The sequence below is a fragment of the Oncorhynchus clarkii genome, chromosome 5 (genome assembly GCF_045791955.1).
Source record: "Oncorhynchus clarkii lewisi isolate Uvic-CL-2024 chromosome 5, UVic_Ocla_1.0, whole genome shotgun sequence".
Taxonomy (NCBI): domain Eukaryota; kingdom Metazoa; phylum Chordata; class Actinopteri; order Salmoniformes; family Salmonidae; genus Oncorhynchus; species Oncorhynchus clarkii.
In genome coordinates this window covers 27,316,353-27,387,460 of record NC_092151.1, presented here as the reverse complement: position 1 = coordinate 27,387,460, position 71,108 = coordinate 27,316,353, and the positions used below count along the sequence as shown (strand labels likewise).

Genomic DNA, 71,108 nt, shown 5'->3' with positions numbered 1-71,108 from the left:
ATTCAATTAATTTAATGATCAATCATTCTGTTCAATTTGAGAGAAACATTTTCAACACTTTTCAAACACTTGAAAAGGACGGTAATGGTGTTTTGCTGCATTAAGTCGCTGTCCATGGCGCTGATATTGGAGTCTGACGGACTGGTGCTGTCCATGGAGACGATATTGCTATCGCTCTATTGCATCGGTAAATTGATCATTTCTGGTATAACCGTTTTTGCTAACTAATACTAGGGGAAATAATAATTAACATGGGTCATTGAACTGCTCCATAAGTTATATTTCCATGCATAGTAATGCTGCATGTTGGCTGGTTGAATTAGCAAATGCAGAGATGCATGTACAATTTTCTCTCTTATTCTAATGTTCAATATTTGGAGGAAACTCTATATGACAAGAGACAAATGATAAACACATCAACGTCAAGGACACATAGGCTATCCCAAACATCCTAATGATAATCACCCCATTTCCCTTTTTCTCCCTATGTGTGATCATTCTTCTGCTTTCAAACGGCCACCCACGAACACACACACTCAAGTAGTGTTTCACTTACATAGAGTATGGAGGGTTGAGACATGGCCCTCCCCCTCCGTTCGATCAATGGGCCAGTAAAAACAGTCTCTGCCTTGTTAGCGATATGCTTGTCCTATATAAAGGACAGCCGGTGAGACTAAGAATGCTGTGAGCGCCATCCACCCCGCACCTGCAAACACATACTCGCCCCACTCCTCCACCTCGGACACCTTCCCTTCCATCTGCACACGCAACCCCTGGTCTGGCCGGATGAGTTACCACCCAGTGGACACGATAGGGAGTCCATTCAGGAGAAGTATGGATAGTAGGACCACCTACGGCCGCTCCACTGGCACACCCTCCAGCGGGTTCCGTTCTCAGTCCTGGTCCCGGGCAAGCCCAGGCTCCACGATGACCTCCTCCTACAAGAGGAGCGTCAATGTGCCGGTAGCCAGAGCGTACAGCTCCACACTCCTCAGCTCCGCCGACAGCGTTGATTTCAATCAAACGAACGGAGACTACAAGCGCTCCAACGAGAAAGAGCAGCTCCAGGGGCTCAACGACCGCTTCGCCGGTTACATCGACAAGGTGCACTACCTGGAGCAGCAGAACAGCCAGATCGAAGAGGAGATCCAGACGCTGCGGCAGAAGCAGGTGTCACAATCCCAGCTAGGCGATTTATACGACCAGGAACTCCAGGAGCTGCGCTCCATGCTGGAGCAGATTCACCACGATAAAGCGCAGATCCAGCTCGACACGGACCACGTCGAGGATGACATCCAGAGAATTAGGGACCGCTTCGATGAGGAAGCCCGCATCAGGGATGAGACGGAAGGCATCATCCGGGCGTTGAAAAAAGATATGACCGACTCTGATTTGGTGAAGTCAGAGTTGGAGAAGAAAGTTCAGTCACTGCATGACGAGATTGCCTTTATCCGCAACAACCACGAAGAAGAGGTGAGCGACCTGTTCGCCCAGGTGCAGGCGTCGCAGGTGACCATGGAGAGGAAAGACATCCAGAAGACGGACATCACCGAGGCGCTCCGGGAGATCCGCACCCAGCTCGAGGGCCACTCCAACCAGAACCTGCAGCAGGTGGAGGACTGGTTCATGTGCCGCTATTCCAAGCTCACTGATGCTGCGGCACAAAACAAAGATGCAATCAAGTCCGCCCGTGATGAGATAGCAGACTACCGTCGCCAGCTTCAGTCCAAGACCGTGGAGTTAGAGTCCGTCCGTGGAACCAGGGAGTCACTGGAGAGGCAGTTGAATGACATCGAGGACCGACACAGCAGCGACTTGTCCAGCCTGCAGGTATGATGAGACCCGCTGTAGGCATTATTTTCATACAGAAACCCCCAGCCACAGGCTTAATGGTGAAGTATTCTATAAAGTTGTATTCTTTTTGTAAAGAAAAGCAATGTAGTGGAGAGAATAAATTATATAATAAGATATCTTTTTCGTTGATTTCAAATTGCGAATATTATCACGACACCTTTGAGGTTTTTATTCTTATTTTAAATGTAGGTCTACTTATAAGGAGAGTCCCCTACTTTGATAGAGAGAAAGACACACACTTGCATTGTGTCCCCACATATTGTATTAGTTTGATTTTGAACGAACTAAATTGTTTTATTTATGTGGGCCCTAAATGCATGTCTTTTAACTAGGCTATAAACTCTGCCCAATAGTGGTGTCTGCGCTTTTGCTTTAGATAGCCTAAATGGCACAATGCTGACATCTTATGGACACAGATTTAACATCTCCAAATGTTAGATCATTAGGCTAAGCATAAGCAGCGACACTTGGGTTGGGAAGACATAATGCAGCAAACTGTTTTTTTGTTATTTTTTCGTTTCTGAGCCAGAGACTCGGGGCCCTTGAAACACAGTGCTGTTCACTGCGTCAGAGTACATTATTTAACACAACAACAGTCCAATCTATCCAATTATTTGCACTTTCACTTTTCATAAATGAGACAGGAGGACTTCACAGTTTCAATTGTTATTGCAATGATATTGTATTGGAATCTCAAAGTGCTGTTTCAAATGTAGGCCTATACAAGTGTAAATGTGCTTGTGAAGTAATTACCAGTATCACAAAATATGACATTGTATTTTTGATCGTTTTCTTATGATGTTTAGAAAGCAGTGTCCTTATGGAGAAATGTGTCTTCCCTACACCAGAAATAAATAACCAAGTATTATTTCAGGGTTCCATATAGGCATAAAAAATAATAGCTCTTAACCAGCTTGTGTCTCTCGGTCTTGTTCTCTTCAGGAGACCATCCACCAGCTGGATAATGAGCTTAAGGGCACGAAGTGGGAGATGGCGCGTCATCTGCGTGAGTACCAGGACCTGCTCAATGTCAAGATGGCCCTCGACATTGAGATTGCTGCATACAGGTACAGTGCGACAACAGAGCGCTAATTAGGACTAACATTTATTTTTTTATTTTTATATATATCATGTGTAATAAAAACATAAAGATCTCATTTATATATAGAAACTACATTTTTATATTCGGCCTACACTAAACTATATCTCATATTCTACTGTTCTTGCAGGAAACTCCTAGAAGGTGAAGAGACCCACTTTAGCACTTTCCCCTACCGCCACACCGTCACCTCCTCTAAGAAGTCCAAGTATGAACCTCCCAAACTGAAAGTCCAGCATAAGTTTGTAGAGGAGATCATCGAGGAGACCAGGGTAGAGGATGAGAAGGATGAGATGGACCAGGCCCTGGCTGAGATGGCCCAGGAGTTTTCTGCCACTCTGGAGGCAGAGGCAACAGATGAAGGAGAGGATGAGGGAGAAGAGGGAGGAGAAGAAGCAGAGGGAGAAGGGGGAGAGGGTGAATCAGAAGAGGTTGTAGCCTCCACTGAAGCCCAAGTTAGCTCCAGCACACCTGCTGAGGAGGAAGAGGAGGACAAAGAAGGTGGTGATGAAGAGGAAGAGGGAGAAAAAGAAGAAGAGGGTGAGAAAGGAGAAGAGGGTGAGGGTGAGAAGGGAGATGATACAGAAGGTGGTGATGAGGGAGAAGGAGAGGGGGAATTAGAGGAGACAGTCCTGTGCTCTAAAGCCCCAGAATCAAAGGCCTCTCCTGACAAAGAGAAGGCTGGAGAGAAGGAGGGAAGCGGTGGAGAAGAGGAGACAGGAGAGGGAGAGGGAGAAGAGGAGGGTGATGATCAAGATGAAGATGCAGGTAGTGACAAAGGATGCAAAGATGGAGATGATAAGGATGAGGAAGATGAGAAGAAAGGAAAGGATGAGAAAGAATACAAAACAGATGAGAAGGCAGCTGTAGCCAAGACAGAGGCTCCCAAAACAGAAGCCCCCAAGAGTGAGGCCCCAAAAGTTGAGGTCCAGAAATCTGAGACCTCAAAGCCCTCCAAGCCAGACTCCCTAAAAGCTGAATCCCCAAAGGCTGGGTCCCCCAAGTCTGAGTCACCAAAAGCTGGATCCCCAAAACATGAATCTCCCAAAGCTGTAACCCCCAAATCTGAATCCCCAAAACCTGCTGGATCCCCCAAATCTGAATCCCCAAAACCTGCTGCATCCCCCAAATCTGAATCCCCAAAACCTGCTGGATCCCCCAAATCTGAATCCCCAAAACCTTTTGGATCCCCTAAATCTGAATCACCAAAACCTGCTGGATCCCCTAAATCTGAATCCCCAAAACTTGCTGGATCCCCTAAATCTGAATCCCCAAAACCTGCTGGATCCCCTACTTCTGAATCCCCAAAACCTGCTGGCTCCCCCAAATCTGAATCCCCAAAACCTGCTGGATCCCCCAAATCTGAATCCCCAAAACCTGCTGGATCCCCCAAATCTGAATCCCCAAAACCTTCTGGATCCCCCAAATCTGAATCCCCAAAACCTTCTGGATCCCCTAAATCTGAATCCCCAAAACCTGCTGGATCCCCTAAATCTGAATCCCCAAAACTTGCTGGATCCCCTAAATCTGAATCCCCAAAACCTGCTGGATCCCCTACTTCTGAATTCCCCAAATCTGCTGGATCCCCTAAATCTGAATCCCCAAAACCTGCTGGATCCCCTAAATCTGAATCCCCAAAACCTGCTGGATCCCCTAAATCTGAATCCCCAAAACCTGCTGGCTCCCCAAAATCGGAATCCCCAAAACCTACAGTATCCCCCAAATCTGAATCCCCCAATTTAGGATCCCCTGAGGCAGAGTCCCCTAAGGGTGAGGCCCCCAAACCAGAAGCTCCAATGTCAGAGGTCCCCAAGGCTGCAGAAGAGAAAGTAGACAAAAAGAGTGATTCAGAGGAAGAGAGGAAGGTAGAAAAGAAAGACGCAGCCATGAACGGAGATGTGGAGAAGATTACCCCAGAGGACAAGGACAAGAATGATGAGGGTGGGAAAGAGGCAGAGGAGAAGGATGTTATCTCAAATGGAGTGGACGAGAGCCCCACTAAAGATGACCCGGACCAGAAAGATGATCCAAAGGACCAGAAGGTGGTCATCACCAAAACGGTGGAGACCATCACCACTGGAGAGGATGGAGCCAAGCATGTCACCAAATCTGTCACTGTCACCGAGACTGTGAAGGAGTCTGAGGATGTGATGCAGGAGAAGACAGTTTCCAGCAAGAAGATGGAGAAACACTCTTCCCAGTCCGTCAAGGTGGTGACTGAAACTGAGTAACTGCGCTCCATACAACCCACTCAGGAGGAACAAAGATGACACGACAACAAGCAATCAACCCAGAACTAACATAACAAAGAAATCATAGAGCTAGAGCGATGTAATAAAGAGAACCACTCTCAAACATACAGAAAAGCAACGAGAGAAGCCATATGATGTGACAAAGCTAACGTTTAAAAAATGCATGTTGAGAGAAAGCTTTAAATGGGTTTTGCTGCAGATTATATCAGGAAAATGTGATAGTGAGACAGATTATTAATTGTCTTTATGTTTCCCTGCAGTTCACGGGAGGGCTCACGGGTGGGGGCGTCTGCATGCTAGCTCAGGGAGGGAGACCCCTCCGCTCTAACCTGTATGTATGGATGGAAGGTTTACAGTTTAGATGCATACTGTATGTGGGTGGGAGAGTGATAGAAATGTATGTTCATTCAAATGTTAATTCAAAAAGGGGTGCCTGGGTTGGACGGTCCACTTTAGAGACACATGTTCAAAAGGACTAGCCTTTTTATGTGAAGATACCAACTGAGCCAAAAATACAATTGTCTACAACACAATATAGTGAAGAATGAGAAAGACAATGGTGCAATGTACTGATGATCATAAACATACAGTACCCGAAGCAACTAAAGCATTAAGAACCTTGAAGAAACTCTGAGCCTTAAACATGCTTTTTATCAGTATCTATTGTGTTTACCTAATGAGTGCAATTGAAAATAAATATGTAAATGCGCACACATACATTCTTGTATGCATAGGATGGACTTGAATTTAAATAGCGAACTTAAATGAGGTGCTACAGTTTGCAATCCCATGTCTTTACTCATCATGAACTATTTCCCAGCAGCATTTGCTCAATAAATGTCATACTGAAATACAAATATGGTCTCTTGTTCCTTTATGCAATTGTCCTGTCATGTCCTTTCACTTGTTCATTTACAGTAGCTGTCTCACCTCAACATGCACACTATTCTATTTCTTCATCTGCTTTCATAGGGGTGTGATCGCATGCTTCATGATCTTTTGTAGCCTAGAAATTATACAAAACCATATCACCATCCAGAGGCTGTCCTCTACAGATTTTTAAAGCTACACTGTAATATGTGCATACCATCAAAGAATGAGCCACCAACCATAATATAAACGATGCACCCCATGGCATGTTCATGCAAATATCATTTTATTGTAGCACTTGATTTATCAAATAAAACTTTATTTACATAGCACTTTTCTTACCATAAACAATGCAATTCTGGACAAATATCAAATGAAGATAGATAAATATCAAATGAAGATAAATGAAAAAACATAAAATTAAGATAGATAAATTAGCATAGTAAAACAATATTAAATCAATTAGGATAGTAAAACAATATTTAAAAAAATTAGCATAGTAAAACAATATGAAATAAATTAGGATAGTAAAACAATATAAAATACATTTGGATAGTAAAACAATATTCAATAAATTAGGATAGTAAAATAATATTAAAACAAGAGTGAACATGAGAGAGTAATATGAGATACTGTATTAAGATTGAGAGATGTTTAAGCAGTTTCAGCAAATAGCTACATTATTTGAGAACAACATTACCTACATTGTTAAACATGATTTTAAACTATACATATTTAATTCAAAGTATTTTACATGACAAGTTAAACAATCGAGTGATAGGACCTTCGAAGATTTAGCAACATTAAAGCAGACAGCAACCCGATCGTAATTTGAAATTCAGCACCACCGGAAAATGGACAGCGACTATCTCAGGCAGAATCCATGAAGAGGTTTCTTTGAAATGTAGCCTATCACTCACTCACAGTGAATGAATCCTTATTATAATGCTAGAAGGATAGTTGGTCTGATTCTATGCCACAAAGCACGATAACACCTGGGGTGTTACATATATTTTTTTGTTCCTAAAACTTTCAGAACAAAATATTCTACCTAACATTTAAAAAAAGTATTATGACATACAGTGCCTTCGGAAAAGATTCAGACCCCATTACGTTTTTCACATGTTATTACGTTACAGACTTATTCAAAAATGGATTAAATAAAAAATCCTTAGCAATCTACACAAAATACCCCATAATGACAAAGCGAAAACATGTTTTTAGAAATGTTTGCAAATTTATTACAAATAAAAAACAGAAAACATTATTTACTTAGGTATTCAGACCCTTTGATATGAGACTCAAATTTGAGCTCAGGTGCATCCTGTTTCCATTGATCATTATTGAGATGTTTCTACAACTTGGAGTCCCACTGTTGTAAATTCAATTGATTGGACATGGTGTGGAAAGGCACACAACTGTCTATATAAGGTCCGTAGAGCTCCAAGCCAGGATTGTGTCGAGGCACAGATCTGGGGAAGGGTACCAAAACTTTTCTGCAGCATTAAAGGTCCCCAAGAACACAGCGGCCTCCATCATTCTTAAATGGAAGAAGTTTGGAACCACCAAGAGCTGGCCGCCCGGCCAAACTGAGCAATCGGTGGAGAATGGTCTTGGTCAGGGAGGGATGGTCTCTAAGACAGAGCTCCACAGTTCCTCTGTGGAGATAGGAGAACCCTCGAGAAGGACAACCATCTCTGCAGCACTCCTCCAATCAGGCCTTTATGGTAAAGTTACCAGATGGAAGCAACTTAACAGTAAAGGGCGCATGACAGCCTGCTTGGAGTTTGCCAAAAGGCACCTAAAGACTCTCAGTCCTTGAGAAACAAGATTATCTTCAAATCCAAGATGGCGTAGCAGTCAGACGTCTTTGTCCTTCATCGTGTTCCATGTATATATCTTTTATATATTTTTCTTCGCATATCTTTTTTATATTTCTCTAAACCTCAACTTCATAATAGTCTCCTGCAACCCACCTCACCCAACATGGTGTGGATCAGTTTTTTCTAAAGTATATTTATTTACCTCCGGAACCTGAATCCCCCAACAGAAGCTAGCCAGCTCACTAGCTACTAGCTAGTAGTCAGCTAACCACTGCTAGTGGTCATCAGCTAACCTTTAGCTCGGAAAGCTCTCACCACTTTGTACAACGCGACTCAAACCGTACCTATTTTCTTTCCATATCCCCGGATTCCTACCACAAGCTCTGAACCTTTCACATGGATCATCGCAGCTAGCTAGCTGCAATCCGAGTGACCTGGCTAAGGTATGTCCCAAAGCAAGCACCAATTAGCCTGGAGCTAGCCCATGCTAGGCCTATTCTCCCGGCTAGCTGAAGAGGCCCATCAGCCACTCCTGGGCTACAATACCCAGACCCCTTCTACTGCCGGTACGGGACACTGAACCTCGCCGATCCTTGACGACTGGACTACCGACATAATCTGCTCGAGGGGGTACTCAACTGGCCCCTAGGTCGCAACGTCCCCTGAATACCCATCTGCTAGCCTGCTAGCCACAGCCTGCTAGCTGTCTAGAGCATTTTGGACTGTTAGCTGAATAGATCCATTGGCCAATTTCTTGGGCCACTATACCTATTTTTCCTATTGGACTTGGACCCCTCTGCTACTCAGAACCCTACTAATCCATCATGACTGGTCTATTGACGTCACCGCACGCGGAGGCTAAATCAGTCTTTCCTCCGTCCCGGCCTGCTAGCTGTCTGAATCGCCGTGTCTCCAGCCAGTCCAACCACTCACTGGACCCCTATGATCACTGGGCTACGCATGCCTCACCCTAACATCAATATGCCTTGTCCATTACTGTCCTGGATAGTGATTATTGTCTTATTTCACTGTGGAGCCTATAGCCCTGCTCAATTTGCCTTAACCAACCATTTAGTTCCACCCTCATAGATATCATCCTAACCAACTTGCCCTCCAAATACACCTCTGCTGTTTTCAACCAAGATCTCAGCGATCACTGCCTCATTGCCTGCATCCATAATGGGTCTGCGGTCAAACGACCACCCCTCATCACTGTCAAACGCTCCCTAAAACACTTCAGCGAGCAGGCCTTTCTAATCAACCTGGCCCGGGTATCCTGGAAGGATATTGACCTCATCCCGTCAGTAGAGGATGCCTGGTTATTCTTTAAAAGTGCCTTCCTCACCATCTTAAATAAGCATGCCCCATTCAAAAAATGTAACCAGGAACAGATATAGCCCTTGGTTCTCTCCAGACCTGACTGTCCTTGACCAGCACAAAAACATCCTGTGGCATTCTGCATTAGCATCGAATAGCCCCTGTGATATGCAACTTTTCAGGGAAGTCAGGAACCAATATACACAGGCAGTTAGGAAAGCTAAGGCTAGCTTTTTCAAGCAGAAATGTGCATCCTGTAGCACAAACACAAAAAAGTTCTGGGACGCTGTGAAGTCCATGGAGAATACGAGCACCTCCCAGCTGCCCACTGCACTGAGGCTAGGAAACATTGTCACCACCGATAAATGCACTATAATTGAGAATTTCAACAAGCATTTTTCTACGGCTGGCCATGCTTACCGCCTGGCTACCCCTACCCCAATCAACAGCCCTGCACCCCAACAGAATCTCGCCCAAGCCTCCCCCATTAATCCTTTACCCAAATCCAGATAGCTGATGTTCTGAAAGATCTGCAAAATCTGGACCCCTACAAATCAGCCGGGCTAGACAATCTAAAATGATCTGCCGAAATTGTTGCAACCTCTATTACTAGCCTGTTCAACCTCTCTTTCGTATCGTCTGAGAAACCCAAAGATTGGAAAGCTGCCACGGTCATCCTCCTCTTCAAAAGGGGAGACACTCTAGACCCAAACTGCAGCAGAACTATATCTATCCTACCCTGCCTTTCTAAGATCTTAGAAAGCCAAGTTAACAAACGGATTTCCGACCATTTCGAATCCCACCGTACCTTCTCCGCTATGCAATCTGGTTTCAGAGCTAGTCATGGGTGCACCTCAGCCACACTCAAGGTCCTAAACGATATCATAACCGCCATCGATAAGAGACATTACTGTGCAGCCGTATTCATCAACCTGGCCAAGGCTTTCGACTCTGTCAATCACCACATTCTTATTGGCAGACTCAACAGCCTTGGTTTCTCAAGTGATTACCTCGCCTGGTTCACCAACTACTTCTCTGGTAGAGCTCAGTGTGTCATATCGGAGGGCCTGTTGTCCGGACCTCTGGCAGTCTCTATGGGGGTGCCACAGGGTTCAATTCTCGGGCCGACTCTCTTCTCTGTATACATCAATGATGTCGCTCTTGCTGTTGGTCCACCTCTACGCAGACGACACCATTCTGTATACCTCTGGCCCTTCTTTGGACACTGTGTTAACTAACCTCCAGACGAGCTACAATGATGGACTCTGTGGGAAACGGGCGCGGCCGAGTTGCATGGGTTGGGGGCTATTGGACAGTGGGGGACGAGAGAATGGCGTGGAAGACTTGCAGGCCATGGGCGACTCTATAGGTCTGCGGTCCACCAGTAGGTTGCCAATGGATATGAACATCCGGATGTATTGGTTTACGTCCGTTAAATCTCCTCTGCAGGCCAGTTTGGTCTGTAACTCCCGATTAAGACCCCTCCTGTAGACTGTAAGGAGCGCTGGTTCACACCATCCACTGCTGGCAGCCATGGTGCTGAACTCAAGGGCATACTCTGTGATGGAGCGATGGCCCTGTCGCAGCTCACATAACAGGTCCCCGGTGTGACGACCTGAAACTGAATGGTCGAACACCTCCTTGAAGACGGCATGGAAACGTGATTCAGAGGACAGATCAGATCTTTGAGCGGCCCACAGGGCTGTGACCCAATCCAGAGCTTTGCCTGTGAGTAGGGAGATGATGAAGTCCACCCTGTCTTTGTCAGAGGTGAAGTCAGTGAGGTGATGGTCTATGTACAGGTTACACTGCATGAGAAATCCTTGACATTTCCCTGGGGAGCCGTCATATTTATTAGGCATAGATATAGGGTAGGATGAACGAGAGGAGGCTGTGGCACCTGATATGGATGAAGCAGGAATGGACTGGTGAAGGAGGTTGCAGAGTTCGTCGAGCCATTCCTCCTGTTGGGCTAGATTCAGCTCTGCTGAATCATTCTGTCGTGTTTGGTGAGGTATTCTGTAATGAACACGATATGAGACAGAGAGCTGGTTTCAAGCGCAGGTGTTTATTGGAAGGGACCATAGGAGGAGGCAGGTAGCATGGTCCAGGGGCAGGCAGAAGGTCATACACGGTAGGTCCAAAATGGCAAAAGTACAGGCAGGGAATAGGCAAAAGGTGTCTTAAGTGAGGCAGGCAAAAACTATAATACACGGGAGGCATGAAGGACAAGAAAAACCAGAGCTCCAAAAGAAGTGTGTCTCAAAACAAACAATACCTCACAGTGATGGGGTGCAAGGAACTGAACTAAATGGTGTGGGATGATGACATGCAGGTGTGTGAACAGGTGATTAGAATTCCGGTGATTGGGATCTGGAGAGTGAGCAGGAAAGTGGGCTGCGTTCCAGGATCTAAGTGTTTAGAAGTATGAGTTGGATGCAGACGTTACAGTTTGGAAGGAATCAGTGGCTAACTGCTATTCAGTGGAGTGGCTGTGTGGTCCCAAATCTGGGATTAAGGGTCTCTTTTCCAAGTTTAAAATTATAAACATTCAGCATTGGTCATGCTGTCAATGAAGCATGAGCTCTGACTGTGAAAATATGTTTTGAACGGTCATCCAGCTCGGAATTGTAAATCCGGAACTCAGGCTTCTTTCTAGAGCTACGACCTGAAGATCATGATTCAACCTTGTTTTTCCGAGTTCCCAGTTGTCTTGAAAGCACCATTAATCCAGAGAATGTCAGACTTTGATAACAAAATTTGACCGTAGTGCCACCTTCCTGTTCAAGTGATCACAGCACAACAAGGCGAGTCCTAAAATGTCTTGTATGCTGCTGCATAAATGATGTGTCCTCGGATGGGGCCACAGTGTCTCCTGACCCCTCCTGTCTCAGCCTCCAGTATTTATGCTGCAGTAGTTTATGTGTCGGGGGGCTAGGGTCAGTTTGTTATATCTGGAGTACTTCTCCTGTCCTATTCGGTTTCCTGTGTGAATTTAAGTGTGCTCTCTCTAATTCTCTCTTTCTCTCTTTCTTTCTCTCTCTCGGAGGACCTGAGCCCTAGGACCATGCCTCAGGACTACCTGACATGATGACTCCTTGCTGTCCCCAGTCCACCTGGTCGTGCTGCTGCTCCAGTTTCAACTGTTCTGCCTTATTATTATTGGACCATGCTGGTCATTAATGAACATTTGAACATCTTGGCCATGTTCTGTTATAATCTCCACCCGGCACAGCCAGAAGAGGACTGGCCACCCCACATAGCCTGGTTCCTCTCTAGGTTTCTTCCTAGGTTTTGGCCTTTCTAGGGAGTTTTTCCTAGCCACCGTGCTTCTACACCTGCATTGCTTGCTGTTTGGGGTTTTAGGCTGGGTTTCTGTAGAGCACTTTGAGATATCAGCTGATGTACGAAGGGCTATATAAATAAATTTGATTTGATTTGATTTGGATTAACATGCCAGGAAGATATGTATACTATAGCGAAGAAAGTAATACTAAGAGTATGTTGTGTAGTAAGCTGTTAGTAGCCAACGTACCTCACCCTAATAATTTGGTCTATTTTCCCCTCTTAATTTCGCCTACTGATCTGACTTGGTGGTGCACATGTAGCCTATAACCTGTTTTAGAGAAATGTAATCATTGAATATTGTAAGAGCTTTCATTGTCTGCTTATATGGCCCCTTTATTTAGCCTATTGTTCTGACTTGGTGTACAGGGAGAACACTGTAAGAACAACCCATGTTCTGAATTGTGTCGCTGTACATTTCAAAGTGCGAAACAAATAGTTATATCGACCACGTCCGTCCTTGCTCTCTCATGTCTTAATCGAAATTACGGATTGCTTCTTATCCGCTTGTCGTCCCCTTATGCCATAGTTCATACATCTAAATTGTCATTAGAAACCATATTTGTTTAAGCAAGTCAGCCATATCAACTATGTTTTTTAAGCAGTAAATGAGGCTGAATGAACTGTTTCGCTGCCAGACAAGGCTCCGTTAATAACCAGGTCTAGTAGTGGTAAGATGTTGGGACTGCTGTTGGGACTCTGCTGTTGGGACAGCTTTATATAGGCCCTAACAGTTTGTGGGCACCGTTTGTCACCATTATAGTGCCATTAATGTATTGTTTAGTGTTGTGTTTTACCACACCAAGATTTACATGCTAAAATCGCCACTGGTGGTGATGTACATGTTTAAAAGGCTGAGGCCAGCAGGAGAGCAGAGAGAGATAGAGGCAACAGAGGCCAGGTGTCTAGCTCTAGGTCACAAGGATCAGCCAGGAGAAAGTGAGTATAGGGTCGAAAACATCGCTCAAGTTAACTCAGCCACAACAACACACATTCACACACATTCAGTTAGGATGAGAGAATCATATGTAGTGGGGCATGGTAACTATCTCTCCCTCTCTTTCTCTCTGCCTCTCGCTCTCTCTCTCTCTCTCTGGGACAAACACAATCTAAAATTGTCTGAGCTCTCAAACGCGTTAGGGCTCACTCCACAGAGCTAACTTTTGTGATGGAAAAACAATGAGTGAGATAACAGAATACAGATGGGTAAGTATGGATAAGTGACAAATGCCAAATAAATCTCAGAGATGGGAATCATTTATTCTTCCCTCTTAACTGTGGTATAAAACAAGGGTTTTTAAACGAGACTGGAGAATCTGAATCAATCCTGACAAACTATTTAAATCTTATTGGGGGTAATAAAGTTCTTTGAGGCAAAAATAGTTTTGCTGGTTTTCATAGGATGAGAAAAAAGAAGAAACCTGCACACTGCTCTTTATTAAGTGATACTAGCAAGAGCAGTGTGCAGGTTTCTTATTTTTTCTCATGTTATTCAATTCTTACCATATGCCTGCAACAAAGATGGCTCAGATGTGCAAGTGCCTTTTGAATTTTTAATCCCTGGTTTTCATAGGATTAAATATTGTCATTGATGGCAGTCAATTGGCCAAAACCAGAGGCAGCCATTTTGTTGCATTACCTGCATCAGTTGCAGGGTTTGCAATGACCTTAGTTACCTCTCAAATGGGTAGAGCAGGACTGAATGAGAATCAATAAGACTGACAACAGACTGCAGCCAATCAGATCTGTCAACCAACACTGCAGCTTCACTCCTTAGAGAAAACATCTCAATGCAGGGAGGAGATAGCAGCTTCTCTATCCCCTGTGCTCTCATCCGCAACCCAAAGACTGTAACTTATGCATTGTATTCTGTATCTGTTTGTGAAACCATATTAATCAACGTGTTTCCCATCATTGTTAGAGTTGGACGATAAAGTTACAAAGTCATTCTGAGGAATGTAATTACAGAAAAAAACTATGTTGCAGTTTGGATTCCTATTCATCACTACAGAAATGCTTTGGTTTGAAATGGCTCAAAATAAAAGGGCAAGTTTGTCCATAACATATTATGATATACATTATGAAGGTGATATATACTATTGAATGGGATAAATTACTTGCATATAAGCACAGGCTGATTATAACTGTAATCTATACCAATAGCTGTCAATAACTACAACTATGATTAATGCTTCAACACTTCCTGAAAGTAGCAAGTGGTCACATAAATGCATCATATTGTTTGAACCAACCCCCTCATGGTAGTCTCACTTTATATATCATCAGTAGGTCACTGATGGTAATCCCTTTGATTTTGGGAGGTTTCCTGTCAAGAAGTAATCAATCACCTATTATTGAAGACTTAGCACAAGCAAAACATCAATATATGAAATTGGTTCGCTTTGCACATGTTCATAGGCAAATATACATGATTAATTAAATTCATTTAATGATCAATCATTCTGTTCAATTTGAGAGAAACATTTTCAACACTTTTCAAACACTTGAAAAGGACGGTAATGGTGTTTTGCTGCATTAAGTCGCTGTCCATGGCGCTGATATTGGAGTCTGACGGACTGGTGCTGTCCATGGTGCCGATATTGCTATCGCTCTAAATTGCATCGGTAAATTGATCATTTCTGGTATAACCGTTTTTGCTAACTAATAATAGGGGAAATAATAATTAACATGGGTCATTGAACTGCTCCATATTGGCTGGTTGAATTAGCAAATGCAGAGATGCATGTATAAATTTCTCTCTAATTCGAATGTTCAAAATTTGGAGGAAACTATATGACAAGAGACAAATGATAAACACATCAACGTCAAGGACACATAGGCTATCCCAAACATCCTAATTATAATCACCCCATTTCCTTTTTTCTCCCTATGTGTGATCATTCCTCTGCTTTCAAACGGCCACCCACGAACCCTCACACACTCAAGTAGTGTTTCACTTACATAGAGTATGGAGGGTTGAGACATGGCCCTCCCCCTCCGTTCGATCAATGGGCCAGTAAAAACAGTCTCTGCCTTGTTAGCGATATGCTTGTCCTATATAAAGGACAGCCGGTGAGACTAAGAATGCTGTGAGCGCCATCCACCCCGCACCTGCAAACACATACTCGCCCCACTCCTCCACCTCGGACACCTTCCCTTCCATCTGCACACGCAACCCCTGGTCTGGCCGGATGAGTTACCACCCGGTGGACACGATAGGGAGTCCATTCAGGAGAAGTATGGATAGTAGGACCACCTACGGCCGCTCCACTGGCACACCCTCCAGCGGGTTCCGTTCTCAGTCCTGGTCCCGGGCAAGCCCAGGCTCCACGATGACCTCCTCCTACAAGAGGAGCGTCAATGTGCCGGTAGCCAGAGCGTACAGCTCCACACTTCTCAGCTCCGCCGACAGCGTTGATTTCAATCAAACGAACGGAGACTACAAGCGCTCTAACGAGAAAGAGCAGCTCCAGGGGCTCAACGACCGCTTCGCCGGTTACATCGACAAGGTGCACTACCTGGAGCAGCAGAACAGCCAGATCGAAGAGGAGATCCAGACGCTGCGGCAGAAGCAGGTGTCACAATCCCAGCTAGGCGATTTATACGACCAGGAACTCCAGGAGCTGCGCTCCATGCTGGAGCAGATTCACCACGATAAAGCGCAGATCCAGCTCGACACGGACCACGTCGAGGATGACATCCAGAGAATTAGGGACCGCTTCGATGAGGAAGCCCGCATCAGGGATGAGACGGAAGGCATCATCCGGGCGTTGAAAAAAGATATGACCGACTCTGATTTGGTGAAGTCAGAGTTGGAGAAGAAAGTTCAGTCACTGCATGACGAGATTGCCTTTATCCGCAACAACCACGAAGAAGAGGTGAGCGACCTGTTCGCCCAGGTGCAGGCGTCGCAGGTGACCATGGAGAGGAAAGACATCCAGAAGACGGACATCACCGAGGCGCTCCGGGAGATCCGCACACAGCTCGAGGGCCACTCCAACCAGAACCTGCAGCAGGTGGAGGACTGGTTCATGTGCCGCTATTCCAAGCTCACTGATGCTGCGGCACAAAACAAAGATGCAATCAAGTCCGCCCGTGATGAGATAGCAGACTACCGTCGCCAGCTTCAGTCCAAGACCGTGGAGTTAGAGTCCGTCCGTGGAACCAGGGAGTCACTGGAGAGGCAATTGAATGACATCGAGGACCGACACAACAACGACCTGTCCAGCCTGCAGGTATGATGAGACCCGTTGTAGGCATTATTTTCATACAGAAACCCCCAGCCACAGGCTTAATGGTGAGGTATTCTATAAAGTTGTATTCTTTGTGTAAAGAGAAGCAATGTAGTGGAGAGAATATATTATATAATAAGATGTGTTTTTCGTTGATTTCAAATTGAGAAAATTATCACCACACCTTTGAGGTTTTTATTCTTATTTTAAATGTAGGTCTACTTATAAGGAGAGTCCCCTACTTTGATAGAGAGAAAGACACACACTTGCATTGTGTCCCCACATATTGTATTAGTTTGATTTTGAACGAACTAAATTGTTTTATTATGTGGGCCCTAAATGCATGTCTTTTAACTAGGCTATAAACTCTGCCCAATAGTGGTGTCCGCGCATTTGCTTTAGATAGCCTAAATGGCACAATGCTGACATCTTATGGACACAGATTTAACATCTCCAAATGTTAGATCATTAGGCTAAGCATAAGCAGCGACACTTGGGTTGGGAAGACATAATGCAGCAGACTGTTTTTTTGTTATTTTTTCGTTGCTGAGCCAGAGACTCGGGGCCCTTGAAACACAGTGCTGTTCACTGCGTCAGAGTACATTATTTAACACAACAACAGTCCAATCTATCCAATTATTTGCACTTTCACTTTTCATAAATGATACAGGAGGACTTCACAGTTTCAATTGTTATTGCAATGATATTTTATTGGAATCTCAAAGTGCTGTTTCAAATGTAGGCCTATACAAGTGTAAATGTGCTTGTTAAGTAATTACCAGGATCACAAAATATGACATTGTATTTTTGATCGTTTTCTTATGATGTTTAGAAAGCAGTGTCCTTATGGAGAAATGTGTCTTCCCTACACCAGAAATAAATAACCAAGTATTATTTCAGGGTTCCATATAGTCATAAGAAATAGTAGCTCTTAACCAGCTTGTGTCTCTCGGTCTTGTTCTCTGCAGGAGACCATCCACCAGCTGGATAATGAGCTCAAGGGCACGAAGTGGGAGATGGCGCGTCATCTGCGTGAGTACCAGGACCTGCTCAATGTCAAGATGGCCCTCGACATTGAGATTGCTGCATACAGGTACAGTGCGACAACAGAGCGCTAATTAGGACTAACATTGAAAAAACTTTTTTTTTAATATATCATGTGTAATAAAAACGTAAAGATCTCATTTATATATAGAAACTACATTTTTATATTCGGCCTACACTAAATCATATCTCATGTTCTACTGTTCTTGCAGGAAACTCCTAGAAGGTGAAGAGACCCACTTTAGCACTTTCCCCTACCGCCACACCGTCACCTCCTCTAAGAAGTCCAAGTATGAGCCTCCCAAACTGAAAGTCCAGCATAAGTTTGTAGAGGAGATCATCGAGGAGACCAGGGTAGAGGATGAGAAGGATGAGATGGACCAGGCCCTGGCTGAGATGGCCCAGGAGTTTTCTGCCACTCTGGAGGCAGAGGCAACAGATGAAGGAGAGGATGAGGGAGAAGAGGGAGGAGAAGAAGCAGAGGGAGAAGGGGGAGAGGGTGAATCAGAAGAGGTTGTAGCCTCCACTGAAGCCCAAGTTAGCTCCAGCACACCTGCTGAGGAGGAAGAGGAGGACAAAGAAGGTGGTGATGAAGAGGAAGAGGGAGAAAAAGAAGAAGAGGGTGAGAAAGGAGAAGAGGGTGAGGGTGAGAAGGGAGATGATACAGAAGGTGGTGATGAGGGAGAAGGAGAGGGGGAATTAGAGGAGACAGTCCTGTGCTCTAAAGCCCCAGAATCAAAGGCCTCTCCTGACAAAGAGAAGGCTGGAGAGAAGGAGGGAAGCGGTGGAGAAGAGGAGACAGGAGAGGGAGAGGGAGAAGAGGAGGGTGATGATCAAGATGAAGATGCAGGTAGTGACAAAGGATCCAAAGATGGAGATGATAAGGATGAGGAAGATGAGAAGAAAGGAAAGGATGAGAAAGAAGACAAAACAGATGAGAAGGCAGCTGTAGCCAAGACAGAGGCTCCCAAAACAGAAGCCCCCATGAGTGAGGCCCCAAAAGTTGAGGTCCAGAAATCTGAGGCCCCAAAGCCCTCCAAGCCAGACTCCCTAAAAGCTGAATCCCCAAAGGCTGGGTCGCCTAAGTCTGAATCACCAAAAGCTGGATCCCCCAAACATGAATCTCCCAAAGCTGTAACACCCAAATCTGAATCTCCAAAACCTGGCTCCCCCAAATCTGAATCCCCGAAACCTGCTGGATCCCCTAAATCTGAATCCCCAAAACCTGCTGGATCCCCCAAATCTGAATCCCCCAAACCTTCTGGATGCCCCAAATCTGAATCCCCAAAACCTGCTGGATCCCCTAAATCTGAATCCCCAAAACCTGCTGGATCCCCTAAATCTGAATCCCCAAAACTAGCTGGATCCCCTAAATATGAATCCCCAAAGCATGCTGGATCCCCTACTTCTGAATCCCCAAAACCTGCAGGATCCCCTAAATCTGATGGCTCCCCCAAATCTGAATCCCCAAAACCTGCTGGATCCCCCAAATCTGAATCCCCAAAACCTGCTGGATCCCCCAAATCTGAATCCCCAAAACCTTCTGGATCCCCCAAATCTGAATCCCCAAAACCTGCTGGATCCCCCAAATCTGAATCCCCAAAACCTGCTGGATCCCCTAAATCTGAATCCCCAAAACTTGCTGGATCCCCTAAATCTGAATCCCCAAGACCTGCTGCATCCCCTACTTCTGAATCCCCCAAACCTGCTGGCTCCCCCAAATCGGAATCCCCAAAACCTACAGGATCCCCCAAATCTGAATCCCCCAATTTAGGATCCCCTGAGGCAGAGTCCCCTAAGGGTGAGGCCCCCAAACCAGAAGCTCCAATGTCAGAGGCCCCCAAGGCTGCAGAAGAGAAAGTAGACAAAAAGAGTGATTCAGAGGAAGAGAGGAAGGTAGAAAAGAAAGACGCAGCCATGAACGGAGATGTGGAGAAGATTACCCCAGAGGACAAGGACAAGAAGGATGAGGGTGGGAAAGAGGCAGAGGAGAAGGATGTTATCTCAAATGGAGTGGACGAGAGCCCCACTAAAGATGACCCGGACCAGAAAGATGATCCAAAGGACCAGAAGGTGGTCATCACCAAAACGGTGGAGACCATCACCACTGGAGAGGATGGAGCCAAGCATGTCACCAAATCTGTCACTGTCACCGAGACTGTGAAGGAGTCTGAGGATGTGATGCAGGAGAAGACAGTCTCCAGCAAGAAGATGGAGAAACACTCTTCCCAGTCCGTCAAGGTGGTGACTGAAACTGAGTAACTGCGCTCCATACAACCCACTCAGGAGGAACAAAGATGACACGACAACAAGCAATCAACCCAGAACTAACATAACAAAGAAATCATAGAGCTAGAGCGATGTAATAAAGAGAACCACTCTCAAACATACAGAAAAGCAACGAGAGAAGCCATATGATGTGACAAAGCTAACGTTTAAAAAATGCATGTTGAGAGAAAGCTTTAAATGGGTTTTGCTGCAGATTATATCAGGAAAATGTGATAGTGAGACAGATTATTAATTGTCTTTATGTTTCCCTGCAGTTCACGGGAGGGCTCACGGGTGGGGGCGTCTGCATGCTAGCTCAGGGAGGGAGACCCCTCCGCTCTAACCTGTATGTATGGATGGAAGGTTTACAGTTTAGATGCATACTGTATGTGGGTGGGAGAGTGATAGAAATGTATGTTCATTCAAATGTTAATTCAAAAAGGGGTGCCTGGGTTGGACGGTCCACTTTAGAGACACATGTTCAAAAGGACTAGCCTTTTTATGTGAAGATACCAACTGAGCCAAAAATACAATTGTCTACAACACAATATAGTGAAGAATGAGAAAGACAATGGTGCAATGTACTGATGATCATAAACATACAGTCCCCGAAGCAACTAAAGCATTAAGAACCTTGAAGAAACTCTGAGCCTTAAACATGCTTTTTATCAGTATCTATTGTGTTTACCTAATGAGTGCAATTGAAAATAAATATGTAAATGCGCACACATACATTCTTGTATGCATAGGATGGACTTGAATTTAAATAGCGAACTTAAATGAGGTGCTACAGTTTGCAATCCCATGTCTTTACTCATCATGAACTATTTCCCAGCAGCATTTGCTCAATAAATGTCATACTGAAATACAAATATGGTCTCTTGTTCCTTTATGCAATTGTCCTGTCATGTCCTTTCACTTGTTCATTTACAGTAGCTGTCTCACCTCAACATGCACACTATTCTATTTCTTCATCTGCTTTCGTAGGGGTGTGATCGCATGCTTCATGATCTTTTGTAGCCTAGAAATTATACAAAACCATATCACCATCCAGAGGCTGTCCTCTACAGATTTTTAAAGCTACACTGTAATATGTGCATACCATCAAAGAATGAGCCACCAACCATAATATAAACGATGCACCCCATGGCATGTTCATGCAAATAGCATTTTATTGTAGCACTTGATTTATCAAATAAAACTTTATTTACATAGCACTTTTCTTACCATAAACAATGCAATTCTGGACAAATATCAAATAAAGATAGATAAATATCAAATGAAGATAAATGAAAAAACATAAAATTAAGATAGATAAATTAGCATAGTAAAACAATATTAAATCAATTAGGATAGTAAAACAATATTTAAAAAAATTAGCATAGTAAAACAATATGAAATAAATTAGGATAGTAAAACAATATAAAATACATTTGGATAGTAAAACAATATTCAATAAATTAGGATAGTAAAATAATATTAAAACAAGAGTGAACATGAGAGAGTAATATGAGATACTGTATTAAGATTGAGAGATGTTTAAGCAGTTTCAGCAAATAGCTACATTATTTGAGAACAACATTACCTACATTGTTAAACATGATTTTAAACTATACATATTTAATTCAAAGTATTTTACATGACAAGTTAAACAATCGAGTGATAGGACCTTCGAAGATTTAGCAACATTAAAGCAGACAGCAACCCGATCGTAATTTGAAATTCAGCACCACCGGAAAATGGACAGCGACTATCTCAGGCAGAATCCATGAAGAGGTTTCTTTGAAATGTAGCCTATCACTCACTCACAGTGAATGAATCCTTATTATAATGCTAGAAGGATAGTTGGTCTGATTCTATGCCACAAAGCACGATAACACCTGGGGTGTTACATATATTTTTTTGTTCCTAAAACTTTCAGAACAAAATATTCTACCTAACATTTAAAAAAAGTATTATGACATACAGTGCCTTCGGAAAAGATTCAGACCCCATTACGTTTTTCACATGTTATTACGTTACAGACTTATTCAAAAATGGATTAAATAAAAAATCCTTAGCAATCTACACAAAATACCCCATAATGACAAAGCGAAAACATGTTTTTAGAAATGTTTGCAAATTTATTACAAATAAAAAACAGAAAACATTATTTACTTAGGTATTCAGACCCTTTGATATGAGACTCAAATTTGAGCTCAGGTGCATCCTGTTTCCATTGATCATTATTGAGATGTTTCTACAACTTGGAGTCCCACTGTTGTAAATTCAATTGATTGGACATGGTGTGGAAAGGCACACAACTGTCTATATAAGGTCCGTAGAGCTCCAAGCCAGGATTGTGTCGAGGCACAGATCTGGGGAAGGGTACCAAAACTTTTCTGCAGCATTAAAGGTCCCCAAGAACACAGCGGCCTCCATCATTCTTAAATGGAAGAAGTTTGGAACCACCAAGAGCTGGCCGCCCGGCCAAACTGAGCAATCGGTGGAGAATGGTCTTGGTCAGGGAGGGATGGTCTCTAAGACAGAGCTCCACAGTTCCTCTGTGGAGATAGGAGAACCCTCGAGAAGGACAACCATCTCTGCAGCACTCCTCCAATCAGGCCTTTATGGTAAAGTTACCAGATGGAAGCAACTTAACAGTAAAGGGCGCATGACAGCCTGCTTGGAGTTTGCCAAAAGGCACCTAAAGACTCTCAGTCCTTGAGAAACAAGATTATCTTCAAATCCAAGATGGCGTAGCAGTCAGACGTCTTTGTCCTTCATCGTGTCCCATGTATATATCTTTTATATATTTTTCTTCGCATATCTTTTTTATATTTCTCTAAACCTCAACTTCATAATAGTCTCCTGCAACCCACCTCACCCAACATGGTGTGGATCAGTTTTTTCTAAAGTATATTTATTTACCTCCGGAACCTGAATCCCCCAACAGAAGCTAGCCAGCTCACTAGCTACTAGCTAGTAGTCAGCTAACCACTGCTAGTGGTCATCAGCTAACCTTTAGCTCGGAAAGCTCTCACCACTTTGTACAACGCGACTCAAACCGTACCTATTTTCTTTACATATCCCCGGATTCCTACCGCAAGCTCTGAACCTTTCACATGGATCATCGCAGCTAGCTAGCTGCAATCCGAGTGACCTGGCTAAGGTATGTCCCAAAGCAAGCACCAATTAGCCTGGAGCTAGCCCATGCTAGGCCTATTCTCCCGGCTAGCTGAAGAGGCCCATCAGCCACTCCTGGGCTACAATACCCAGACCCCTTCTACTGCCGGTACGGGACACTGAACCTCGCCGATCCTTGACGACTGGACTACCGACATAATCTGCTCGAGGGGGTACTCAACTGGCCCCTAGGTCGCAACGTCCCCTGAATACCCATCTGCTAGCCTGCTAGCCACAGCCTGCTAGCTGTCTAGAGCATTTTGGACTGTTAGCTGAATAGATCCATTGGCCAATTTCTTGGGCCACTATACCTATTTTTCCTATTGGACTTGGACCCCTCTGCTACTCAGAACCCTACTAATCCATCATGACTGGTCTATTGACGTCACCGCACGCGGAGGCTAAATCAGTCTTTCCTCCGTCCCGGCCTGCTAGCTGTCTGAATCGCCGTGTCTCCAGCCAGTCCAACCACTCACTGGACCCCTATGATCACTGGGCTACGCATGCCTCACCCTAACATCAATATGCCTTGTCCATTACTGTCCTGGATAGTGATTATTGTCTTATTTCACTGTGGAGCCTATAGCCCTGCTCAATTTGCCTTAACCAACCATTTAGTTCCACCCTCATAGATATCATCCTAACCAACTTGCCCTCCAAATACACCTCTGCTGTTTTCAACCAAGATCTCAGCGATCACTGCCTCATTGCCTGCATCCATAATGGGTCTGCGGTCAAACGACCACCCCTCATCACTGTCAAACGCTCCCTAAAACACTTCAGCGAGCAGGCCTTTCTAATCCACCTGGCTCGGGTATCCTGGAAGGATATTGACCTCATCCCGTCAGTAGAGGATGCCTGGTTATTCTTTAAAAGTGCCTTCCTCACCATCTTAAATAAGCATGCCCCATTCAAAAAATGTAACCAGGAACAGATATAGCCCTTGGTTCTCTCCAGACCTGACTGTCCTTGACCAGCACAAAAACATCCTGTGGCATTCTGCATTAGCATCGAATAGCCCCTGTGATATGCAACTTTTCAGGGAAGTCAGGAACCAATATACACAGGCAGTTAGGAAAGCTAAGGCTAGCTTTTTCAAGCAGAAATGTGCATCCTGTAGCACAAACTCAAAAAAGTTCTGGGACGCTGTAAAGTCCATGGAGAATACGAGCACCTCCCAGCTGCCCACTGCACTGAGGCTAGGAAACATTGTCACCACCGATAAATGCACTATAATTGAGAATTTCAACAAGCATTTATCTACGGCTGGCCATGCTTACCGCCTGGCTACCCCTACCCCAATCAACAGCCCTGCACCCCAACAGAATCTTGCCCAAGCCTCCCCCATTAATCCTTCACCCAAATCCAGATAGCTGATGTTCTGAAAGATCTGCAAAATCTGGACCCCTACAAATAAGCCGGGCTAGACAATCTGGACCCTCTCTTTCTAAAATGATCTGCCGAAATTGTTGCAACCTCTATTACTAGCCTGTTCAACCTCTCTTTCGTATCGTCTGAGAAACCCAAAGATTGGAAAGCTGCCACGGTCATCCTCCTCTTCAAAAGGGGAGACACTCTAGACCCAAACTGCAGCAGAACTATATCTATCCTACCCTGCCTTTCTAAGATCTTCGAAAGCCAAGTTAACAAACGGATTTCCGACCATTTCGAATCCCACCGTACCTTCTCCGCTATGCAATCTGGTTTCAGAGCTAGTCATGGGTGCACCTCAGCCACACTCAAGGTCCTAAACGATATCATAACCGCCATCGATAAGAGACATTACTGTGCAGCCGTATTCATCAACCTGGCCAAGACTTTCGACTCTGTCAATCACCACATTCTTATTGGCAGACTCAACAGCCTTGGTTTCTCAAGTGATTACCTCGCCTGGTTCACCAACTACTTCTCTGGTAGAGCTCAGTGTGTCATATCGGAGGGCCTGTTGTCCGGACCTCTGGCAGTCTCTATGGGGGTGCCACAGGGTTCAATTCTCGGGCCGACTCTCTTCTCTGTATACATCAATGATGTCGCTCTTGCTGTTGGTCCACCTCTACGCAGACGACACCATTCTGTATACCTCTGGCCCTTCTTTGGACACTGTGTTAACTAACCTCCAGACGAGCTACAATGATGGACTCTGTGGGAAACGGGCGCGGCCGAGTTGCATGGGTTGGGGGCTATTGGACAGTGGGGGACGAGAGAATGGCGTGGAAGACTTGCAGGCCATGGGCGACTCTATAGGTCTGCGGTCCACCAGTAGGTTGCCAATGGATATGAACATCCGGATGTATTGGTTTACGTCCGTTAAATCTCCTCTGCAGGCCAGTTTGGTCTGTAACTCCCGATTAAGACCCCTCCTGTAGACTGTAAGGAGCGCTGGTTCACACCATCCACTGCTGGCAGCCATGGTGCTGAACTCAAGGGCATACTCTGTGATGGAGCGATGGCCCTGTCGCAGCTCACATAACAGGTCCCCGGTGTGACGACCTGAAACTGAATGGTCGAACACCTCCTTGAAGACGGCATGGAAACGTGATTCAGAGGACAGATCAGATCTTTGAGCGGCCCACAGGGCTGTGACCCAATCCAGAGCTTTGCCTGTGAGTAGGGAGATGATGAAGTCCACCCTGTCTTTGTCAGAGGTGAAGTCAGTGAGGTGATGGTCTATGTACAGGTTACACTGCATGAGAAATCCTTGACATTTCCCTGGGGAGCCGTCATATTTATTAGGCATAGATATAGGGTAGGATGAACGAGAGGAGGCTGTGGCACCTGATATGGATGAAGCAGGAATGGACTGGTGAAGGAGGTTGCAGAGTTCGTCGAGCCATTCCTCCTGTTGGGCTAGATTCAGCTCTGCTGAATCATTCTGTCGTGTTTGGTGAGGTATTCTGTAATGAACACGATATGAGACAGAGAGCTGGTTTCAAGCGCAGGTGTTTATTGGAAGGGACCATAGGAGGAGGCAGGTAGCATGGTCCAGGGGCAGGCAGAAGGTCATACACGGTAGGTCCAAAATGGCAAAAGTACAGGCAGGGAATAGGCAAAAGGTGTCTTAAGTGAGGCAGGCAAAAACTATAATACACGGGAGGCATGAAGGACAAGAAAAACCAGAGCTCCAAAAGAAGTGTGTCTCAAAACAAACAATACCTCACAGTGATGGGGTGCAAGGAACTGAACTAAATGGTGTGGGATGATGACATGCAGGTGTGTGAACAGGTGATTAGAATTCCGGTGATTGGGATCTGGAGAGTGAGCAGGAAAGTGGGCTGCGTTCCAGGATCTAAGTGTTTAGAAGTATGAGTTGGATGCAGACGTTACAGTTTGGAAGGAATCAGTGGCTAACTGCTATTCAGTGGAGTGGCTGTGTGGTCCCAAATCTGGGATTAAGGGTCTCTTTTCCAAGTTTAAAATTATAAACATTCAGCATTGGTCATGCTGTCAATGAAGCATGAGCTCTGACTGTGAAAATATGTTTTGAACGGTCATCCAGCTCGGAATTGTAAATCCGGAACTCAGGCTTCTTTCTAGAGCTACGACCTGAAGATCATGATTCAACCTTGTTTTTCCGAGTTCCCAGTTGTCTTGAAAGCACCATTAATCCAGAGAATGTCAGACTTTGATAACAAAATTTGACCGTAGTGCCACCTTCCTGTTCAAGTGATCACAGCACAACAAGGCGAGTCCTAAAATGTCTTGTATGCTGCTGCATAAATGATGTGTCCTCGGATGGGGCCACAGTGTCTCCTGACCCCTCCTGTCTCAGCCTCCAGTATTTATGCTGCAGTAGTTTATGTGTCGGGGGGCTAGGGTCAGTTTGTTATATCTGGAGTACTTCTCCTGTCCTATTCGGTTTCCTGTGTGAATTTAAGTGTGCTCTCTCTAATTCTCTCTTTCTCTCTTTCTTTCTCTCTCTCGGAGGACCTGAGCCCTAGGACCATGCCTCAGGACTACCTGACATGATGACTCCTTGCTGTCCCCAGTCCACCTGGTCGTGCTGCTGCTCCAGTTTCAACTGTTCTGCCTTATTATTATTGGACCATGCTGGTCATTAATGAACATTTGAACATCTTGGCCATGTTCTGTTATAATCTCCACCCGGCACAGCCAGAAGAGGACTGGCCACCCCACATAGCCTGGTTCCTCTCTAGGTTTCTTCCTAGGTTTTGGCCTTTCTAGGGAGTTTTTCCTAGCCACCGTGCTTCTACACCTGCATTGCTTGCTGTTTGGGGTTTTAGGCTGGGTTTCTGTAGAGCACTTTGAGATATCAGCTGATGTACGAAGGGCTATATAAATAAATTTGATTTGATTTGATTTGGATTAATATGCCAGGAAGATATGTATACTATAGCGAAGAAAGTAATACTAAGAGTATGTTGTGTAGTAAGCTGTTAGTAGCCAACGTACCTCACCCTAATAATTTGGTCTATTTTCCCCTCTTAATTTCGCCTACTGATCTGACTTGGTGGTGCACATGTAGCCTATAACCTGTTTTAGAGAAATGTAATCATTGAATATTGTAAGAGCTTTCATTGTCTGCTTATATGGCCCCTTTATTTAGCCTATTGTTCTGACTTGGTGTACAGGGAGAACACTGTAAGAACAACCCATGTTCTGAATTGTGTCGCTGTACATTTCAAAGTGCGAAACAAATAGTTATATCGACCACGTCCGTCCTTGCTCTCTCATGTCTTAATCGAAATTACGGATTGCTTCTTATCCGCTTGTCGTCCCCTTATGCCATAGTTCATACATCTAAATTGTCATTAGAAACCATATTTGTTTAAGCAAGTCAGCCATATCAACTATGTTTTTTAAGCAGTAAATGAGGCTGAATGAACTGTTTCGCTGCCAGACAAGGCTCCGTTAATAACCAGGTCTAGTAGTGGTAAGATGTTGGGACTGCTGTTGGGACTCTGCTGTTGGGACAGCTTTATATAGGCCCTAACAGTTTGTGGGCACCGTTTGTCACCATTATAGTGCCATTAATGTATTGTTTAGTGTTGTGTTTTACCACACCAAGATTTACATTATAAATCGCCACTGGTGGTGATGTACATGTTTAAAAGGCTGAGGCCAGCAGGAGAGCAGAGAGAGATAGAGGCAACAGAGGCCAGGTGTCTAGCTCTAGGTCACAAGGATCAGCCAGGAGAAAGTGAGTATAGGGTCGAAAACATCGCTCAAGTTAACTCAGCCACAACAACACACATTCACACACATTCAGTTAGGATGAGAGAATCATATGTAGTGGGGCATGGTAACTATCTCTCCCTCTCTTTCTCTCTGCCTCTCGCTCTCTCTCTCTCTCTCTGGGACAAACACAATCTAAAATTGTCTGAGCTCTCAAACGCGTTAGGGCTCACTCCACAGAGCTAACTTTTGTGATGGAAAAACAATGAGTGAGATAACAGAATACAGATGGGTAAGTATGGATAAGTGACAAATGCCAAATAAATCTCAGAGATGGGAATCATTTATTCTTCCCTCTTAACTGTGGTATAAAACAAGGGTTTTTAAACGAGACTGGAGAATCTGAATCAATCCTGACAAACTATTTAAATCTTATTGGGGGTAATAAAGTTCTTTGAGGCAAAAATAGTTTTGCTGGTTTTCATAGGATGAGAAAAAAGAAGAAACCTGCACACTGCTCTTTATTAAGTGATACTAGCAAGAGCAGTGTGCAGGTTTCTTATTTTTTCTCATGTTATTCAATTCTTACCATATGCCTGCAACAAAGATGGCTCAGATGTGCAAGTGCCTTTTGAATTTTTAATCCCTGGTTTTCATAGGATTAAATATTGTCATTGATGGCAGTCAATTGGCCAAAACCAGAGGCAGCCATTTTGTTGCATTACCTGCATCAGTTGCAGGGTTTGCAATGACCTTAGTTACCTCTCAAATGGGTAGAGCAGGACTGAATGAGAATCAATAAGACTGACAACAGACTGCAGCCAATCAGATCTGTCAACCAACACTGCAGCTTCACTCCTTAGAGAAAACATCTCAATGCAGGGAGGAGATAGCAGCTTCTCTATCCCCTGTGCTCTCATCCGCAACCCAAAGACTGTAACTTATGCATTGTATTCTGTATCTGTTTGTGAAACCATATTAATCAACGTGTTTCCCATCATTGTTAGAGTTGGACGATAAAGTTACAAAGTCATTCTGAGGAATGTAATTACAGAAAAAAACTATGTTGCAGTTTGGATTCCTATTCATCACTACAGAAATGCTTTGGTTTGAAATGGCTCAAAATAAAAGGGCAAGTTTGTCCATAACATATTATGATATACATTATGAAGGTGATATATACTATTGAATGGGATAAATTACTTGCATATAAGCACAGGCTGATTATAACTGTAATCTATACCAATAGCTGTCAATAACTACAACTATGATTAATGCTTCAACACTTCCTGAAAGTAGCAAGTGGTCACATAAATGCATCATATTGTTTGAACCAACCCCCTCATGGTAGTCTCACTTTATATATCATCAGTAGGTCACTGATGGTAATCCCTTTGATTTTGGGAGGTTTCCTGTCAAGAAGTAATCAATCACCTATTATTGAAGACTTAGCACAAGCAAAACATCAATATATGAAATTGGTTCGCTTTGCACATGTTCATAGGCAAATATACATGATTAATTAAATTCATTTAATGATCAATCATTCTGTTCAATTTGAGAGAAACATTTTCAACACTTTTCAAACACTTGAAAAGGACGGTAATGGTGTTTTGCTGCATTAAGTCGCTGTCCATGGCGCTGATATTGGAGTCTGACGGACTGGTGCTGTCCATGGTGCCGATATTGCTATCGCTCTAAATTGCATCGGTAAATTGATCATTTCTGGTATAACCGTTTTTGCTAACTAATAATAGGGGAAATAATAATTAACATGGGTCATTGAACTGCTCCATATTGGCTGGTTGAATTAGCAAATGCAGAGATGCATGTATAAATTTCTCTCTAATTCGAATGTTCAAAATTTGGAGGAAACTATATGACAAGAGACAAATGATAAACACATCAACGTCAAGGACACATAGGCTATCCCAAACATCCTAATTATAATCACCCCATTTCCTTTTTTCTCCCTATGTGTGATCATTCCTCTGCTTTCAAACGGCCACCCACGAACCCTCACACACTCAAGTAGTGTTTCACTTACATAGAGTATGGAGGGTTGAGACATGGCCCTCCCCCTCCGTTCGATCAATGGGCCAGTAAAAACAGTCTCTGCCTTGTTAGCGATATGCTTGTCCTATATAAAGGACAGCCGGTGAGACTAAGAATGCTGTGAGCGCCATCCACCCTGCACCTGCAAACACATACTCGCCCCACTCCTCCACCTCGGACACCTTCCCTTCCATCTGCACACGCAACCCCTGGTCTGGCCGGATGAGTTACCACCCGGTGGACACGATAGGGAGTCCATTCAGGAGAAGTATGGATAGTAGGACCACCTACGGCCGCTCCACTGGCACACCCTCCAGCGGGTTCCGTTCTCAGTCCTGGTCCCGGGCAAGCCCAGGCTCCACGATGACCTCCTCCTACAAGAGGAGCGTCAATGTGCCGGTAGCCAGAGCGTACAGCTCCACACTTCTCAGCTCCGCCGACAGCGTTGATTTCAATCAAACGAACGGAGACTACAAGCGCTCCAACGAGAAAGAGCAGCTCCAGGGGCTCAACGACCGCTTCGCCGGTTACATCGACAAGGTGCACTACCTGGAGCAGCAGAACAGCCAGATCGAAGAGGAGATCCAGACGCTGCGGCAGAAGCAGGTGTCACAATCCCAGCTAGGCGATTTATACGACCAGGAACTCCAGGAGCTGCGCTCCATGCTGGAGCAGATTCACCACGATAAAGCGCAGATCCAGCTCGACACGGACCACGTCGAGGATGACATCCAGAGAATTAGGGACCGCTTCGATGAGGAAGCCCGCATCAGGGATGAGACGGAAGGCATCATCCGGGCGTTGAAAAAAGATATGACCGACTCTGATTTGGTGAAGTCAGAGTTGGAGAAGAAAGTTCAGTCACTGCATGACGAGATTGCCTTTATCCGCAACAACCACGAAGAAGAGGTGAGCGACCTGTTCGCCCAGGTGCAGGCGTCGCAGGTGACCATGGAGAGGAAAGACATCCAGAAGACGGACATCACCGAGGCGCTCCGGGAGATCCGCACACAGCTCGAGGGCCACTCCAACCAGAACCTGCAGCAGGTGGAGGACTGGTTCATGTGCCGCTATTCCAAGCTCACTGATGCTGCGGCACAAAACAAAGATGCAATCAAGTCCGCCCGTGATGAGATAGCAGACTACCGTCGCCAGCTTCAGTCCAAGACCGTGGAGTTAGAGTCCGTCCGTGGAACCAGGGAGTCACTGGAGAGGCAATTGAATGACATCGAGGACCGACACAACAACGACCTGTCCAGCCTGCAGGTATGATGAGACCCGCTGTAGGCATTATTTTCATACAGAAACCCCCAGCCACAGGCTTAATGGTGAGGTATTCTATAAAGTTGTATTCTTTGTGTAAAGAGAAGCAATGTAGTGGAGAGAATATATTATATAATAAGATGTGTTTTTCGTTGATTTCAAATTGAGAAAATTATCACCACACCTTTGAGGTTTTTATTCTTATTTTAAATGTAGGTCTACTTATAAGGAGAGTCCCCTACTTTGATAGAGAGAAAGACACACACTTGCATTGTGTCCCCACATATTGTATTAGTTTGATTTTGAAAGAACTAAATTGTTTTATTATGTGGGCCCTAAATGCATGTCTTTTAACTAGGCTATAAACTCTGCCCAATAGTGGTGTCCGCGCATTTGCTTTAGATAGCCTAAATGGCACAATGCTGACATCTTATGGACACAGATTTAACATCTCCAAATGTTGGATCATTAGGCTAAGCATAAGCAGCGACACTTGGGTTGGGAAGACATAATGCAGCAGACTGTTTTTTTGTTATTTTTTCGTTGCTGAGCCAGAGACTCGGGGCCCTTGAAACACAGTGCTGTTCACTGCGTCAGAGTACATTATTTAACACAACAACAGTCCAATCTATCCAATTATTTGCACTTTCACTTTTCATAAATGATACAGGAGGACTTCACAGTTTCAATTGTTATTGCAATGATATTTTATTGGAATCTCAAAGTGCTGTTTCAAATGTAGGCCTATACAAGTGTAAATGTGCTTGTTAAGTAATTACCAGGATCACAAAATATGACATTGTATTTTTGATCGTTTTCTTATGATGTTTAGAAAGCAGTGTCCTTATGGAGAAATGTGTCTTCCCTACACCAGAAATAAATAACCAAGTATTATTTCAGGGTTCCATATAGTCATAAGAAATAATAGCTCTTAACCAGCTTGTGTCTCTCGGTCTTGTTCTCTGCAGGAGACCATCCACCAGCTGGATAATGAGCTCAAGGGCACGAAGTGGGAGATGGCGCGTCATCTGCGTGAGTACCAGGACCTGCTCAATGTCAAGATGGCCCTCGACATTGAGATTGCTGCATACAGGTACAGTGCGACAACAGAGCGCTAATTAGGACTAACATTGAAAAAACTTTTTTTTTAATATATCATGTGTAATAAAAACGTAAAGATCTCATTTATATATAGAAACTACATTTTTATATTCGGCCTACACTAAATCATATCTCATGTTCTACTGTTCTTGCAGGAAACTCCTAGAAGGTGAAGAGACCCACTTTAGCACTTTCCCCTACCGCCACACCGTCACCTCCTCTAAGAAGTCCAAGTATGAACCTCCCAAACTGAAAGTCCAGCATAAGTTTGTAGAGGAGATCATCGAGGAGACCAGGGTAGAGGATGAGAAGGATGAGATGGACCAGGCCCTGGCTGAGATGGCCCAGGAGTTTTCTGCCACTCTGGAGGCAGAGGCAACAGATGAAGGAGAGGATGAGGGAGAAGAGGGAGGAGAAGAAGCAGAGGGAGAAGGGGGAGAGGGTGAATCAGAAGAGGTTGTAGCCTCCACTGAAGCCCAAGTTAGCTCCAGCACACCTGCTGAGGAGGAAGAGGAGGACAAAGAAGGTGGTGATGAAGAGGAAGAGGGAGAAAAAGAAGAAGAGGGTGAGAAAGGAGAAAAGGGTGAGGGTGAGAAGGGAGATGATACAGAAGGTGGTGATGAGGGAGAAGGAGAGGGGGAATTAGAGGAGACAGTCCTGTGCTCTAAAGCCCCAGAATCAAAGGCCTCTCCTGACAAAGAGAAGGCTGGAGAGAAGGAGGGAAGCGGTGGAGAAGAGGAGACAGGAGAGGGAGAGGGAGAAGAGGAGGGTGATGATCAAGATGAAGATGCAGGTAGTGACAAAGGATCCAAAGATGGAGATGATAAGGATGAGGAAGATGAGAAGAAAGGAAAGGATGAGAAAGAAGACAAAACAGATGAGAAGGCAGCTGTAGCCAAGACAGAGGCTCCCAAAACAGAAGCCCCCATGAGTGAGGCCCCAAAAGTTGAGGTCCAGAAATCTGAGGCCCCAAAGCCCTCCAAGCCAGACTCCCTAAAAGCTGAATCCCCAAAGGCTGGGTCGCCTAAGTCTGAATCACCAAAAGCTGGATCCCCCAAACATGAATCTCCCAAAGCTGTAACACCCAAATCTGAATCTCCAAAACCTGGCTCCCCCAAATCTGAATCCCCGAAACCTGCTGGATCCCCTAAATCTGAATCCCCAAAACCTGCTGGATCCCCCAAATCTGAATCCCCCAAACCTTCTGGATGCCCCAAATCTGAATCCCCAAAACCTGCTGGATCCCCTAAATCTGAATCCCCAAAACCTGCTGGATCCCCTAAATCTGAATCCCCAAAACTAGCTGGATCCCCTAAATATGAATCCCCAAAGCATGCTGGATCCCCTACTTCTGAATCCCCAAAACCTGCAGGATCCCCTAAATCTGATGGCTCCCCCAAATCTGAATCCCCAAAACCTGCTGGATCCCCCAAATCTGAATCCCCAAAACCTGCTGGATCCCCCAAATCTGAATCCCCAAAACCTTCTGGATCCCCCAAATCTGAATCCCCAAAACCTGCTGGATCCCCCAAATCTGAATCCCCAAAACCTGCTGGATCCCCCAAATCTGAATCCCCAAAACCTGCTGGATCCCCTAAATCTGAATCCCCAAAACTTGCTGGATCCCCTAAATCTGAATCCCCAAGACCTGCTGCATCCCCTACTTCTGAATCCCCCAAACCTGCTGGCTCCCCCAAATCGGAATCCCCAAAACCTACAGGATCCCCCAAATCTGAATCCCCCAATTTAGGATCCCCTGAGGCAGAGTCCCCTAAGGGTGAGGCCCCCAAACCAGAAGCTCCAATGTCAGAGGCCCCCAAGGTTGCAGAAGAGAAAGTAGACAAAAAGAGTGATTCAGAGGAAGAGAGGAAGGTAGAAAAGAAAGACGCAGCCATGAACGGAGATGTGGAGAAGATTACCCCAGAGGACAAGGACAAGAATGATGAGGGTGGGAAAGAGGCAGAGGAGAAGGATGTTATCTCAAATGGAGTGGACGAGAGCCCCACTAAAGATGACCCGGACCAGAAAGATGATCCAAAGGACCAGAAGGTGGTCATCACCAAAACGGTGGAGACCATCACCACTGGAGAGGATGGAGCCAAGCATGTCACCAAATCTGTCACTGTCACCGAGACTGTGAAGGAGTCTGAGGATGTGATGCAGGAGAAGACAGTCTCCAGCAAGAAGATGGAGAAACACTCTTCCCAGTCCGTCAAGGTGGTGACTGAAACTGAGTAACTGCGCTCCATACAACCCACTCAGGAGGAACAAAGATGACACGACAACAAGCAATCAACCCAGAACTAACATAACAAAGAAATCATAGAGCTAGAGCGATGTAATAAAGAGAACCACTCTCAAACATACAGAAAAGCAACGAGAGAAGCCATATGATGTGACAAAGCTAACGTTTAAAAAATGCATGTTGAGAGAAAGCTTTAAATGGGTTTTGCTGCAGATTATATCAGGAAAATGTGATAGTGGGACAGATTATTAATTGTCTTTATGTTTCCCTGCAGTTCACGGGAGGGCTCACGGGTGGGGGCGTCTGCATGCTAGCTCAGGGAGGGAGACCCCTCCGCTCTAACCTGTATGTATGGATGGAAGGTTTACAGTTTAGATGCATACTGTATGTGGGTGGGAGAGTGATAGAAATGTATGTTCATTCAAATGTTAATTCAAAAAGGGGTGCCTGGGTTGGACGGTCCACTTTAGAGACACATGTTCAAAAGGACTAGCCTTTTTATGTGAAGATACCAACTGAGCCAAAAATACAATTGTCTACAACACAATATAGTGAAGAATGAGAAAGACAATGGTGCAATGTACTGATGATCATAAACATACAGTCCCCGAAGCAACTAAAGCATTAAGAACCTTGAAGAAACTCTGAGCCTTAAACATGCTTTTTATCAGTATCTATTGTGTTTACCTAATGAGTGCAATTGAAAATAAATCTGTAAATGCGCACACATACATTCTTGTATGCATAGGATGGACTTGAATTTAAATAGCGAACTTAAATGAGGTGCTACAGTTTGCAATCCCATGTCTTTACTCATCATGAACTATTTCCCAGCAGCATTTGCTCAATAAATGTCATACTGAAATACAAATATGGTCTCTTGTTCCTTTATGCAATTGTCCTGTCATGTCCTTTCACTTGTTCATTTACAGTAGCTGTCTCACCTCAACATGCACACTATTCTATTTCTTCATCTGCTTTCGTAGGGGTGTGATCGCATGCTTCATGATCTTTTGTAGCCTAGAAATTATACAAAACCATATCACCATCCAGAGGCTGTCCTCTACAGATTTTTAAAGCTACACTGTAATATGTGCATACCATCAAAGAATGAGCCACCAACCATAATATAAACGATGCACCCCATGGCATGTTCATGCAAATAGCATTTTATTGTAGCACTTGATTTATCAAATAAAACTTTATTTACATAGCACATTTCTTACCATAAACAATGCAATTCAATTTACTTCACTTACATAAATAAATTAATAAAACAGTGAGAAAGATAAGAACAATACATTTCTGGACAAATATAAAATGAAGATAAACAAATATCAAATGAAGATAGATAAATATCAAATTAAGATAGATAAATTAGTATAGTAAAACAATATTAAATAAATTAGGATAGTAAAACAATATTAAATAAATTAGGATAGTAAAACAATATAAAATACATTTGGATAGTAAAACAATATTAAATAAATTAGGATAGTAAAATAATATTAAAACAACAGTGAACATGAGAGAGTAATATGAGATACTGTATTTAGATTGAGAGATGTTTATGCAGTTTCAGCAAATAGCTACATTATTTGAGAACAACATTACCTACATTGTTAAACATGATTTTAAACTATACATATTTAATTCAAAGTATTTTACATGACAAGTTAAACAATCGAGTGATAGGTCCTTCGGAGATTTAGCAACATTAAAGCAGACAGCAACCCGATCGTAATTTGAAATTCAGCACCACCGGAAAATGGACAGCGACTATCTCAGGCAGAATCCATGAAGAGGTTTCTTTGAAATGTAGCCTATCACTCACTCACAGTGAATGAATCCTTATTATAATGCTAGAAGGATAGTTGGTCTGATTCTATGCCACAAAGCACAATAACACCTGGGGTGTTACATATAATTTATTGTTCCTAAAACTTTCAGAACAAAATATTCTATCTAACGTTTAAAAAAAATATTATGACATACAGTGCCTTCGGAAAGGATTCAGACCCAATTACGTTTTTCACATTTTATTACGTTACAGATTGATTAAATAAAAAATCCTTAGCAATCTACACAAAATACCCCATAATGACAAAGCGAAAACATGTTTTTAGAAATGTTTGCAAATGTATTACAAATAAAAAACAGAAAACATGATTTACTTAGGTATTCAGACCCTTTGATATGAGACTCAAAATTGAGCTCAGGTGCATCCTGTTTCCATTGATCATCATTGAGATGTTTCTACAACTTGGAGTCCCACTGTTGTAAATTCAATTGATTGGACATGATGTGGAAAGGCACACAACTGTCTATATAAGGTCCGTAGAGCTCCAAGCCAGGATTGTGTCGAGGCACAGATCTGGGGAAGGGTACCAAAAGTTTTCTGCAGCATTGAAGGTCCCCAAGAACACAGCGGCCTCCATCATTCTTAAATGGAAGAAGTTTGGAACCACCAAGAGCTGGCCGCCCGGCCAAACTGAGCAATCGGTGGAGAATGGTCTTGGTCAGGGAGGGATGGTCTCTAAGACAGAGCTCCACAGTTCCTCTGTGGAGATAGGAGAACCCTCGAGAAGGACAACCATCTCTGCAGCACTCCGCCAATCAGGCCTTTATGGTAAAGTTTCCAGATGAAAGCCACTTAACAGTAAAAAGCGCATGACAGCCTGCTTGGAGTTTGCCAAAAGGCACCTAAAGACTCTCAGTCCATGAGAAACAAGATTATCTGCAAATCCAAGATGGCGTAGCAGTCAGACGTCTTTGTCCTTCATCGTGTTCCATGTATATATCCTTTATATTTTTTTCTTCGCATATCTTTTTTATATTTCTCTAAACCTCACCTTCATAATAGTCTCCTGCAACCCACCTCACCCAACATGGTGTGGATCTGTTTTTTCTAAAGTATATTTATTTACCTCCGGAACCTGAATCCCCCAACAGAAGCTAGCCAGCTCACTAGCTACTAGCTAGTAGTCAGCTAACCACTGCTAGTGGTCATCAGCTAACCTTTAGCTAGGAAATCTCTCACCAGTTTGTACAACGCGACTCAAACCGGACATATTTTCTCTCCATATCCCCGGATTCCTACCGCAAGCTCTGAACCTTTCACATGGATCATCGCAGCTAGCTAGCTGCAATCCGAGTGACCTGGCTAAGGTCTGTCCCAAAGCAATCACCAATTAGCCTGGAGCTAGCCCATGCTAGGCCTATTCTCCCGGCTAGCTGAAGAGGCCCATCAGCCACTCCTGGGCTACAATACCCGGACCCCTTCTACTGCCGGTACGGGGCACTGAACCTTGCCGATCCTTGACGACTGGACTACCGACGTAATCTGCTCGAGGGGGTACTCAACTGGCCCCTAGGTCGCAACGTCCCCTGAATGCCCATCTGCTAGCCTGCTAACCACGGCCCGCCAGCTGGCTAGAGCATATTGGACTGTTAGCTGAATAGATCCATCGGCCAATTTCTTGGGCCACTATATCTATTTTGCCTATTGGACTTGGACCCCTCTGCTACTCGGAACCCTACTAATCCATCACGACTGGTCTATCAACATCAACGCACGTGGAGGCTAAATCAGTCTTTCCTCCGTCTCGGCCTGCTAGCTGTCTGAATCGCCGTGCCTCCAGCCAGCCCAACCACTCACTGGACCCCTATGATCACTGGGCTACGCATGCCTCACCCTAACATCAATATGCCTTGTCCATTACTGTCCTGGATAGTGATTATTGTCTTATTTCACTGTGGAGCCTATAGCCCTGCTCAATTTGCCTTAACCAACCATTTAGTTCCACCCTCATAGATATCATCCTAACCAACTTGCCCTCCAAATACACCTCTGCTGTTTTCAACCAAGTTCTCAGCGATCACTGCCTCATTGCCTACATCCATAATGGGTCTGCGGTCAAACGACCACCCCTCATCACTGTCAAACGCTCCCTAAAACACTTCAGCGAGCAGGCCTTTCTAATCCACCTGGCTCGGGTATCGTGGAAGGATATTGACCTCATCCCGTCAGTAGAGGATGCCTGGTTATTCTTTAAAAGTGCCTTCCTCACCATCTTAAATAAGATTGCCCCATTCAAAAAAATGTAACCAGGAACATATATATCCCTTGGTTCTCTCCAGACCTGACTGTCCTTGACCAGCACAAAAACATCCTGTGGCGTTCTGCATTAGCATCGAATAGCCCCCGTGATATGCAACTTTTCAGGGAAGTCATGAAGTAATATACACAGGCAGTTAGGAAAGCTAAGGCTAGCTTTTTCAAGCAGAAATGTGCATCCTGTAGCACAAACTCAAAAAAGTTCCGGGACGCTGTAAAGTCCATGGCGAATAAGATAAGAACACCTACTTCCAGCTGCCCACAGCACTGAGGCTAGGAAACATTGTCACACACAGCCCTTCACCCCCCACAGAAACTCGCCCAAGCCTCCCCCATTTCTCCTTCACCCAAATCCAGATAGCTGATGTTCTGAAAGAGCGGCAAAATCTGGACCCCTACAAATCAGCCGGGCTAGACAATCTGGACCCTCTCTTTCTAAAATGATCTGCCGAAATTGTTGCAACCCATATTACTAGCCTGTTCAACCTCTCTTTCGTATCGTCTGAGAAACCCAAAGATTGGAAAGCTGCCGCGGTCATCCTCCTCTTCAAAAGGGGAGACAGTCTAGACCCAAACTGCAGCAGAACTATATCTATCCTACCCTGCCTTTCTAAGATCTTCGAAAGCCAAGTTAACAGGCAGATTTGCGACCATTACGAATCCCACCGTACGTTCTCCGCTATGCAATCTGGTTTCAGAGCTAGTCATGGGTGCACCTCAGCCACACTCAAGGTCCTAAACGATATCATAACCGCCATCGATAAGAGACATTACTGTGCAGCCGTATTCATCAACCTGGCCAAGGCTTTCGACTCTGTCAATCACCACATTCTTATTGGCAGACTCCACAGTCTTGGTTTGTCAAGTGATTGCCTCGCCTGGTTCACCAACTACTACTCTGATAGAGCTCAATGTGTCATATCGGAGGGCCTGTTGTCCGGCCCTCTGGCAGTCTCTATGGGGGTGCCACAGGGTTCAATGCTCGGGCTGACTCTCTTCTCTGTATACATCAATGATGTCGCTCTTGCTGTTGGTTCACCTCTATGCAGACGACACCATTCTGAATACCTCTGGCCCTTCTTTGGACACTGTGTTAACTAACCTCCAGATGAGCTACAATGCTATAAAACTCTGCTTCCATGGCCTCCAACTGTTCTTAAATGCAAGTAAAACTAAATGCATGTTCTTCACCTGCCCGCCCATCCATGATCACTACTCTGGACGGTTCTGACTTAGAATATGTGGACAACTACAAATACCTAGGTGTCAGGTTAGACTGTAAACTCTCCTTCCAGACTCACACTAAGCATCCCCAATCCAAATTGAATTTAATAAGCATCCATCACTCGTGCTGCCAAACATACCCTCGTAAAACTGACCATCCTACCGATCTTCGACTTCAGCTATGTGATTTACAAAATAGCCTCCAACACTCTACTCAACAAATTGGATGCAGTCTTTCACAGTGCCATCTGTCACCAAAGCCCCATATACTACCCACCACTGCAACCTGTACGCTCTCGTTGGCTGGCCCTCGCTTCATACTCGTCGCCAAACCCACTGGCTCCAGGTCATCTACAAGTCTCTGCTAGTTAAAGCCCCACCTTATCTTATCTTATCTCTTATCTTATCTCTCACTGGTCACCATAGCAGCACCCACCCGTAGCACGCGCTCCAGCAGGTATATCTCACTAGTCACCCCCAAAGCCAATTCCTCCTTTTGCCACCTTTCCTTCCAGTTCTCTGCTGCCAATGACTGGAACGAACTGCAAAAATCACTGAAGCTGGAGACTCATATCTCCCTCACTAGCTTTAAGCACCAGCTGTCAGAGCAGCTCACAGATCAATGGGCCTGTACATAGCCCATCTGTAAATAGCCCATCCAACTACCTCATCCCCATACTGTATTTATTTATTCATCTTGCTCCTTTACACCCCAGTATCTCTACTTGCACATTCATCTTCTGCACATCTACCATTCCAGTGTTTAATTGCTATATTGTAATTACTTCGCAACCATGGCCTAATTATTTCCTTACCTCCCTTATCCTACCTCATTTGCACACACTTTTTCTACTGTATTATTGACTGTATGTTTGTTTATTCCAATGCGTAACTCTGTGTTGCAGTATGTGTCAAACTGCTTTACTTTATCTTGGCCAGGTCGCAGTTGTAAATGAGAACTTGTTCTCAACTAGCCTACTTGGTTCAATAAATGTGAAATAAAATATTGAAGATTGAACTCTTTGGCCTGAATGCCAAGGGTCACGTCTGGAGGAAACATGGCCCCATCACTACGGTGAAGCATGGTGGTGGCAGCATCATGCTGTGAGGATGGTTTTCAGTGGCAGGGACTGGGAGACTAGTCAGGATTGAGGCAAAGGTGAATGGAGCAAAGTACATAGAGATCATTGAGAAAAACCTGCTCTAGAGCGCTCAGGACCTCAGACTGGGGCGAAGGTTCACCTTCCAACAGGACAACGACCCTAAGCACACAGCCAAAACAACACAGGAGTGGCTTCGGGACAAGTCTCTAAATGTCCTTGAGTGGCCCAGCCAGAGCCAGAACCTGATCGAACATCTCTCGAGAGACCTGAAAATAGCTGTGCATCAAACTCTCCACATCCCACCTGACAGATCTTGAGAGATCTTGAGGTGTGCCAAGCTTGTAACATCATACCCAAGAAGTCTCGAGGTTGTAATTACTGCCAAAGGTGCATCAACAAAGTACTTAGTAAAGGGTCTGAATACTTATGGAATTTTGATTTTTCAGTTTATTTGTATTTTTGTGGCAAAAATGTCTAAAAACCTGTTTTTCTTTGTCATTATGGGGTGTTGTGTGTAGATTGATGAGGGGGATTTAAAAAAAATGCATTTTAGAATAAGGCTGTAACCTAACAAAATGTGGGGAAAATCAAGGGGTCTAAATACTTTCCAAAGGCACTCTATATCAAAATAAGAACATCTTAGAAATGTCTGCCTGTAGGCTACGACTGCAAATGAACTATATGAGCTGCACTTCCATTGCTTGTCCTCACATTACATGTCCTCACATGACCCAGACTGTACTGCACCTGCGGACTTGCTTCTTGGTGACGATGCTTTGTTCATTCAGAGCAATTTTAAACCCTTTCATCAGTGGACATTGCCAAATAGCATGAATAAAAACAGACTAAAGTAGCCATAGAAGCAGTCGGATATCAAATGTGGCTCTTTCTAATGTCAATGTCACGTACACCTTCCGCCCTAGTAGCTTAGAAACAGTTTTCCAACTGATATATCCACACCTCTGCAATGCAGGTGTTGGTTAATACTACCTCGTTTATTCTTTAGTGCTGTCCCTGGAGGACTGCTGATTGCTGTACCTCTTCCACTCAGGATTTTAGCCAGCCCTCACGTAATGTGCTGAAGGAAGCAACTCAATTGCCAAGAGTCATAAAGTTAGCACAATGTCTTAAAAGCAATAAAAACCAGATATGTTATCGTTCTCAGCCCTGATATGAGCTAATAACAATGCCATCACTGTCTGAAGATCATCCCGTTCCTCAGCATCTGTTTCTCTGACACACTGGACCTGTTCTGCGTAGCTGATGAAGCATCTGATGTAGACCTTGCCAGACCTTGTGCTACAGCACAAAAATCTGCCAGGCCCGTGCTAGTGCGTCGTGATGCGTCGTGACAGAGAGATGAATGGTTGTGTTTATAAGATGGCTTTGCACCAGTGGTATTCAAAGTCTGGGTCGCGACCCCTAGTGGTGTCGTGGGGTAACTGCACTTGAGGAACAAAATATTAAAAGTGCAGATTATTGGATGGGACAATATACAAACATTTTTTGAAAGATAGTTTCAAAGATATAGTTTTATTAAGTAAATGTATTTATTTATTAGAGATTCAAATGCATTGAATTTAAGCTTATTTGTTGATGTAAAAATCAAAACTTACCGATTTTAAGGTTGTGTCATTAGATTTGGGATGTGGTGGGGTCGCAATGAATTATTGGGGAAAAAATGGGGTCCCCAGAAATTCTGGCTGACAAAATGGGGCCCCTGCTGAAAAGTTTGAGTACCACTGCTCTACACGGTCTAAACGAGATCTGACAGGCTATTGAGCCTAGTAAACCATCATGTTAATGTCTTCTTTACAAACAGCTTATAAAGCATTTAATAGATAGTTTGTTCAACATTTGTAAACCGTTTGTAAATCATGACACATAACCTGTTAATGGATTGATTGATGAATGAATCAATTGAGTCTGGACCTGCTGTAAGCAGGCCGTTACATGCATTCAATTTGTGGTTAACTATGTGATCATTTTTTTAAGCACACCTTCAATTAAAAGTTTATAACGAATATATTCAACAACTCATCCTTGTTGTTGAGTTGAACAGATCTGACATAGAAATGATACATATTGTTAATTGAGTTATTATTTAGCATGAAGCACAAAAACAATAAATGACACACTCTGCATTTGAATAGTATTTATTCAGTCATCCGAAACCACACTCTCGCAGACTTGCACACAGGCACAGCACACACATTCTTACACACACACACACAAGGAATTGTGTGACCAGACTTTAATTGACTTTTTATGATCTTTGCAAGCAGTGATTTTATGCAGTAGTGCACTAAAATATGTATTGTATTGAGCACCTTGTTAACAAGCACACTGAAGTCATAAATATTGGGTATTTCTGCTGTTTTTTCGAGCTGAGGTTTTTATTAGACTGTCTTTTGGCTTGTGGAGTCTTGGGCCACAAACTTACTTTTTAGCCATTGGTTTTTCAGATTGGTCTTTCTTCTCTTCGGCAGGTTTTTCACACTTTCCAACGGTCTTGGATATCTCTGGTTCACCTTTCTCTTCTTTGGTGTCTGCTTTGTCATCTTTTTTCTCCTCACTTTTAGCTTCAGCTTGATCCTCTTCCTCTTTATCACCCGCTTCTTTATCTTCCTCACCTTCCTTTCCCTCCTGTTCCCCACCCTTGTCCTTATCTTCCTTTTTCTCTCCATCCTCCTTTGCAGTTTCTTCCTTCTCTTCCATCTCATCCCCAGCTATAACCAAAACATTTTATAATTGTGAATAGGGAAATAATTGGGTTAGTAGACTGTATTGTAAAAATGTTGACATCTAAGCAATGCAAGACAACAATAGAGAATATTCTTTGAGGGATAATGCTAATGCTAACCTTCTTCGCCGTCCTTAGCATCCTCCCCATCTTCTTTCTCCACCTCGCCTCCCTCATCTCCATCTTCCTCCTTCTCCTCTCCCTTTTCCTCCTTCTCCTCTCCACCCTCTTCCTCCTTCTCCTCTCCACCCTCTTCCTCCTTCTCCTCTCCCTCCTCTTCCTTCTCTTCCTCCTTCTCATCCTCTTCCTCCTTCTCCTCCTCCTCCTCCTGTGGTAGGCTGGCAGAGTCCTGCTGGGCTAGGCTGGCAGAGATGACATCATCTCCAGAGGCAAATGAGGAGCTGAAGAAGCGTGAAGTCATCAGGTAGGGGGCGCCAGAGCTTAGGCTGGACTGCATGGAGAACATAGAGCGGCCAAAGGAGGGTGTGGCTGACAGGGTGTGGCCGTAGACACTGGACATACCCCCGGACACGCCCACACTGAAACGAGACTCCTCCCCCTCCAGCAGCTTCCTGGAGAAGTAAAGTATCATGGGACATATATACTTTCAGAGTTAAAGGACAAAAGGTTTTCCTTGACCTGGACTTGCATTCGGATTATTACATTATAGTTATTTAAGTTGAAGCTCTGGTCAATGCTCCTCATAGCATCCTACCTGTAGGCAGCGATCTCGATGTCAAGGGCCATCTTAACATTCAGCAGGTCCTGGTAATCTTTCAGGTAGCGAGCCATCTCCTGCTTTGTGGCTCCCAGCTCATTCTCCAGCTGGCCAATAGTATCCTACAGGAGAAGTTTAGAGGTGATGTGATGGATAATGTGTGTGTTCTTACAGCAGGTTACAAGTTCAGGTAAACTGCCAAAAAATGTTGAGTGTGACTATTAAAATGCACATTTGATGCAATATAATATTTTTCCCCTTCTACATTACTAAATCAGTTCCACTTTGCACAAATTATTAAAAACATTATGGGTGTCTTGTATTCTGATCAAGTCATCTATCTATTGATAAACAGTTTCTAAACATGCAATTAAGAAACACATTCACTATGAGATTGCATTCCTTCTGAGGTATTTGCTTGAATACAGATATAAATTCGTCCTGCAGTACCACTCCTGCAGTACCAGTATAAATGTGTCCTGCTGTACCACTACTGACCTGCATGCCATTGATCTCAGCACTCTGCTTGTCCTCCATGTCATGCAACTGTTTCTCCAGAGACTCATTGAGACCCCTGCAGGCATCGATCTCCAGCAGGCGGGCCTGGAGCTGCCGGCGGTACTCCCCAGCCTCGTCCCTGGAGCTCCTCACTGCATCGCTGTGCTGGGCCACGCTCTCCGTCAGGGAGCCCACCTTCCCACGGAACCACTCCTCAGCAGACTGCATGTTCTTGGCCGCCAGCCTCTCGTACTGGGCTCGGATGTCCCTCAGAGCCCCGGACAGATCCGGCGTGGTTGCCTCCATCTCCACAGCCACCTGGGCCCCCAGCTGGGCCTGGGCCTGGAGCTCTACCACCTCCCCCTCGTGGAGCCTCTTGAGGAAGGCCAGCTCGTCCAGCAGGGTCTCCACCCTCTTCTCCAGCTCGGTCCTGGCCAGGGTGGCCTGGTCGGCACCACGCCGCGCATCCAACAGCCTTCCCTCCGCGTCCTCGCGGGCCACCACCTCCTCCTCGTAGCGGGCCTGTAGGGCGCTCAGGGCTTGCCCCAGACGTTCCCTCTGCCCCAGGGCGGCCTGCTGCTCCCCACGCGCCTCCTCCACGGCAGCCCTCAGAGCCCGAGCCTCCTGCTCATACAGGGCCCTCAGACGGGAAGGCTCCCCATGCCTCTGCCTCAGCAGCATCAGCTCAGCCTCCAGAGCACGGTTCTGCTGCTCTAGCTCCCGCACACGGTCGATGAAGCCGGCGAAGCGGTCATTGAGCTCCTGCATCTGAGCCCTCTCCTGGGTCCTCACCGTGCGGAACTCAGAGCTCACCTGGGCCGCCTGACTCAGCTCCAGTTCCACGGAGGAGGAGGAAGCCGGGGATGAATGCAGAGCCCGTCCAGGAGAGGAGTACTGCAAACGGGAGCTCACAGAGGACAGGGGAGAGGTGTGGATTGAGTAGGCCGAGCGTGACCTCCCCCTGGTTACCACCCCTCGGGGGGCTCCCTCCACATACCAGCGGCGGTAGGAGGAGGAGGAGTAGTAAGGGTCAAAGCCGAGGGTACTCATGGCTGTGCTGGGAGGACAGGCTGCTTTGTCGGGCTCTGAGTGAATATGTCTGTAGGGCTCCGGTGAAGAACCCAGACTGATGCTGCTGCAGTGGCTCCAGCTTTTATAGCAAAAGGGAGAGCTCTGACGCAAGCAGTTTCCCAAACTCTGACTACGCAGGATTGAAAGCCTAACACTGCAACGGAGAGAGAGGGAGAATGAGAGAAAGAGAATAAGGAAGGAGAGAGAGGGGGAGGGAAGGAGATATAGAGATGGCGAGAGATGGGGAGGGAAAGGGAGAGGGGGCAGATGAAAGAGAGATGTTTGTGTTTTTGAGGGTAGAACAGAGGTTAACATGTTTTTAGTTGCTCTACAGTGTTTCTGTCATACACAGTAACCTTGACTACTAATATTCACAAGTTAATGTACAGAAAAGTAGAGTCAGATAGCTAAAGCCTCTGGCTAGTGAAGTATATTATCTGCACTGTACCTGCAGTCATAGAAAAAATGAATAGTCGCATGAGATGACTTGAGTTTGTACTCATTTGAATGTAGGTTCTGCAGTCCTCTCTGCAGGGGAAGAGAGTGGGCTGTCCTGACTCTCCAGCAGCTTTTGTGTTCCTATTATACACAGCATGTAATCATACAGTGACACAGCACCTCCCCTGCTGGCCAATAGGAGAAATACACCCATGACCTCTGAAAACCTGCAATGATAAACACAGAACACATAGCTGGATTGTATTTGGTCAAATACATGGTCAAATATGCGATGAATCTCAGAGTGCTTATTTACTTATACGTCATGGCTGGTAAGCTACTGTTTGGTGCCTGTAGATACTTCTTCTGTAGGGGTGAGTGGGGTAAGTCGTGCTAAAGGGTTAGCTGAGCCACCCCTTGACTCTAGGAAACCATACACAAAATGAATAATGTGACCAAATATTTAGAAAGAGGTCATAATTTCATGGAGTCTGTGAAGGAAGAAACCACATGTAAAAAGTGGTGAGCAAGTCAGGTACAAAAAACTGATTTTCACAAATAAATGTATTGCGTTATATGTTTCATGGTGCTTGTATCTAACCCAAAGTAGATAGTTCTAAGACTGTTTTATACATCAGTTGTGGTCTCTATAAGCTTCAATATAAGGTCCTGAACCTAGCATGAAAGTGCATTCTTGTAGCTGTGTGAGCTAATATTGAAAAAATGTTTGCTTTGGGGTAAGTTGTGCCATTTGGCCAGTGGCAATTGAGCCAATGGCTCAACATACCCTATACAAATGATGATCACATTTTGTCAGTTTTATGCATATGAAGATAGGGCATTTTTATTTTTACAGAGCAGACATCATCATGCCCTGTGTATACACATGTAAAACAAGCAGGGGCCTAGCCCCCACTTAAAGTTCTTGAAAGAACAGCCAATGAAGTTAGAGTCCATTCGAGCAGCAGTAAGGGATGAAACAATTGACCGAATGACACTGAAGAGGTCCATTAACAAAAAATAAAAAATGGACCTGTGTGGAAGAAAGCCTATGATAGAGTAGCAGAGGCACACAGGGGGCTTGTTCGACATTGCAGCAGACTGATCTACAAATCACCTTGCATCATAAATAACTACTCATTATTATTTGTAGATCAGTCATGGATTTGACTGAGCTTGCTAAACTGATTATTTCTGATTTATTTTAACATCCTGAAATATACAGTGGGTCTCAACCCCAAGTATTCAACCCCATTTTATTGCGTAACAAAGTGGGATTTAAAAATATTTAATTATGAGTTTTTTGTCATTGATCTACATAAAATACTACATAATGTCAAAGTAAAAATAAAATTTGACATTTTTACAAATTAATAAAAACATAGTCGTTGCATAAGTATTCACTCCCTTTGTTCAGGCAAGCCTACATTTGTTTAGAAGTACATTTTGGCTTAACAAATCACATAATAAGTCCTTCTGGTCCTTCTGAACTGAGCTGCAGGAAGAAACTGCTCAGGGATGTCACCATGAGGGCATTGGTGATTTTAAAACAGCTACTGAGGATGGAAAACTGACGATGGATCAACAACATTGTAGTGACTCCGCAATAATGACCTAAATGACAAAGTGAAAAGAATTTAAAAAATTCACAGAATAAATGCAAAACTTTATTTTTGGGGCAAATCCAACACAACAACTGACTCCTTATTTTCAAGCACTCTGGTGGATGCATCATGGTATGTGTATGCTTGACATCAGCAATGACTGGGTCGTTCTTCTGTATAAAAAGAAAAAGAATGAAGCAAAATCCTTGAGGAAAACCTGACTTAGTCTGCTTTACACCAGACACTGGGAGAGAAATTCACCTTTCAGCAGGACAATAACCTAAAACACAAGGCCAAATCTACACTGGAATAACTTAACAAGAAGACAGTAAATGTTCCTGAGTGGTCAAGTTACAGTTTTGACTTAAAACTGCTTGAATATCTATGGTAAGACTTGAAAATTGTTGTCCAGCCATAATCCCCAACACCTTGACAGAGCTTGAAAAGAATAATGGGCAAATATTGAACAATCCAGGTGTGGAAAGCTCTTAGAGACTTACCCAAGAAGAGTCAATGCTGTAATCACTCTTAGAGACTTACCCAAGAAGACTCACTGCTGTAATCACTCTTAGAGACTTACCCAAGAAGACTCACTGCTGTAATCACTCTTAGAGACTTACCCAAGAAGACTCACAGCTGTAATCACTCTTAGAGACTTACCCAGGAAGACTCACTGCTGTAATCGCTGCCAAAAGTGTTCCTGACATGTATTGACAGAGCAGTGATTACTTATCTAATCATGGTTTATTAGTGTTTTATTTTTAAATTATCTTAAAATAATGTTGGAATTTTTCTTCTACTTTCACATTACAGAGTATTTTGTGTAGTTTGTTGGAAAAAAATTACAATTGAATCCACTTTGATAGTGTCCAAGACTGCGTCATATCCAGAGGTTGTCTTTGGGAAATAGATGGATGAGTGCTGCCAGAATTGCTGCAGAGGTTGAAGGGGTGGGGGGTCAGCATGTCAGTGCTCAGACCATACGCCGTACACTGCATCAAATTGGTCTGCATGGCTGTCATCCCAGAAGAAAGCCCCTTCTAAAGATGATGCACAAGAAAGCCCGCAAACAGTTGCTGAAGACAAGCAGACTAAGGACATGGATTACTGGAACCATGTCCTGTGGTCTGATGAGACCAAGATAAACTTATTTGGTTCAGATGGTGTCAAGCGTGTGTGGCGGCAACCAGGTGAGGACTACAAAGACAAGTGTGTCTTGCCTACAGTCAAGCATGGTGGTGGGAGTGTCATGGTCTGGGGCTGTATGAGTGCTGCCGGCACTGGGGAGCTACAGTTCATTGAGGGAACCATGAATGCCAACATGTACTGTGACATATTGAAGCAGAGCATGATCCCCTCCCTTCGGAGACTGGGCCGCAGGGCTGTATTCCAACATGATAACGACCCCAAACACACATCCAAGACAATCACAGCATTGCTATAGAAGCTGAGGGTAAAGGTGATGGACTGGCCAAGCATGTCACCAGACCTAAACCCTATTGAGCATCTGTGTGGCATCCTCAAATGGAAGGTGGAGGAGTGCAAGGTCTCTAACATCCACCAGCTCCGTGATGTCATCATGGAGGAGTGGAAGAGGACTCCAGTGGCTACCTGTGAAGATCTGGTGAACTCCATGCCCAAGAGGGTAAAGGCAGTGCTGGAAAATGATGGTAGCCACACAAAATATTGACACTTTGGGCCCAATTTGGACATTTTCACTTAGGGGTGTACTCACTTTTGTTGCCAGCGGTTTAGACATTGATGGCTGTGTGTTGAATTATTTTGAGGGGACAGCAAATTTACACTGTTATACAATCTGTACACTCACTACTTTACATTGTAGCAAAGTGTCATTTCTTCAGTGTTGTCATATGAAAAGATATACTCAAATATTTACAAAAATGTGAGGGGTGCACTCACTTTTGTGATATACTGTATGTTGTTAAAAAGAATACTATATACTAAATGTAAAAAATGGCTCAACATACCCCACTCTCCCCTATCAGGTGCTGTAATGCTAATGTGTATAAATGATGTCTGTGAAGATGTTTCAATTTTTGTAATGATAATGTATTGGTTTGTTTATTATACGGAATGGGTTATATTCATTCAAATAGATTTTCATGATCGCTTTTGCTGGAAGGAACACAGAGGGCTTTGAAGTTAGACTTCATGTTAATTCCCTAACAAGAAAAACAGTTTCATCTTTCAGCTGAAGCGTGAAGAGGGAACCATGACTGGTCAAAAATACTGCTGCCTGCCTGCCCCCCTGCCTGCTTGACTGCTGACACACACTTCCTCCTATTCCTTCTCCTCTTCATCCTGAGGTGGGGGGAGGGGAGGGGACACCTTTGATAGTGTCCAAGACTGTTGACTGACAGAATGGATAGCAGAGTGACCAGTAGTTTACAGTATGAGGATCTGGTCAAAGAGCAGGCTGGTATGAGTCCGTGTTTGGATGCAGTATACTTTGTATTTTGGTTGTACTTCTTGAGATGAGTGTATGAATTTGAGTGTGTTTGTATGTATTTTGCTGACAAGGCAACGACAATGTTTAGTGTAGGTGTGGGGTGCTGCCGCAAGCTGACTCATCAGTACAGTCATACTCACCAAGGACCCCCCCATCCCCTCCACACCACCCTCCTCTCCTCTCCTCTCTCACTCCCCTCTCTTTCAACTGCACAATTATTCTGCCCTACCCTATTCACCTGCTTTCTCTTTCTTGCTCTTTCTAGTTATCTCTCTCTCTCTCTATCTCTCTCTTTCACTGCAGCATCCTCAGTCTTTATCTCTCTTTGTGATTCGTCAAGCTCTCTGTCCTATTTTGTGATATATGATACACAGTTTGGCTTCATGCCTAGAGTTCCATTAATTTTGTATGTGGTGATATTGTATTTCTCTTTTTTCTCAATGTGGATCATATTTTCGATTGGTAGCAGTGGGCATTGATTTAGCCCTAAAGTTTGGCCTCAGTCAGTTTAATGCAGAATCAGTATTTTAACCTGAACTGGCCCAAGAGTTTAAGTGGATGGTAGGATTGGTTTGAAACCTTGCTGCGTTTCTACATGAATTGAATTTCAAACATCCCATGTACTTACTATAGCTATGATTCAGGCGCGGCAGGTAGCCTAGTGGAGCATTGGGCCAGTAACTGAAAGGTTGTTGGATCGAATCCCAATGTTGACCATGGAAAAATCTGTTGTTCTGCCCCTGAACAAGGCAGTTGTTCCCCGGTAGGCTGTCATTGTAAATAAGAATGTGTTCTTAACTGACTTGCCTAGATAAATAAAGGTCACATTTAAAAACATGGTGTGGTTGACTACAGTTGTCCTGTGAAGATCAAATGGTGGTTGTACTGGGATGACACAACAGTGGTAATGTAGGCCTGATTACCAACAATGATGAGTCAGCCTACAGGGAGGAGGTGAGGGCCCTGGCAGAGTGGTGCCAGGAAAATAACCTCTCCCTCAACGTCAACAAAACAAAGGAGCTGATTGTGGACTTCAGGAGACAGCAGAGGGAGCATGCCCCCATCCCAATCGAGGGGGCTGCAGTGGAGAAGGTGAAAAGCTTCAAGTTCCTCTGCGTAAACATCACTGACAATCTGAAATGGCCCGCAACCCCAGAGCTCTCCAGAGGATTGTGTGGTCTGTCGAACGCATCACTGGGGCCACAGTGCCTGCCCTTCAGGACATCTACAGCACCCGGTGTCACGGGAAGGCCAGGAAGATCATCAAGGACCTCAGCCAGCCAAGCCAAGGCCTGTCACCATCCAGAAGGCGAGGTCAGTACAGGTGCATCAAAGCTGGGACCAAGAGACTGGAAAACAGCTTCTATCTCAAAGCCATCAGACTGTTAAATAGTCACTACTAACCGGCCTCCACCCACTACCCTGCACTGAACTTTAGTTACTGTCACTAGCCCTATGTGCAGAACATGGTCATGGAACACTGGTCACTTTAATGTTACATACTCTTTTGCACACTTCATATGTATATAGTGTATTCTAGTCAAGGCCATCCTATTTAACTCATATACTATTCTTCAGATATACTACATATTCTACCCATATACTGTTCATATTTTCTATACATCCCATCACATGCATATGTAACAGTGTAACTTTATACCGTCCCCTCGCCCATACCCGGTCGCGAACCAGGGACCCTCTGCACACATCAACAACTGACACCCACGAAGCATCATTACTCATCGCTCCAAATAAGCCGCGGCCCTTGCAGAGCAAGGGGAACTACTACTTCAAGGTCCCAGAGCAAGTGACGTCACCGATTGAAACACTATTTAGTGCGCACCACCGCTAACTAAGCTAGCGTTTCACATCCATTACATTCACCCCCCTTTTGACCTCCTCCTTTTCCGCAGCAACCAGTGATCCGGGTCACGGCACCAATGTAACAGTATAACTTTATACAGTCCCCTCGCCCATACCCGGGCGCAAACCAGGGACCCTCTGCACACATCAACAACTGACACCCACGAAGCATCGTTACCCATCGCTCCACAAAAGCCGCGGCCATTGTAGAGCAAGGGGAACTACTACTTCAAGGTCTCAGAGCAAGTGACGTCACCGATTGAAACACTATTTAGTGCGCACCACCGCTAACTAAGCTAGCGTTTCACATCCGTTACACATATATTTATATGGAAATATTAGGATGTCCAGAGTATATATATATACAGTACCAGTCAAAAGTTTGGACACACCTACTCATTCAAGGGTTTTTCTTAATTTTTTACAATGTTCTACATTGTAGAATAATAGTGAAGACATCAAAACTATGAAATAACACATATTGAATCATGTACAATAGTATCCAAAAAAGTGTTCAACAAATCAAAATATATTTTATATTTGAAATTCTTCAAAGTATATTTATATTTGAAATTCTCAACCAGCTTCACGAGGTAGTCACTTGGAATACACTTCAATTGACAGGTGTGCCTTGTTAAAAGTTAATTTGTGGAATTTCTTTCCTTCTTAGTGCGTTTCAGCCAATCAGTTGTGTTGTGGCGAGGTAGGAGTGGTATACAGAAGATTGCCCTATTTGGTAAAAGACCAAGAACAGCTCAAATAAGAACAGCTCAAATAAGCCAATAGAAACGATATCAGTTTGTCTCTGTGGATGGTTTGTCCTCTGACAAATCAACTGTACATTTCGGTGTTCCTCAAGGTTCCGTTTTAGGAACACTATTGTTTTCACTATATATTTTACCTCTTGAGGATGTCATTCAAAAACATAATGTTAACATTCACTGCTATGCGGATGATACACAGCTGTACATTTCAATGAAACATGGTGAAGCCCCAAAATTGCCCTCACTGGAAGCCTGTGTTTCAGGCATAAGGAAGTGGATGGCTGCAAACTTTCTACTTTTAAACTTGGACAAAACAGAGATGCTTGTTCTAGGTCCCAAGAAAAAAAGAGATCTTCGGTTGTATCTGACAATTAATCTTGATGGTTGTACAGTCGTCTCAAATAAAACTGTGAAAGACCTCGGCGTTACTCTGGACCCTGATCTCTCTTTTGACAAACATATCAAGACTGTTTCAAGGACAGCTTTTTTCCATCTACGTAACATTGCAAAAATCTGAAATGTTTGGTCCAAAAATGATGCAGAAAAATGTATCCATGCTTTTGTCACTTCTAGGTTAGACTACTGCAATGCTCTACTTTCCGGCCACCGGATAAAGCACTAAATAAATTTCAGTTAGTGCTAAATACGGCTGGTAGAATCCTGACTAGAACCCCAAAAAAATGTATCATATTACTCCAGTGCTAGCCTCCCTACACTGGCTTCCTGTCAAGGCAAGGGCTGATTTCAAGGTTTTACTGCTAACCTACAAAGCATTACATGGGCTTGCTCCTACCTATCTTTCTGATTTGGTCCTGCCATACATACCTACACGTACAAGACACAGGCCTCCTAATTGTCCCTCAAATTTCTAAGCAAACAGCAAGAGGCAGGGCTTTCTCCAGTAGAGCTCCATTTTTATGGAATGGTCTGCCTAGCCATGTGAGAGACACAGACGGTCTCAACCTTTAAGTGTTTATTGAAGACTCATCTCTTTAGTAGGTTCTATGATTAAGTGTAGTCTGGCCCAGGAGTGTGAAGGTGAACAGAAAGGCACTGGAGAAACGAACCGCCCTTGCTTTCTCTGCCTGGCCGGTTCACCTCTCTCCACTGGGATTCTCTGCCTCTAACCCTATTACAGGGGCTGAGTCACTGGCTTACTGGTGCTCTTCCATGCCATCCCTAGGAGGAGTGTGTCACTTGAGTGGGTTGAGTCACTGACGTGGTCTTCCTGTCTGGGTTGGCACCGCCCCCCCCCCCCCTTGGGTTGTACAGTGGCGGAGATCTTTGTGGGCTATACTCGGCCTTGTCTCAAGATGGTAAGTAAGTTGGTGGTTGAAGATATCCCTCTAGTGGTGTGGGGGCAGTGCTTTGGCAAAGTGAATGGGGTTATATCCTGCCTTTTTGGCCCTGTCTGGGGGTATCATCGGATTGGGCCACAGTGTCTCCTGACCCCTCCTGTCTCAGCCTCCAGTATTTATGCTGCATTAGTTTATGTGTCGGGGGGCTAGGGTCAGTCTGTTATATCTGGAGTATTTCTCCTGTCTTATCTGGTGTCCTGCGTGAATTTAAGTATGCTCTCTCTAATTCTCTCTTTCTCTCTTTCTTTCTTTCTTTCTCTCTCTTGGAGGACCTGAGCCCTAGGACCATGCCTCAGGACTACCTGGCATGATGACTCCTTGCTGTCCCCAGTCCACCTGGCCGTGCTGCTGCTCCATTTTCAACTATTCTGCCTGCGGCTATGGAACCCTGACCTGTTCACCGGACGTGCTACCTGTCCAAGACCTGCTGTTTTCAACTCTCTAGAGACAGCAGGAGCGGTAGAGATACTCTCAATGATCGGCTATTAAAAGCAAACTGACTTTTACTCCTGAGCTGCTGACCTATTGCACCCTCGACAACTACTGTGATTATTATTATTTGACTATGCTGGTCATTTATGAACATTTGAACATCTTGGCCATGTTCTGTTATAATCTCCACCCGGCACAGCCAGAAGAGCCACCCCTCATAGCCTGGTTCCTCTCTAGGCTTCTTCCTAGGTTCTGGCCTTTCTATGGAGTTTTTCCTAGCCACCGTGCTTCTACACCTGCATTGCTTGCTATTTGGGGTTTTAGGCTGAGTTTCTGTACAACACTTTGAGATATCTGCTGATATAAGAAGGGCTATATAAATAAATTTGATTTGAAACGACAGTCTGTCATTATTTTAAGATATGAAGGTCAGTCAATCAGAAACATTTCAAGAACTTTGAAAGTTTCTTCAAGTGCAGTTGCAAAAACCATTAGGCACTATGATGAAACTGGCTCTCATGAGGACCACATCAGGAAAGAAAGACTCAGAGTTATTTATTTATTTAACCTTTATTTAACTAGGCAAGTCAGTTAAGATCAAATTGTTATTAACAATGATGGCCTACCAAAAGGCAAAAAGCCTCCTGCAGGGACGGGGACTGGGATTAAAAACTAAATAAAAATACAGGACAAAACACACATCACGACAAGAGAGACACCACAACACTAAATAAAGAGTTACCTCTGCTGCAGAGGATAAGTTCATTAGAGTACCCAGCCTCAGAAATTGCAGTCCAAATAAATCTTTCACAGAGTTCAAGTAACAGACACATCTCTTCATCAACTGTTCAGAGGAGACTGCGTGAATCAGACCTTCATGATCAAAATTCTGCAAAGAAACCACTACTAAGGGATAAATGACACAACAGGGCTATAAGGGTTATTTGACCAAGAAGGAGGGTGATGGAGTGCTGCATCAGATGACCTCGCCTCCACAATCACCCGACCTCAACCCAATTGAGATGGTTGGGATAAGTCAGACCGCAGAGTGAAGGAAAAGAAGCCAACAAGTGCTCAGCATATGTGGGAACTCCTTCAAGACTGTTAGAAAAGCATTCCAGGAGAAGATGGTTGAGAGAATGCCAAGGGTGTGCAAAACTGTCATCGAGGCAATGCATAGCTACTTAGAAGAATCTAAAAATCTAAAATATATTTTCAATTTGTTTAACACTTTTTTGGTTACTACATGATTCCATACATGCTATTTCATGGTTGTGATGCCTTCACTATTATTCTACAATGTAGAAAATAGTCCAAATAACAAAAACTCTGGGTAGGTGTGTCCAAACCTTTGACTGGTACTATATATATTTATACTCCGGGCATCCTAATATTTCTACATATATCTTAATTCCATTATTTTACTTTTTAGATGTGTCTGTATTGTTGTGTATTGTTAGATATTACTGCACTGTTGGAGTTAGCAACACAAGAATTTCACTTCACCTGCTAAATATGTGTATGTGACCAATAATAAGTAGAGTTTTGATTAAGTGTTCTTTGGAGTATGTATAGTTCTGTAGTGCGTGATGTGTAATCTCCTCAGTGGTATTCAAGCCCTATAGCTGCCCCCAATGTCACCCCATGTTTGTTTTTAAAAAACGTTATTTAACTAGGTAAGTCAGTTAAGAACAAATTATTATTTACAATGACAGCCTACCCCAGACAATGCTGGGCCAATTGTGCACCTCTCTATGGGACTCCCAATCACAGCTGGTTGTGATATAGCCTGTATTTGAACCATAGTGTCTGTAGTGACACCTCTAGCACTGAGGTGCAGTGCCTTAGTACCCTGCTCCACTCGGGAGTCCAGAATGCTTCAGTCTGTTTTTCCCTGGTCACTACTACCTCATTGCATGGTATAGTTGTATCAGTAATGGTTTTGGATAAAGATATAAAGTGCATGGCAAGAGTTAGATAACTAACTTTCAATGATATGGCTGTTCCTCTCAGACACTCTACAGACTCTTTACAATGCCTCAGCAGCAGCAGCTTACTCTGATCTTTACACTTTTACTCCACAGCTCTGAGTTTAAAAGTCATGTTGCTATTTTGGCTCAATCCCTGACCTCTGCCCTTCCCAGCTGGGACATGTCCCTCTAGCCCACAGGAGGCCCTGCCCTATTGGCTGAGCATGGCTGTCAATCAGAAGGTGAAGTGCCCTCATTGGTGGAGAACAGTGGAGGACTGGCAGCTACACAGGGCCACATTCCAGGGTGATATAGAAGGTGTGGTAAGAGTCACTTGGGGCTGTTGGTCTCAGAGTGTGTGTACTATAAGGGAGGGCTGTGGTTCCTGTGTTTGGTTAAAGGAACTTAAACATGACTACTGCCCATAAGTTGGTGATCGTCCGTCATGGCGAGAGTGAGTGGAACCAGTACAACAAATTCTGTGGATGGTTTGATGCCGAGCTCAGCGAGAAGGGCCTGGAGGAGGCCAAGAGTGGTGCTAAGGCCATCAAGGAGGCTGGCATGAAGTTTGACATCTGCCACACCTCCGTGCTGAAGCGGGCCGTCAAGACCCTGTGGACCATCCTGGAAGGCACAGACCAGATGTGGCTGCCCGTGTACCGCACATGGCGTCTGAACGAGCGCCACTATGGCGGCCTGACAGGTCTTAACAAGGCAGAGACAGCCGAGAAGCATGGAGAGGAGCAGGTCAAGATCTGGCGTCGCTCCTTCGACACCCCCCCTCCCCCAATGGAACACAACCACGCCTACCACAAGATCATCAGTGAGGTAGGAGGAGTGGTGTTGGAGTATTGGTGGTGCTAGTACTACACAAAACACACCTGTGATTCAAGTTAAGTGTGTGATTGATGATATAGAATAATAACACCTGACTTTGAAAAGTAAAACTCCCCTAGAATATGCACAAGTTTTACAAGAAAACCAGGCAACATGAGGATATCTATGACTTGCTCAGGAGATCTACAAGACTAAGACCTGCAGGTCTCATTTGAAGTAAAACACCATTGAATGAATGGAACAGCATTGAATTAAATTATATGACTTCTCATGTATGACTACTTGTATGAGCCTAAACATGGACTGTAAAACTGCAACATGTACACTTGAGTTACTAAGTAAGCTCTGCCAGGTTTAATTTGCAGACCTCTAGTATGTTACATCACACATGTCAGCACCTGCTGTTGTGAAGATACATTTGAGCAGTGTAACCCAACATGATGATACATTTGAGCAGTGTAACCCAACATGATGATACATTTGAGCAGTACAACTCAACATGCTGTTCTGTCCTCCCACCAGTCAAGGCGCTACAAGGGCTTGAAGCCCGGTGAGCTGCCCACATGTGAGTCCCTGAAGGACACCATTGCCCGCGCCCTGCCCTACTGGAACGATGTCATCGCACCTGAGATCAAGGCCGGCAAGAACGTCATCATCGCTGCACATGGCAACAGCCTCCGCGGAATTGTCAAGCACTTAGAGGGTGAGTATTATGGGCTGCTGTGTTAGCTGGTAACAGACAGAGAGCGAGGGTGGGCGAGAAGGGGGAAAGGGAGAGAGGAGAGGACATGGAGAGAGAGTGGTACAACTAACATAGAAGATGACAAACACACAAGGCAGGAGGGAACATGGGATCGCTTGGAAATGAGAGTACTTGAGGGAAAAGGTTAGAGATAATGTTTCACAAGGCATGTCCAGTATGGCATGGAGTCAAACATCACTCACAACACAGATCTAACAGATGCATGGCCTCTGGACAGATTGAAGCGGGGATCTAGCCTCCCTTGAGGTTCTTGAGAGCAGCCAAGGAAGTGAAAAAAGAGAAGTCCATTTGAGCAGCAGCAAGAGATAACTAAAATAGACTGAATGACACTGAAGAGGTACATTGACAAAAATGAAAACGAACACGCACCTGTGCGAAAGAGACACTATAATAGAGTAGCAGAGGCACACAAGGTCTTATCTGAACTTGCTAAACATAAAGAATCTCGTTGACAAGTTTAATGGGCTTAGTAGCCTCAAATGCAGAGAACTTGCCTACGAATGTGTACATCAAAACAATATTCCTGTCCCAGACAACTGGTCAAGAAATGGAAGGATAAGTGATATTGAACAGAGATCTACTGTATATGTTAAGACATACAATATACCACACCCCCATTCCATGAATTAAACTTTGACCTACCAGCACCATCATTTACTGTCACAGGACACCATCACCTAGCGTCACAGGACACCTTCACCCATTTACCCCAAGGCGGCTCAATTTACCACATACCCCACACAAGCTGTTTTCAAAACTGTTATGTATACATGAATTATAATTACACACAACATCCTGAAATATATGTAGATATCTTTGTTAGAAATAATATTATGTTTCCCTTGACGTAGTGATGCTGAATGTAAAAAATGGCTCAATTTACCTCACTCTCCCATACAGATGTAGGGGCTGGCTGTACACAGTAAATTCCTAATAAGCTGTTGATTGTTTGTGGGTCACTGAGAATGTAACAGCTGGACCTATAGGCATGGTACATCACAAGCACCCAGTCACATACATAGAGTACACACACGCACATTCCCAGCAATCGATAAATAACTGTGGCTCTCTCCCTGGAGCTCAGACCAACACAGTGGAAAGGCCATGGGTGCGGTCCGTTACGGGCACGACCTTTCTGCAGAAAGGTTTTGCATTCTCTAGGAGTGGTGGGACCAGGGTGATGCAGACAGGGTTTCAGAGGGAGAGACGAGGACAGAGGGAATGATCAGGGAAAGGACAAGGGAACAAGCTACTTATTTCCCCCCTGAAAGAGGAGTATGGATGACCTCGCCTGTTGAAGGGCACCAAATGTTTATTTTGTAAAGAGAGCTGTGTAGTGGTGTTACGAATCCCTTTTGGCCCGACAGTCTAGGGGGGATGGTAATGAGACCCGTAACATAACTCATGTAAATTATAATTGTGACAAAGTGTGAACGTAATAACCAGGACAACTGAAATCTACCGTCAAACTCAAGGTTTATTTGATAAACACACGGTAATGGGGGAAGCAGGAAAAGGGGCTGAGCTGGACCCAAGGAAAGAAACAATAAGTATTCAAAACACCCCTAAGCTAGACTAGCCTATTTCAACAACAGCTAACTAACCAAAATACAGTGGGTGGTCCGCCCAGTTCTAACTAGTGTATTTTAACAAAGTTTACCTACGGGTAGTGTATGCCCATGGGCGACTTGTCTTGGTGTCCCCTTTTCCCACCAGCAACAAACACCATAACCAAAACAATACTCACAGGTGATGACAAAGTGCTATGGAGGTGCTCAAACAAAAGAGAGGTTAATTAATACACAGAGAGCGAGCGAAGAACAGAGATCTACCAACATGGCATTTACAAAGAGATTGAGCTACTGAAAACTATACAGAACAGAGCTCTATCAACATGGCATTTACAAAGAGATTGAGCTCTAGAGCAAACCAATGATGGGGTTTTTAAACCATGGGGAAGGAACTGTGATAGGGTAGGAAACAGGAGGAGGTGTGTCTTCTGATTGATGGGTTGATTGTTGACTGATTGGGGAGTGATGATTTTCACCTGTGAGGGGAGAAGGAGAGAAAAGAAACACACACACACAGGACACACACACAGGATACACACACAGGATAACTGTATCCGTAACAAGTGGGTACTAGCTAAAAATATACCAGCCTTCAAGGATCTGTACTTAACATCCTTAGAAAGGATTTTCCCTCCACTGGGAATACAAGTCGAATACAGTGCCTAATGTGAATTTCCTTGAACATGAATGATCAGTCTGGATTTCCCACCCTATCCTCTGTTCATTCCTAACATGTCTGTCTGTCTCAGGCATGTCCGACGCTGCCATCATGGAGTTGAACCTGCCAACATGTATACCCATCGTGTATGAGCTGGACATGAATCTGAAGCCGGTCAAGCCCATGGCCTTCCTGGGAGATGCCGAGACCGTGAAGAAGGCCATGGAGGCTGTGGCTGCCCAGGGCAAGGCTAAGAAGTAAGCTAGCCTGGACACGTCAAGAGGGAGAGAAAGTGACTGTCCCCCCCATCCTTTACTATCATCCACTCACTCCATCTCCCCATTCACCTGCAGTCCATTCCATCCTGGGATAAATGCTCTCTTTGGTTGTGGAAATATGCCCTGTGTAGCCACCTGTATCTGAGAGGGAACATCATAAAACCCAAATATGGTGTGATTGTTCCATAGATCTGTGCAGGTGGTACCAGTACTGCACAAGTCTTGTACACTCACACAAACACAGACTCTTGTGGAGTGTCACAGTCCCACTGTAGGATTGGTGAAGCCCTGTGTTAAGGCACCATACTCTGACACAACAAATAAAGAAACCACCTTTTTGTCTACACCGGTTTCTGCTTTTATCTTTCTTCCATTTGGGTTCTGATGTTTTTCCTCCTATTACATTTGGGCCTAATCTTTTTCATCCCCTTCCTCTCTCACTTCCCCTTTTCTCTTCTCTTCTACTATTCCATTACCTACCTACCTTCCCCCTCTCCCTTCATGGGTAATTCAGTGGTATCATGACGGCAGCGGCGGTGCTGTGTAATCTTATCCAGGGGGCAGAGTGGAGTGTGGCGGGGAGGAGAGCGAGAAGAGGAGGGTCACTGAGTTTGTTTTGGCAGCATTCCCATGGTGCAGGAGCACGTCATCTGACTCTGTCCCTCCTCAGTACAGACAGAGTATGCTGGCTCAGGGCCAGGGCCACATTTAGCAGGGGGTAGGGGAGAGGGTGTGTGGGTGAGGTTGGGTGTGGGTGGATGGGTGTGTAAAGGGATTTAGGGTTGAGCTACTAAGTCAGTGTGTGTGTGAAGGGGTTTAGGGAGTGAGCTACTAAGTCAGTGTGTGTGTGAAGGGTTTTAGGGGTGAGCTACTAAGTCAGTGTGTGTGAAGGGGTTTAGGGAGGGAGCTACTAAGTCAGTGTGTGTGGTACTTTCATTATGCCTTTACAATAGTTCTAATTCAAGGCCATCAATAATGACTAAACCCAGACCTTAATGTAATCAGCAACATTAATGGACAAATCAACTACCACCTGTACTGAGATTAGATGACTGGGTCAGAGAAGGGGGCACTAAAAGGAATTGCCTTTAGGTTAGATTAAACACAAATTCTATCAAACCAAGAGCAGGGACAGCAGTAAGATAACACTATACACTGACTAGTCTGGATCTCAAACACAAGGTTGGTCTGAATTGGCTAAATCAAATTATACTCCTTAATTAGAAAATGTTTAATTAAATTCCCAACTACAACCAACTGGTTATAAGACAGTGTGTTGTAAGGCATTCATATGTTCTATTTCAATGTCTAAATGAATCTTTTCCAATCAATCCTGCTTCAAAAATAGGTATTTATATCTAGTCTAATTGCATTGAATAAAATCCTTAATTTAAAGTGAAAATTATTTAGTCCAATAATCATATATCAAGTCACAGGACTGTCTTTTCTCACATTTTCAAAGATTAAACAAGGTTATAATGTTGAATGTGTTAGAGTAGGCATAAGCTAAGTGCTACTAACAGTCAAATACAGAGACTGATATTGAAGTAAATACCATTGACCAGAGGAGGCTGGTAGGGGGAGCTATAGGAGGACAGGCTCATTGTAATGTCTGGAATGGCATTAATGGAACGGAGTGAAACGTGGTTTCCATATGTTTGATGTGTTTGATACCATTCCATAAATTCCATTCCAGCCATTACAATGAGCCCGTCTTCCTATAGCTCCTCCCACCAGCCTCTGTCACAGACATTCTATTTATAATCTATAGGAGAGATGAGGGTACCCTCTAGTGGTAAGAATCAATCTTACATCTCAACAGAAGGAGAGTACACAAGTGTTACCATTTCATGAAATTTCACGATAATGTCCTGAAACCCAATCCAGTAGAGATGGCATTTACCAATATGCATGTTGCACACTGACCTTTTTCTTGACCTATGTTCAAGCCACCATCTGATCTTTATCCAATTGATTAAGCCAAGATCGGATGGTAAAGGCTTCAGTGTATAAAGGACAGAGTAGCCTATTTTACTCTAACCACTTACTGCACTGTGACTGCAATCTTTATTTCGTATCGGCATTTTTTTTTTAGAAGGGACAACCTGCAGACGGCTACGACACAGAAACATTTCCAAAAGGCCAGGGGTTGGTTGCACCAGATGAAAGTCAAGTTGCAATTTACCCTTTTCCATGACCATTTCCATGTTGTTTAGGTTTCCACCTGTTTTGGTTCAACATGTTCTAAATGTCTGTGTGGGGACCAAGAGGCAGCTGAGCCCTTAGAGATCCTATAAAAGTACTCCTAATTCAATGGCTGAGCCCAACAGGTTGCCATGCAACCAGCATCCACCAGTGGGAGCTATTTCCCCAGTGATGCTCACTGCGGCAGAGAAAATGCATCTGAAGAGACCAGTCTGTTAATGCTCAAATGATCTCAGTGTAGATCTCATCAAATCTAATAGCACAGATTTGAAATGGTCTTCTAATTAAGACAGTGTCAGACAGTGCTGTTATTGTTTTGTTTGCAGATACTATTCATGTGGAAACACTGTAGGTTGTCTAAATTCTTTGACATGAATAAATGTTCCCATCCCTAAAGGTATGTAAGTCTAACCATTTTTGCCATGCATACTGTAACATAGTTGCAAAGGTCATAGGGAAAACCTATGCTTCAGACACAGACAGATTCCACCTTCCTGAGGTGAATTTAAGCGGTAGGGATGTGTCTCTACATGCCTGTCTGGAAGGCAGATGGGGCTGACAGAACACTCCAATGCTTCAACTTCTCATAGGCTACTGTACAACAGACATGCACACGCACGTGCACACACACACCTTGGTTTTACCTGAGTATTTAGGCCTGCCTGAGTCATCCTAGTTTTCCCATCTGGAACATTCTTAAAGCTGGAGGTGTTAAGTAAACCAGCGATACTAAACCTTCTGCAACAATGAGTTTAACAGTGACACACTGGCATGAGTCATGCATTCTTTCTACATCCTCTGTTGTATCCCTATGAGAGGTCCATGTAGCACTGTGTGTATTAAATTCTATCCCTCCCTGCACCAACTCTTGAGACAATAGTCACCAAATCTACCACATACAAAGGCCTCAACCCTCTACCCTTCTGCTATTAAAATGTAGCATACAATTGTGATACACAGACATAGTAACCTATTCAGAATAAAAACAATGTTTATTCAAAGCACTTTCTTACCAACCCAGGCCATTTTATGTGCTCCAAAACAGTGTAGTAATAGTGTATCACAGAATAATGAACACAATCAGAATATACACAACAGAGACTGAAACAACTTCTGGAGTCGTCTCCAACATTAATGATAGTGTGTCTAAACGACAGAGAGTATGTGCCTGGATTGTGTGAACATACCTCTGTCACTGCTCTCTGTGTGTGTTTAGCATGTGTATGGACCTCAGCCGGGGTGTGGGAGGGTGCTCCAGCTCCAGACAGGAGCCGCATGGGATCAAAACAGCTAGGATGGAGGGCCCTGAGGTGGGGGCATCGCACATCAGAACCCTGGAGCCTCCATCCCACCAACCCCTCCTTCTGCCCATCCCGGCTAACAGTCCGCTAAATGCCAACCTCATTAGGACCCATAGGGGCCCTCTCCAGGTCTGGGGCGGCCAACGGCCACATAGGATTAGCCAGAGCTGCCTGCCATTGTCAAGGGCAGACATAGCTCAACCCCCCCCCCCACTCACTCCCCCATTTAATACACAACTACAGTCATCAGGAAGGAAAGGACAAAGGCTGGATTATACCCCTTGAGCCCTCTACCTCTAAACAACCTTGGGGAGGGGCGAGAGCATGAGTAAGAAAGACTATTGTGAGTGAACATTGGACTTATCCTATAATAAACCACACAATACCAAACACTTGTTACAGTACCAGTCAAACGTTTTAGAACACCTACTCATTCAAGGGTTTTTATTTATTTTAACAATTTTCTACAATGTAGAATAATAGTGAAGACATCAAACTATGAAATAACACATATGGAATCATGTAGTAACCAAAAAAGTGTTAAACAAATCAAAATATATTTTATATTTGAGATTCTTCAAATAGCCACCCTTTGCCTTGATGACAGCTTTGCACACTCTTGGCATTCTCTCAACCAGCTTCATGAGGTAGTCACCTGTAATGCATTTCAATTAACAGGTGTGCCTTGTTAAAAGTTTATTTGTGGAATTTCTTTCCTTCTGGATGCGTTTGAGCCAATCAGTTGTGTTGTGACAAGGTAGGGGTGGTATACAGAAGATAGCCCTATTTGGTAAAAGACCAAGTCCATATTATGATAAAAACAGCTCAAATAAGCAAAGAGAAATGACAGTCCATCATTACTTTAAGACATGTAGGTCAGTCAATACAGACCATTTCAAGAACTTTGAAAGTGCAGTCGCAAAAACCATCAAGCCCTATGATGAAACTGGCCCTTATGAGGACCTCCACATGAATGGAAGACCCAGAGTTACCTCTGCTGCAGAGAATAAGTTCATTCGAGTTACCAGCCTCAGAAATTGCAGCCCAAATAATTGCTTCAAAGAGTTCAAGTAACAGATACATGTAAACATCAACTGTTCATAGGAGACTGTGTCAATCAGGCCTTCATGGTCAAATTTCTGCAAATAAACCAGTACATAAGAACACCAATAAGAAGAAGAGTCTTGCTTGGGCCAAGAAACACGAGCAATTGACATTAGACAGGTGGAAATGTGTCCTTTGGTCTGGAGTCCAAATTGGAGATTTTTGGTTCCGACCGCCGTGTCTTTGTGAGACGTCGTTTGGGTAAACGCAAGGAGGTGGTGTTATGGTGTGGGGGTGCTTTGTGTGTGACACTGTCTGTAATTTATTTCGATTTCAAGGCACACTTAACCAGCATGGCTACCACAGCATTTTGCAGTGATACACCATCCCATCTGGTTTGTGCTTATTGGGTCTATCATCTGTTTTTCAACAGGACAATGACCCAACACACCAACAGGTTATGTAATGGCTATTTTACCAAGAAGGAGAACGATGGAGTGCTGCATCAGATGACCTGGCCTCCACAATCCCCCAACCTCAACCAAATTGAGATGGTTTGGACCGCAGTCGGACCGCAAAAGTGAATGAAAAGAAGCCAACAAGTGCTCAGCATGTGTGAAAAGCATTCCAGGTGAAGCTGGTTGAGAGAATGCAAAGAATGTGCAAAGATGTCATCAAGGCTAAGGGTGGCTACTTTGAAGAATCTCAAATATCAAATATATTTTGATTTGTTTAGCACTTTTTTGGTTACTACATGATTCCATATGTGTTATTTCATAGTTTTGTTGTCTTCACTATTATTATACAATGTAGAAAATAGTCCAAATAAAGAAAAACCCTTGAATGAATAGGTGTTCTAAAACTTTTGACCGATAGTATATATCAGCTGTACTAGGCTACATACGCTTCCCTCCATATTTATTTGGACAGTGAAGTCAAAATGTCTACATTTATTTATTTTATATTTAACCTATACTGAAGCATTTTGGATTTGAGATGAAATGTTTCATATGAGGCGACAGAACAGAATGGCACCTTTTATTTTAGGGTATTTTCATATACAGTGCCTTCGGAAAGTATTCAGACCCCTTGACTTTTTCCACATTTTGGTAGGTTTCAGCCTTATTCTAAAATTGATAAAATTGTTTTTTCCCCCTCATCAATCAATACACAATGCCCCATAATGACAAAGCAAAAATAAATGTTTGCTAATTTATAAAAAATAAAAAAAACTGAAACATAACATTTACATAAGTATTCAGACCCTTTACTCAGTACTTTGTTGAAGCACCTTTGGCGTGATTGCAGCCTCAAGTCTTCTTTGGTATGACGCTACAAGCTTGGCACACCTGTATTTGGGGAGTTTGTCCCATTCTTCTCTGCAGATATTCTCGAGCTCTGTCAGGTTAGATGGGGAGTATTGCTGTACAGCTATTTTTAGGTCTCTCCAGAGATGTTCTATCGAGTTCAAGTCTGGGCTCTGACTGGACCACTCAAGGACATTCAGAGACCACTCCTGCGTTGTCTTGGCTGTGTGGTTGGCTGTGTGGTTAGGGTCATTGTCCTGTTGGAAGGTGAACATTCTCCCCAGTCTGAGGTCCTGAGCGCTCTGGAGCAGGTTTTCTTCAAGGATCTCTCCATACTTTGCTCCGTTCATCTTTCATCTGGAACGAATTGCAAAAATCTCTGAAGCTGGAGACTTATATCTCCCTCTCTAACTTTAAGCATCAGCTGTCAGAGCAGCTTACCAATCACTATACCTGTACACAGACAATCTGTAAATACCCCACCCAACTACCTCACCCCCATATTGTTATTTACAGTGCCTTGCGAAAGTATTTGGCCTCCTTGAACTTTGCGACCTTTTGCCACATTTCAGGCTTCAAACATAAAGATATAAAACTGTATTTTTTTGTGAAGAATCAACAACAAGTGGGACACAATCATGAAGTGGAACGACATTTATTGGATATTTCAAACTTTTTTAACAAATCAAAAACTGAAAAATTGGGCGTGCAAAATTATTCAGCCCCTTTACTTTCAGTGCAGCAAACTCTCTCCAGAAGTTCAGTGAGGATCTCTGAATGATCCAATGTTGACCTAAATGACTAATGATGATAAATACAATCCACCTGTGTGTAATCAAGTCTCCGTATAAATGCACCTGCACTGTGATTGTCTCAGAGGTCCGTTAAAAGCGCAGAGAGCATCATGAAGAACAAGGAATACACCAGGCAGGTCCGAGATACTGTTGTGAAGAAGTTTAAAGCCGGATTTGGATACAAAAAGATTTCCCAAGCTTTAAACATCCCAAGGAGCACTGTGCAAGCGATAATATTGAAATGGAAGGAGTATCAGACCACTGCAAATCTACGAAGACCTGGCCGTCCCTCTAAACTTTCAGCTCATACAATGAGAAGACTGATCAGAGATGCAGCCAAGAGGCCCATGATCACTCTGGATGAACTGCAGAGATCTACAGCTGAGGTGGGAGACTCTGTCCATAAGACAACAATCAGTCGTATATTGCACAAATCTGGCCTTTATGGAAGAGTGGCAAGAAGAAAGCCATTTCTTAAAGATATCCATAAAAAGTGTTGTTTAAAGTTTGCCACAAGCCACCTGGGAGACACACCAAACATGTGGAAGAAGGTGCTCTGGTCAGATGAAACCAAAATTGAACTTTTTGGCAACAATGCAAAACGTTATGTTTGGCGTAAAAGCAACACAGCTGAACACACCATCCCCACTGTCAAACATGGTGGTGGCAGCATCATGGTTTGAGCCTGCTTTTCTTCAGCAGGGACAGGGAAGATGGTTAAAATTGATGGGAAGATGGATGGAGCCAAATACAGGACCATTCTGGAAGAAAACCTGATGGAGTCTGCAAAAGACCTGAGACTGGGACGGAGATTTGTCTTCCAACAACACAATGATCCAAAACATAAAGCAACATCTACAATTGAATGGTTCAAAAATAAACATATCCAGGTATTAGAATGGCCAAGTCAAAGTCCAGACCTGAATCCAATCGAGAATCTGTGGAAAGAACTGAAAACTGCTGTTCACAAATGCTCTCCATCCAACCTCACTGAGCTCGAGCTGTTTTGCAAGGAGGAATGGAAAAAAATGTCAGTCTCTCGATGTGCAAAACTGATAGAGACATACCCCAAGCGACTTACAGCTGTAATCGCAGCAAAAGGTGGCGCTACAAAGTATTAACTTAAGGGGGCTGAATAATTTTGCACGCCCAATTTTTCAGTTTTTGATTTGTTAAAAAAGTTTGAAATATCCAATAAATGTCGTTCCACTTCATGATTGTGTCCCACTTGTTGTTGATTCTTCACAAAAAAATACAGTTTTATATCTTTATGTTTGAAGCCTGAAATGTGGCAAAAGGTCGCAAAGTTCAAGGGGGCCGAATACTTTCGCAAGGCACTGTATTTTCTTGCTCTTTTGCACCTCAGCATCTCTACTTGCACATCATCATCTGCACATCTATCACTCCAGTGTTAATGATAAATTGAAATTATTTCACCTCTATGGCCTATTTATTGCCTTACCTCCCTAATCTTCTACATTTTCACACACTATATAGATTTTTCTATTGTGTTACTGACTGTACGTTTGTTTATGTGTAACTCTGTGTTGTTTTTGTCGCACTGCTTTGCTTTATCTTGGCCAGGTTGCAGTGCGTAAATGAGAACTTGTTCTCAACTGGCCAAACAGGTTAAATAAAGGTGAAATAAAAAAATAAAAACATCTTTGCCTCGATCCTGAATAGTCTCCCAGTTTCTGCAGCTGACATACTTCCCCACAGCATGATGCTGTCACGTCTGCTCCCACTCTTCCCCCCTCTGGCTCTTGAGGGCGCCAGGCTGCCCTGCATCACTCGCTCCTATCATCTATTACGCACACCTGCCTTCTCTCGTCACACGCATCAGCGATATTGGACTCACCTGGACTCACTCATCATCTGTTTTTTACCTCCCCTATATTTGTCAGTTCCCCAGCTCTGTTCCCCGCTGCTGCATTGATTGTTTTTTGTCCGTGTTACCTGTTTGATGATTCTGTTACTGTCTCGTTCCACATTAAATGTTTTACTCCCCGTACCTGCTTCGTCTCTCCAGCGTCAACTTATGTGACAGATGCTGTCACCACCATGCTTCACCGTCGGGATGGTGCCAGGTTTCCTCCAGAAGTGACGCTTGGCATTCAGGCCAAAGAGTTCTATCTTGGTTTCATCAGACCAGAAACTCTTGCTTATCATGGTCTGAGAGTCTTTATGTGCCTTTTGGCAAACTCCAAGTGGGCTGTCATGTGCCTTTTTCTGAGGAGTGGTTTATGTCTGGCCACTTTACCATAAAGGCCTGATTGGTGGAGTTCTGCAGAGATGGTTGTCCTTCTGGAAGGTTCTCCCATCTCCACAGAGGAACTCTAGAGCTCAGTCAGAGTGACCATCGGTTTCTTGGTCACCTTCCTGACCAAGGACCTTCTCCAAGACCGCGAGTGCTGAAGTGCGTAGCGCGTAACCATCTGTCCTCGGTTGCAACACTCAAAACCAAACTGCCTCTGGAAGCAACATCAGCACAAGAACTGTTAGTCGGGAGCTTCTTGAAATGGGTGGAGGAGGAATAATGGTCTGGTGCTGTTGTTCTTGGTTCGGGCTAGGTCCCTTAGTTCCAGTGAAGGGACATTTTAACGCTACAACATACAATTACATTTTAGATGATTCTGTGCTTCCAACTTTGTGGCAACAGTTTGGGGAAGGTCATTTCTTGTTTCAGCATGACAATGCACCCATGCACAAAGCAAGGTCCATACAAAAATGGTTTGTTGAGATCAGTGTGGAAGAACTTGACTGGCCTGCACAGAGCCCTGACCTCAGCCCCATCAAACACCTTTGGGATGAATTGGAAAGCTGACTGCGACCCAGGTCTAATCGCCCAACATCACTGCCAACCTCACTAATGCTCTTGTGGCTGAATGGAAGCAAGTCCCCCCCAGCAGTA

At 44.1% G+C, this 71,108-nt stretch overlaps 5 protein-coding genes across 5 annotated transcripts; 4 read left to right on the top strand and 1 right to left on the bottom strand.

The window, feature by feature from the left end:
* The first annotated feature begins 685 nt into the window (after positions 1–685).
* On the top strand, positions 686–6,062 carry LOC139409923 (neurofilament medium polypeptide-like). Its single transcript, XM_071155335.1, has 3 exons — positions 686–1,830; positions 2,797–2,921; positions 3,084–6,062. Exons 1-3 carry the CDS (start codon positions 787–789, stop codon positions 5,182–5,184), a joined length of 3,270 nt encoding a protein of 1,089 aa, XP_071011436.1. The 5' UTR covers positions 686–786; the 3' UTR covers positions 5,185–6,062.
* A 9,590-nt stretch (positions 6,063–15,652) lies between these two features.
* On the top strand, positions 15,653–20,237 carry LOC139409922 (neurofilament medium polypeptide-like). Its single transcript, XM_071155334.1, has 3 exons — positions 15,653–16,795; positions 17,761–17,885; positions 18,049–20,237. Exons 1-3 carry the CDS (start codon positions 15,752–15,754, stop codon positions 20,096–20,098), a joined length of 3,219 nt encoding a protein of 1,072 aa, XP_071011435.1. The 5' UTR covers positions 15,653–15,751; the 3' UTR covers positions 20,099–20,237.
* A 10,371-nt stretch (positions 20,238–30,608) lies between these two features.
* Positions 30,609–35,703, top strand: LOC139409920 (neurofilament medium polypeptide-like). The gene is made up of 5 exons (XM_071155333.1): positions 30,609–31,723; positions 32,689–32,813; positions 32,977–33,752; positions 33,822–33,955; positions 34,538–35,703. The coding sequence occupies exons 1-5, from the start codon at positions 30,680–30,682 to the stop codon at positions 35,057–35,059; spliced, it is 2,601 nt and encodes an 866-aa protein (XP_071011434.1). The 5' UTR covers positions 30,609–30,679; the 3' UTR covers positions 35,060–35,703.
* Positions 35,704–43,571: 7,868 nt separating this feature from the next.
* LOC139409919 (neurofilament light polypeptide-like) lies at positions 43,572–46,558 on the bottom strand. The gene is made up of 4 exons (XM_071155332.1): positions 45,470–46,558; positions 44,969–45,093; positions 44,374–44,825; positions 43,572–44,239 (listed from the first exon to the last, which is right to left on the bottom strand). Exons 1-4 carry the CDS (start codon positions 46,517–46,519, stop codon positions 43,950–43,952), a joined length of 1,917 nt encoding a protein of 638 aa, XP_071011433.1. The 5' UTR covers positions 46,520–46,558; the 3' UTR covers positions 43,572–43,949.
* An 11,144-nt stretch (positions 46,559–57,702) lies between these two features.
* Positions 57,703–61,890, top strand: LOC139408590 (phosphoglycerate mutase 2-like). The gene is made up of 3 exons (XM_071152658.1): positions 57,703–58,267; positions 58,799–58,979; positions 61,360–61,890. Exons 1-3 carry the CDS (start codon positions 57,851–57,853, stop codon positions 61,527–61,529), a joined length of 768 nt encoding a protein of 255 aa, XP_071008759.1. The 5' UTR covers positions 57,703–57,850; the 3' UTR covers positions 61,530–61,890.
* Positions 61,891–71,108: the final 9,218 nt, after the last annotated feature.

Bases quoted from the DNA above. Each gene is read 5' to 3' on its own strand.
- LOC139409923 (XM_071155335.1), top strand. From the start codon at position 787: ATGAGTTACCACCCAGTGGACACGATAGGGAGTCCATTCAGGAGAAGT. The intron at 1,831-2,796 runs GTATGATGAGAC...TGTTCTCTTCAG, and splicing joins GCGACTTGTCCAGCCTGCAG to GAGACCATCCACCAGCTGGA. The intron at 2,922-3,083 runs GTACAGTGCGAC...CTGTTCTTGCAG, and splicing joins ATTGAGATTGCTGCATACAG to GAAACTCCTAGAAGGTGAAG.
- LOC139409922 (XM_071155334.1), top strand. From the start codon at position 15,752: ATGAGTTACCACCCGGTGGACACGATAGGGAGTCCATTCAGGAGAAGT. The intron at 16,796-17,760 runs GTATGATGAGAC...TGTTCTCTGCAG, and splicing joins ACGACCTGTCCAGCCTGCAG to GAGACCATCCACCAGCTGGA. The intron at 17,886-18,048 runs GTACAGTGCGAC...CTGTTCTTGCAG, and splicing joins ATTGAGATTGCTGCATACAG to GAAACTCCTAGAAGGTGAAG.
- LOC139409920 (XM_071155333.1), top strand. From the start codon at position 30,680: ATGAGTTACCACCCGGTGGACACGATAGGGAGTCCATTCAGGAGAAGT. The intron at 32,814-32,976 runs GTACAGTGCGAC...CTGTTCTTGCAG, and splicing joins ATTGAGATTGCTGCATACAG to GAAACTCCTAGAAGGTGAAG. The intron at 33,753-33,821 runs GTGAGGCCCCAA...ACTCCCTAAAAG, and splicing joins CAAAACAGAAGCCCCCATGA to CTGAATCCCCAAAGGCTGGG.
- LOC139409919 (XM_071155332.1), bottom strand. From the start codon at position 46,519: ATGAGTACCCTCGGCTTTGACCCTTACTACTCCTCCTCCTCCTACCGC. The intron at 44,826-44,968 runs GTAGGATGCTAT...TTACTTCTCCAG, and splicing joins ATCGAGATCGCTGCCTACAG to GAAGCTGCTGGAGGGGGAGG. The intron at 44,240-44,373 runs GTTAGCATTAGC...TTTTGGTTATAG, and splicing joins TGCTAAGGACGGCGAAGAAG to CTGGGGATGAGATGGAAGAG.
- LOC139408590 (XM_071152658.1), top strand. From the start codon at position 57,851: ATGACTACTGCCCATAAGTTGGTGATCGTCCGTCATGGCGAGAGTGAG. The intron at 58,268-58,798 runs GTAGGAGGAGTG...TCCTCCCACCAG, and splicing joins ACCACAAGATCATCAGTGAG to TCAAGGCGCTACAAGGGCTT. The intron at 58,980-61,359 runs GTGAGTATTATG...TGTCTGTCTCAG, and splicing joins AATTGTCAAGCACTTAGAGG to GCATGTCCGACGCTGCCATC.